General features: G+C 32.1%; 3 protein-coding genes and 1 pseudogene across 5 annotated transcripts; 3 read left to right on the forward strand and 1 right to left on the reverse strand.

The window, feature by feature from the left end:
• Positions 1-9,681: 9,681 nt before the first annotated feature.
• LOC102628424 (NADPH:adrenodoxin oxidoreductase, mitochondrial) lies at positions 9,682-14,848 on the forward strand. Of its 2 annotated transcripts, XM_006475601.4 has the most exons (13): positions 9,682-9,937; positions 10,042-10,146; positions 10,300-10,413; positions 10,495-10,548; positions 10,674-10,790; positions 11,857-11,966; positions 12,055-12,128; positions 12,539-12,600; positions 12,758-12,956; positions 13,269-13,329; positions 13,453-13,520; positions 14,040-14,185; positions 14,368-14,848. In XM_006475601.4, the coding sequence occupies exons 1-13, from the start codon at positions 9,827-9,829 to the stop codon at positions 14,596-14,598; spliced, it is 1,452 nt and encodes a 483-aa protein (XP_006475664.1). In that variant the 5' UTR covers positions 9,682-9,826; the 3' UTR covers positions 14,599-14,848. The 2 variants fall into 2 exon arrangements, with proteins under 2 accessions (XP_006475664.1, XP_052297057.1); XM_052441097.1 differs by lacking the exon at positions 9,682-9,937 and having other exon boundaries at positions 10,286-10,413; positions 10,495-10,552.
• Positions 14,849-29,536: 14,688 nt separating this feature from the next.
• Positions 29,537-32,740, forward strand: LOC102628728 (auxin-responsive protein IAA27). Of its 2 annotated transcripts, none has more exons than XM_006475602.4 (5): positions 29,537-30,390; positions 30,851-31,080; positions 31,311-31,458; positions 32,012-32,073; positions 32,401-32,740. In XM_006475602.4, the coding sequence occupies exons 1-5, from the start codon at positions 29,984-29,986 to the stop codon at positions 32,436-32,438; spliced, it is 885 nt and encodes a 294-aa protein (XP_006475665.1). In that variant the 5' UTR covers positions 29,537-29,983; the 3' UTR covers positions 32,439-32,740. The 2 variants fall into 2 exon arrangements, with proteins under 2 accessions (XP_006475665.1, XP_006475666.1); XM_006475603.4 differs by having other exon boundaries at positions 31,317-31,458.
• Positions 32,741-39,105: 6,365 nt separating this feature from the next.
• On the forward strand, positions 39,106-39,534 carry LOC127903032 (uncharacterized). Its single transcript, XM_052443576.1, has one exon. The coding sequence runs from the start codon at positions 39,106-39,108 to the stop codon at positions 39,532-39,534; it is 429 nt and encodes a 142-aa protein (XP_052299536.1).
• Positions 39,535-58,005: 18,471 nt separating this feature from the next.
• LOC107176675 ((R)-limonene synthase 1, chloroplastic-like) lies at positions 58,006-70,336 on the reverse strand (annotated as a pseudogene).
• Between the last annotated feature and the right edge of the window lie 1,753 nt (positions 70,337-72,089).

Below are 72,089 nucleotides of genomic sequence, written 5' to 3' on the forward strand. Positions count from 1 at the left end.
CTTTTATTACTTTCGTCAAAATTATTGCAATTCATATTTATCAAAGGGTCCAGCTACTATACCCATGGGGTTTGGTATCCCATTCTTTTGTTTTTTTCAAATCCACCGTTGGATTTTAACGTGAGAGTTGTATAATGGTTAGATATGATTATTGGGCCATTAACATTAAAAGCTTATGTTGTTCATGCAAAATAAGAAAAATCAAAAATTTTATAATTATGACATATAAGTCCACAATATTTTAATTTTTTTTACTATATTGAACTAGGTTTTCAATTAAAAGACTTATTCTTACATTTATTAATATCTATTTAAATTAATAAATTTACTTATTAATTAATAAATTAACTAATTTATTACATTGTTAAACTATGTATAATATTTACTAACCATAATTGATGATAAATATAAATATGATTTTGTTAATTTAACACGACAACCAATTTCCTTTCATCCATGTGAGCAGGGTTCAAACCCCATATCTCTTTCTTCTTTTTTTTTTTTTTTCAAACAAGAGATTTTATATGTCAAGTAGATGGAATACACAAAATACGAAAATAAATTTAATTTGATATTCTATGTAGGTAATGTTTTATTTTTTTTATAACATAATATTTAATTAACATACTAAATTATTTAATTATGTAGTAAAAATATTTTAATTTACCAATAATAATAAAGTGTTAGTTTTGAATTTGTAAAATCATTTTTGTTTACTTGAGCAATGAGTTTTGTATTTTTGGTTGAATTTTTGTCCTAAAATAAAAGGAGTAAATTTAATTGCACACTTCAATAAATTTGACTGAGTTTTTGTCCTAAAAATCTTGGCTTCTAGAAGCATTAATGCTACTGAAAATTTGTAGGTGTGGGACTAATATGTAAAAATTTAAAAGTTTTTAACTGTTTTATTTTTATAACAAATTACAGGACTCCATTGTAGTTGACCTTTAAAAAGATAAAAAAGGGTACCAAACCCCTGTTGCAAAGTAGTTTTGCCCATTTATCAAATATTATTAACTTTTATTTTATAACTATGACTTCAAACTATAAGACTATAATTAATAATTCTCTTGTGAGTATATCTTCATTTTAATAAAGTGAAGATATTACTAATAATAAATAAAAATATAAATTTTAGTACATTAAAAGAAAAAAAACATAGTTTTCAATAAATAAGATGGATAATCAGTCAAAAAAAAATTCAGCTTATTTAAGAACAAAATATATATATATATATATATATATTATGAGCCACAAGACTTGCAGTCCACTGTGACTCATACTCTGAACATATTGATGGCATGAGTTTTACTCTTTGTAAAACTTTTTCTCTTTTAATAAGATATTAACACGACCAGATTTATGAATTAGGATCCGTTTGTGATTACTTTTGGGAGGGTTAAAAATGATTTTAAAAATATAAAAGTTAATTTTAGTATTTGGTAAAAAAAATCAAAATCATTTTTGTCAAAATCAGTATCTCCTGCAATTGATTTTGAAAAGTAAGGAATGTATATCTTTTGGATTCTGATTTTGATAATCAATTTTATCCTTTTATACAATTTCATAAGTATTTTTAAAATTATTACCTAAACCCAAAATTATCCTTATTCAAATTGGAAAAAAAATCAACATTTTAATAAATTTTTATTATAATTCATCATTTTATCAATATCAATTTGTTGGTCGAATTATTATTAAATTTGTTTCACTATATTATAAATTTAATGATCCATTGTTTTAAGATAAAAAAAATCAATATATCATAAATTTTATTTTTAGTTAAAATTATTGTAAAATATTGTATGTACATATATATATATATATATATATATATATATATATAAGTAAATCTTATCCTATATTATGTACATTTTAATCATTTGTTTTATCTCCGTAGTTTAACAGTAAAATTTATCAAACGTCCATAACTGTTTTTAAAACTCACAGTACTTCTGAGAATAAAATTTATCAATCACTTAACTGATTCTCTTTACAACTAATTATTTTTACAACACAACTAACAATAATTATTTTTAAAACTACAATACTCCCAAACTGACCCTTAATGCCCTGAGAAACTTACGAGCTGTACTACCATGCCTATTTATCTAGAATCTTAGCAGATTTCGTACTATAGGAGATTGATTGTAGTAATTTCAGAATATATATGTATATATATAGACAGCAATATATACACACACACACACAAATATACCTCACATGATAGATCACGTGACTGACAGCCTTAAAGTGAAACCGAACTTTATGGCCACGGTCAAGTCCACGACACTAGAAGACGAACCACAACTGAGACAGGGTCAGTTGTCCACGTGGCACGGCACGTGCATAGTAAGCCAAGCGTGTAAAAGTTTTTAGACATTATAATTTACAAATACAAAAAAAAAAAAATCTCAAAATCAAAAAGCAAATATTTCACGTGCGATCGCCCACGCTCACATGGCAACTAGGAGGAGGCAAACTTTATGTTCCGACCTTCCCCCTCTCTCCCCCCCCCCCCCCCCCCCCCCCCCACAACAAAAAAAAAAGGAAGAAAAAAAGGAGAAGCTTTGTCAACTTTGATTCATTAAAAGGTTGAGATTAAGTCAGAGTTGAATTAGATCAAATTGTCCATTAATTTTTTTTTTTTTTTTTGTGACAATTTGGAATCGGTAACATTGAAAATTGAAATTCTTGAAGCACATAATTACTTTTTAAGATTTATAAAATGTCAAATGAGTTATTGTTTTTCTACAGCCATTTTTATAGCCAAATGCTTTCATCATGCGATTGTTGATTAAATTATGTAAATTACCTTTTCTCTTGTCGATTGCGGGCTTAATCCTCCAACAATTGAAACGACGTTGAAAGGTAATTTCTTTTAATTTCATTTTTATACTAATATTTTTTAGTAATTCTACATTTCTTGTCTTCATTTTCATTTGTAATTTTTTGGTTTTATATAAACGGTCCATTTGTGTACATACACATAGGGAATTAATTCAGTAAGTAACTTTGCCTATCGTATAGTAAGCCAGTAGATAAATTATACAATTTTATAACTTTCTACAAATAATGTCAAAATTTTGGATTCACCAAACACTACCAACTCATAGTGTTGTCGGTCATAATGTAAGCAACATCACTTACTATATTAATTATTTTAAATATGAGTGTAACATTTAAGCCATTTGAAATAGATTATTTAGTTTATGATCCTATTTGGGATTGAGGTACTGTAACTTTTAAGTTACAGCTGCTTTGGGAAAAAAAATTGTAAGCATCAACAAAAGTTAATAAATACAGTAAATATAAATTTTAAATAATAATTTTGATAAAATTATTAAAAATATAATAGATTTTTCATTATATAAATGAAAAATCATATCAATATAATAGATTTTTCACAGCAACTAGTGTTTACCAAGAGCTACAGTTGTCCAACCTCAATCTCAAACGCACCATATGTCTTATTACGTAAATAAGAGATGAGACAATTAAATGATGGTACTATACTTATATAGTTAAGACACATAATTTATACATCAACTAACCTGACATCTAACGCATCAATCATTAATAAGATTGTAAAATTAGCACATTAATAATAGATAATAAATTTAATTATATGTGGCAAATAATAAAGACTATACATCAATGGAAATATAAATTATATAAATGCAGTATTATTAGAGATCAATTTCTTCGCATCAACTTTATATAATTCTTGCAATGGTCGAATTGTTCTACCGCGTTTATGACATTGCAATCTAAGTGGTAGACTCTTTTTCGTTGTACTTTAGCGGTTGTTTCTTCAATAAATTTTGGAAACATTCGTAGAAAAAACATTAAAAATTAGGTAATAACTATTAAGTTTGGTGAAGTCAAATTGTTGGGTCAATTCTTATTTGTTAAATAAATTTTTGGAATTGGATTTTTCAAAGCTTCAAAACTTTTATAAGCCAGGAAATATATAAAAATTGGCATCTAAACGTTATTAATAAGTTCTCACTTGATTTTGTATTAAATTTCATCATCATTCTAAAAAAAAATATATATTCATTATTTATTTTTTCTCTTACAAACCTATCAACAATACTAATTTCAGTTTAAATAGAATATACATCAACAAGAAAGCTATTTGGATGATGATCGTCTAACTTCCATATCACAATATAAGTTTTTTCCTTCTTTTTCTTTTTTTTTTCTTTTTTTATTTACTGTCTTTTATATCTATTTGTAAACAAATCAAATTTTTTTTTTTTTAAAAAGCTTAAGTTCGAATCTTCTAAATATGGCATTAAAAATTTTAATTGATTTTGCATAAAAAATTAAAAAAAAAATTTAAATCAATAATATAAAAGTAAGTAGGAAAAAAAAAGGGTTTAAGTTTGCTTTATAAAAAAAGATTTAGGGATTGACCTAGTTAAAGTGGTCAGAGAGAGGCGGTTTGTGGGCCCGGAATGGGCTGCTGACAGACGGAGCCAATGCATTACAAACACAAACTCTTTCTCTACGGGCTTTCCCAATCGCTCCCCATTCGTGAAAGCGACGTAAAGTTTTTGGACTCTTTTCAAAAATGAGCTCTGTTTTGTGGGCCCATCTGTCTCCCCCTTTGCCCGTCTCAGGACACCGACCCCTTGACATCAACCGTCTTTTTCTCTTTTGTTTTCTTTAGGAAATTACTATTTTTTTTTTTTTAATAATCACTCCCAAAACCAAAATCAAACGCATGGGCCCCATATTGTAATTATTTCTCCACCTTTTTTTTTTTTTTTAAAACTTATTTATTTTAATCGTTCCATTAACGTCATCATCACACAACCATGACATCTAAGCTCCTACATTTTTCACTCGACGAAAAATAATTTGCGTTGGGCAAAATTGACGATCCAGTCCGGTCCATTTCAAATTTCGGCCGTGGTATTTTGTTTAGCTAAGCTAACTTAATGTATCGGAACCTATTTTGATATGTTAAAATTGAAGTGTATTAAAATTAAATTTTCATTTAAAAAATTAAAAAAATAAATAAATATTCTTAGACATTCATACAGATGCTTAACATTGGACTAAAAAAAAAAAAGGAGAGAGAGCAGGCATTTTAGCCAACTCGAGTAATAAATAAGTTGTAATCCAATAGCGATATATTAATACTAACCAATTACAATGGAAGAGAGAAAAGGGTTAACGATTAGTTTTGCTAAGATCAAAATTTGTTGATGGGGTTTGACTAATTTTTTGCAGCAAATAAGTGTTAGTGTGCAACTAGTCATATCGTTTGATCGTTGCATTATGGACCAATACATATCTCTGAGCTAAAGTTGTTTAAAATGTGGATAAATTAATTAGATAAAGACAGAAGTTAAAATAGCCACTAGACTCATAAAAATAGAAAATAGCAACCTCGATCATTTTGTTTTGAATTTTTTTTAATCTATATTATAAAATAAAAATTAATAATTTAGAATGATACAAGGGTGTAAATAAATTACTGTTCACAAATTAGTTAGGATAATATTTTGATTTTGATTATTTAAAAAATTAATTTACCCGTTATTTAATCTATTAAACATATTTTTTAAGATTAAATAATAAAATTGAAATAAATATAGTGTATCTAAACTTTTTTATATGTATATTTAAAAGATTTTGTATTTTAATATTAGGACAACTCATCATCTTATCCTCTCCTCTTCACCAAAAAAAAATACTAGATTTGTAAACATTACAACAATTGATTCAGCTCAATCCTAGATTCAAAATAAATAAATAAATAAACCGCCAATGAATAAAACTAATAATTGAAATTATATTGTTACAATTATAAATGACAAAAAGGATCTCTATTAACATGTCTTGTCGAAGATTAAATAATTCATTTTTAGTATATATACATCTAAAATTATTCTCAAGTGTGGGCACTTTATTTTTTTTCTTTTTTAATAAGGACACATTGTTAAGTCATGCAGTTTCATAGTATTTTTCACTAATTCTATTAAACAACACGATTTAATAACGTGTCCGCATAAAAATAAAAAATAAAAAATGACGGCGCCCGTATTGGAAAAGGACTCTATGATCTCAAAACATCTAAATTGATATATACATTTGTAAATATAATTTTTAATTTTATTGGTGATTTAGAAAATATTTATTAATTATTTTACATCCATGAACCTACATATTACCGGCAACTTGAATATTATCTACTAATTGTTAAGCAATTAATTAGCCATCCACCAAATTAAATCCAGTGGTTATAGTTGAAATAATAAAATCCAAGTGTCTATCCCCATTATTGATGTTATAAAAATTCATACGGCAACTTAGAAAAATCCAAGATATAATTGATTCACGCTTCAATCCCAAGTTAAAACAAGAACATCATCGAATATACACATGGAAACAATTGGCCTTTGGATTAATTGCAGCTTCATAATTGTCCGAACAAGGTTTAAACTTAATCATTACTTACAGATTCAATGACCCTTCTTTTTTTTTTTCGGTTCAGAAAAAAATCTATATCATTGAAATTGATATATATATTTATTAATATTAATGTGACATGATTACAGAGATAGGCTTCGATTTCTTACCTAACGTGACATTATTATAATTAAATAATATGCAAAATTGAGACCCCCGTTGACCTCTCGTTTGGTGGTTGGGATATGTTTCACGACTCATCGGTTTAATTTTGTCACCTTTAATTTTAAAATTTCAAGTACTACAATCATGATAGCTTTAACATCAAAGGCACTTCTGACCCAATAGAATTATCTATTTAATATATTTAGTTATACATAAAAAAAAAATATACATATCTTTAATTATATAGTCAATTAATCACAATGGGAGTCGACAAGTCACATTATCACTTGACTTATTATTATTTTTAATTAATTATCGCTTGACTTATTACTTCAATTTCAAGTCATCAATATGTCCATTTTCATTTACTTTTTATGTTCTAAACGACTCCCTAAATCTTAATCATGATCGTTTTCTTAACATCGATATAGAGAACAATTTTGACTTCATATAAATGGAGATAAGGAGTTTGGTGGGCAGTATCCATTTTATTATGTTGCTCTTGACTCTTGACAGAGATTTTAACCTTTATCTTTAATACATCACTATCAAAATCATTCATCTGCAGCCTTATATTAATGCTAATTAATTTAATCAAGTAAGATTGCCCCGTACTCTAGAATATTTGTTTGTCTCATATAAATGATTTTTCTAACTTTTTTCTTTTATATATAACATGTTTATTTGTTACTTTCGTTCAAAGTGATTGATTTTGTTAACTATGTTGAGGTAAATAAATGGAATTAATTATTGAATCTACAAAAAAGACTATGCATGTAGTTGGGGGAGAAAAAAAATGCGTGTAAAGAGGAGAAGGAAATTAAGGAATAAAAATGAGTAAACTCTTGAAATTCGATTAATCTATTTTGCGAAGTTCGATTTGAGATCAAATTAATTTAACACATGAAAAATATAAGATTTTATTATTTTTTTGGTGTGCTTTTGCTAGATAGGAAGTATAATCACCATAAAATTTAGGCAAAGTTTAGATTGGGGGATCTATGCTTGTAATAAAATTATGACAGATTCAATATAAAATTGATAACTACTTTGGTCCCTCTTAAATTTTGCTTAACCATTTAGATCCCTTATAAATTTGTATTATGTCATTTCATCCATTGCGTTAAAACAACAGCAAGAGGGGGAAAAAAATGCATTATTGTAACGTAAATGTGATATTTTAATAAATAAACTAACTAGTTTTGATATGTGGAGCTGTCACATGATCAAACTCTACGTGAAAATCTTGCATTTATCCTTTAATGGCACATTTTTAACTTCAAAGATGTAATCAAGTGAAAAAAAGAAAAAAAAAATCTATCAAGTGTGGTAAATCAATTGCAAAAAAAAAGAGATTAATTTATTATTCTCTTTATTTCATTTATCTAATTTCGAGAAAAATAGTAAATTCTTATTTGTATTCTAAGAAATACTATAAACACTCAATTACTCAAAACACATCCTTTAAAATTTGAAAATCAAACTTTGACAAAGTAAAACTTATTTATTTCAAGTGGATTTTAGATTAAAGGACAAATGGGTAAAATCACACCAGAAACAATCAATTTGTTTTGAGGGTTTGGCGTACCTCACTGAGTTGTGTTGTGTAGGCTAATCAAGGCTAACAAAGGAGCTAATGACGAGGAGGATTTTGATGGCAGTAGTGAGAGGCCTGGATGAGAGTTGGAAATCTTGAATAGACGCCTCTCAATATGCAAAATAAAGAAATGAGGTTAGAGGTGGAGTCAGCGGTGGTTGGGGACCACACTCCGACACGCAAGTCAACTACTTGGGTTTTCTAGGTGATGAGAACTTGTAAGCTCTCTGAAAAAGTGGTGGCTGGAGGTTGAAGAAGACTTCAGCCCCCTGGTTTTGTGTGTGTGTTGGTGATAAAATTTAGAGAGTATGAGTGTATGAGGTCATGAGAGAGAGAGACAAAATCTTTTTAGCCTTTATATAGCACCAGATGGGTATCTAACCACGCGACATATCTCTATTGGAGATTTTTATTGTCCTTCCTGAGATTATTTATGCCCTTTTATCATTATGGCGGTTTTATAGCCATTATGAATATGCTTGGAGAGTAAGAAGGCGGTTTTAGATTGGTGCAGTCGTTCAGTGCACGTAGCGTACACTGCAGGTGGTCCAATATACTTTTCGTAGAAGCTATTTGCACAGTGACGGTTATGGCAATTAAGGACCACTGTCCTTAGGGGACTGCTTCTGATTTTTACTGACTTTCACAGCTGGTTGTCTCTCTTTCTCTGACAAAGTATATTTGATTTGATTCCATCAAATCAAATATTTATTTTGGGTGACTGAGATAGTGCACATGATGACCATTTTTTGGGTGCTTTCGTCAATTCCTTGATTCTGTTAGGGCGTGCCCCACATATCAATCTACTTAGAGGGTGTTCTTGGTGCAAGTTGGGTACCCCAAGAGGTTAACTTTCAGCCATTAAAATCTCTTTGTCGACACGTGGCGCTTGATTTTAATTTCTTTTTTTAGTCCCAAAAATTATTAAATCTAAAAGCTAATCCTAAATTTTTTAAATACCCATTTTAACATTCTTCTTCTCCCTTAATTTTCTTTCTTCTTCTTTCATATCACGCCAAAGGTTTAAAATTTATATCATTTTTATTTAGCCCCCTTTTCTTTTACTGAATAGTAATTCTTGGGAGTATACATTGCCTACAATTTATTGTTTCAGTCACATAAATATAATTTTCCGTTAATGTGACTTCTGAGATCTTAATAAAATACATTCAGTGAAAATATTATTAGAGTGAGATTTGCGCAGCCATGATAAAAATTTTGTAATGAAGTCTTTTGGGTTTTTCAAATTCCCCAATTGAAAAATTGATTAAAAAAGAAGAAGAAGAAGATGATGACGACAATTTAAGATTTTATAATACTAGGGTGTGTTGAGCATATTTTATGTAGACATTTTGCTTCTAGCATGTATGCTACTATTTTTGCTTCCGAATTGATCCAAAATCGACAATTAATTACATTCGGCCCACATTGAAACATTTGGGCCTTGGGGCCCATAAATAGTTTTCAAATTTCAACTCCCACGTTCTGCACTTCTTGTTCTCGGCTGCTGGTGATTACCGATTAGAATCTAGAAACAGGAATACAAAACCCTAGGACTCTCGGCATCCCAAAACCTCCCTAAAATCTCTAATTCCTTTATCCTTTTTTTTTTTTTAATTTATTTTTTTAATTGAGGGAATGTATAAAGCAAGAGCATGGTTGTCTAGAAGCTTCACAGCTCTGTCTTCAAATCCTCTACGCGTCTGTGTAGTCGGCAGCGGCCCCGCTGGTTTCTACACTGCTGAAAAGGTAACCAGTTTTTTATTCTAATTTATTATCATAAAAATGAGCAATTTAATTTTTTTAAATAAATTTTAATAGATTCTGATTGTATGAATTATCAATTACAACAGACGTTGAAGGCTCATCAGGAAGCGCAGGTTGATATCATTGATCGATTGCCGACGCCGTTTGGATTAGTACGCTCCGGTGTAGCACCTGATCATCCTGAAACCAAGGCAAGTTCTCCGAGTTAAGAAAAAGAAAAACCATAATTCCTTATTATTTCTATTTATTTTAGCTTGAACCAGATTGTATTTTTTTATTAGTTATTTTTATTAATCAATAAATTTGTCTAAATTGAGCTTAGTTTACCAGAAAAATTGCAACAGATTGTGATCAACCAGTTTTCTCGAGTGGTGCAACATGAAAGGTGCTCGTTCTTTGGAAATGTCACGCTTGGATCCTCCGTTTCTCTATCCGAGCTTCGTCAGCTCTACCATGTGGTAAGACTTGAACTTATTTATTTGTTTATTTATTTTTTGATGTGTAATTCTATTTACTAACATTTGATGAAATGTGAGCAGGTTGTGCTTGCATATGGTGCTGAAAGTGATAGAGCTCTTGGTATACCAGGAGAAGTACGTTTGTTTAATGAGATTAGAGTGTTGCTGCACTTGATCATGTGATAATTAATGTTGCTGATGGGGTTGAATTATTTTTGTTTGTGACGTGATTGTGTGTGTGTGTGTGTTTTTTTTTGTAGGATTTGATTGGGGTACACTCGGCGAGAGAATTTGTATGGTGGTATAACGGGCACCCAGATGGCAAAAACTTGAGTCCTGACTTGAAGAGCACTGACACAGCTGTTATCCTCGGTCAGGTATTCTCATATGGATTATTTTAAAGCCAGGTTGATTACATAATTATTATGCAATGATCTATCTACTAGTGACAAGATTGGTTCTTGTTATCACTTTTTCTATCAGAATTTCTGTTATTTACAGAATCTGTGATGCAACGGAAGTTTAATGTTCAAAATATTCCGTTGATTCTAGAGAATACCGGAACAAAAGAACAACTAAATTCACGTTGATTCAAAAGAATACCGCGAATTTAGGGATTAAGACTCGTTGATCCCGTAGAATACCGAGAATTAACTGTTCAAATACTCACAAAGAGATTTGAAAATTGAAATATTATTGAACTCAAAATTCTTCCTTTAAAAGCTACAAAAGACACTTATTTATACTAAGTAAGACTTATCCTAATATGATTAGAAAACCTATTTTAATAAGACTTATGCCTAAATTAGGAATATTACCCAAATAAGCAATACCTAAACAATAAGACTCTAAATAGGAAACCAAATTAAACTAGAATACAAATTAATTAAAATATTCCTAAATATTATACATTTAAATATAATTAGGATTTCTTCAATTTCTTGCTCTGCATCAATCTGCAATTATTTTATGAGTGTCGATTAGTTAAGCAATTGCCATGATATAGGAGAGATGAAGACATTGATTAAGATGGAGTGAGTTTTTCATGCCTTTCTGATTTTGCCTGAGCGACAAAGGGCTAGCTGTAATTCCTAGGTTCAGTTTATAGGACCTTTGCATGACTAGAACAATGTGACCCTAAGTAGAGTGATTTTGGTTGGTGGGGTTGGTCTTTGGTTCAAATTGTGCCAATTGGCATTCTAGTAAACGAGGACATGTTAACCTACCCTTTTTTCTAGACATGATTGTTTGCTGGCTGCCCAATAGTCAGCATGTTCAGTTTTATAATTATAGTATTACTAATTCATCTACAAGAACACTAAAATGAAAAATACCATTATCCAATGAGATCATGGCACCATTCTCCCTGCCCCTGTTATGATAAATCGGAGAAATTGTAGATATGATATGTGGCAGTAAAAATTACTTGTATGTAAATTTTAGGGAAATGTGGCTCTTGATGTCGCTCGCATCCTCTTACGTCCAACAGAAGAATTGGCAACGACTGATATTGCAAGCTATGCTTGGACTGCTCTTGAGGGGAGCAGTATCAGGTCTTGTCCTATCATTTGGAAGCTACCTTGTAAGTCTATCCATGGATTAACAAATTTTATGAATTTAATGATATAAATATAATTATAGGAAAGTTTATCTTGTTGGAAGACGCGGACCAGTGCAAGCAGCTTGTACTGCAAAGGAGCTCCGTGAAATTCTTGGTAATTCTTAACATCTAGTCATTTGCACTAATGTTAACCAGAGGATTTTCTTTTTCTTGTATCTTGGAAAGCATTGCTGATAATATTTTAAGTTGGCACTGGTGCTGAGGTTTATAAAGTTCAATAAATCCATTATTTTTGAACTCTTTAGTATATCCAACGAGAAACGGATAATTTTTTGTTGAGTTCCATGGTTGGAGTTTTTGATCCATTGTATGGATTCTTATCCCTTGGTAATGAAATAGTGAACAATTAATCAGCTTTCTGCTTAAATTTGTTTTCTGAGTAGTAGAACATGTTTCCACAATTCTTTGTGAAAGGTCTCATTGCTTTCAGACATTGCTTCTGCATTTTATATAAAATCCTTCTATAGTTTTGGAAGTTAGAGAAGCCTTGGGTTTATTTTGCAGGTATTAAAAATTTGTATGTTCATATACGTGAAGATGATTTAATTAAATCTCCTACAGATGAGGTATGTCTGAAATTGCAATTGTTTTTGTGTAGTCATTTTCATGGTTAACACCCTTGATTTGCAAAGTAAAAGTGCAGAGGAAAGATAAAGATGGTTATGTAGACTATGTTTACTTCCTCCTGATGTTTTCTGCTGTTTGGTGATGTCTTCTGGAAAGGAAGAGATGAAAAACAGTCGAATTCAGAGGAGAGTCTACGAATTGCTTTCTAAGGCAGCTGCGTCGGCATCTTCCCAACCTATGTTAGGTCAACGTGAACTTCACTTTGTTTTCTTCCGCAAACCTGATAGTTTTCTAGAATCAAATGAGAGAAGTGGCCATGTCTCTGGAGTGCACTTTGAGAAGACGGCTCTGAAAGGTAACTCTCTCTCCAGTTTGAAGGCTTCTCTTGCCTTGTGTTGTTAGATGCTGGAGGCTTGCAAAGATACTCGACATTATGTAGATTTTTCATGATGAGTAACAAAATGATGATTACTAAATGAACAAGGGGCATCTGTTAAATTCAGGACACAAGCCCTTTTTCTTGTTCTTTAAATTGTTATGACTAATTAAAATTGTGTTAATTAGAAAAAAAAGTGAAAAAGAAAATGAAAAAGATTTGTAAATTTCCCACTCCTGTTTTGATTCATAATTGCCAGGGATCAGTTGTCATTATTAGCTTTACTTGTAGGTGGTGGCCCTGGAAAACAGTATGCTGTGGGTACTGGTGAATTTGAAGACCTTGATTGTGGGTAATTCATATATTTTACTTATCAAGAAGTTGTAGTTTTAGCTATTTTTTTAAGCTATCTTGGATTCAAGTTACTAGGAGCTAGTACTTACTTGTCGGGGCAATTTGTGCTTTCTGTTTTCAGGATGGTGCTAAAAAGCATTGGTTACAAATCAGTACCAGTCAATGGTTTGCCCTTTGATAATCACAAAGGTAAAAAGCAAAAAATTGATGCATCGTTGCATTAGGCCATTCTAGTTTCCTGCTTGTTAGATGCAGATCAATTAATATCCAGTTCAAACCAGTTTAAAGTTTCTAACTGATGTAGAAGTCTATTATAAAGTTCAACAAATATACAAGTCTGTAAAGAAATTTCACTACATGATGAGGTAATAACTATTTCGTAATCGACTCATTAAGTCCCTCTTGTCTCAAAATGTTTTGAGTGGAATCAGTGTGTGGGTAACCTAAGATATTTAATGGTTGGGCTTTTCATGTAGATGTCTATCATATATTCATTCATTGACTTAGTTTCGGAAACGTCGAGGTTCTTAACTATACATTATTCAATTGCATGTAAACCATCAATGTGCTAGTAGTTTCAAAACCTTAAGCAACAAAATCTTCCCCTACTGTGTCTGCGAATGGCTTTGATTTAAGATTTGATGCTTATTAAAACTCGTAATAACTAAAAGGGTGATTTTGCTAACCATCTCACGGCATTTTTTCCAGGTATAGTTCCAAATATTAGAGGTCGGGTTCTAAAGAATATTTCAGGAGATTCTTCACAGGTTGAAAATGGTTTATATGTCTGTGGGTGGTTAAAGAGAGGACCAACGGGAATAATTGCCACAAATCTTTACTGTGCTGAGGAAACTGTAAGTAGTCTCTCTTTGATATCCTAGACAGAACTTGTGCATGTTAAGTTAAGAGACTAAGATCATATTCATCTGCTGCAATGTTTGAAGTAACTCATTATTGATCTATGCTAGAGCTACTTTAAGAATTGTAGGGAGATGAACTGACTTTAAGCTTTGTGATTGGATTACCGACATTATAGGTTGCTAGCATATCGGAAGACCTTGAACAAGGAGTACTAGCGTCCTCATCAGGATTGCCAAAGCCTGGCCGAGAGGGACTCCTGCAGTTACTGGACAATAGAAATGTTAGACCTGTACCATTCAGTGCTTGGGAAAAGATTGACTCTGAAGAAAAGAGGCTTGGAAGTTTGAGGAACAAACCAAAGGAGAAATTGACAACTTATGAAGATTTGCTGAAAGTAGCCACATAATTAATTAAAAGAGTGGAGATTTTCCCATCCTTTAAAATTCTCAAAACACTCCTCTTTCTTACATTTATCATTTTAACCTTTGGCAATTACAATATAAGACAGAACACATTTTTTTTATACATAATTTTCTCACATCCCATGGAGATCTTTGATCTTTGTAAGGAGCTTTATGGATTATTCAGTTTTCTTCCTTCATTATGAAAGATTAATGAATTTTATAATAAAATAAAGATTTTGTTTTGTACTTGGAGATTTCTCTCTCAAACTTTCTATAAATTTTAGGGTTTTATGTTGTCTTTGAATGTCGTTTGGTTCCTAGAGACAATTTGATTCACTTTTATTTGATCAATTGGAGTTTTTCTTGCTGTGAAATGGTTGTAACAGAGAAGAGAAATATAACGCTGAAAATACCTTGAATCTAAAATATTTTAAAAAAAATCGATTTAAAAAGAAATATATGAGAGAGGAAATACTAATCTCAAGATTTGATTAACACTCCCTATTGAATCAATTATGAATAGTAACGTAGGAGTGTTTTCAGATTTTATTTAAGAGAAACACAACTGAAGATATTGACTTATTTGAACTCATTTTATTTTTCTAGAGGTAATTAGATTATGTATTATATATTGTTAGAAAGATAAATTTTGTCTAGTTTTGAAGAATTTTACGGAATGATATTCACACTTCTCTTCTTAAAGATATTTAAGATTTTATCAACAAAGATCAGCAGTTAGGAATTCACAAGGTTGAAAATTCTGAATTTACTGATGTCAATGTATTAAGATTTAATTAACAAGATAAATTTTGTCTAGTTTTGAAGATTTTTACGGAATGATATTCACACTTCTCTTCTTAAAGATATTTAAGATTTTATCAACAAAGATCAGCAGTTAGGAATTCACAAGACCAAAAATTCTGAATTTACTGATGTCAATATATTAAGATTTAATTAACAAGCTTCACATCACTGGAAAATTCTGTGAGTCAAGAGTTTAATGAATTTTATGGTGTTCAGTTTAGAGTTTTCTACATCAAGATATGATCAAATAAGTGTTGACTGTTTAGATTTACTGTTGAAATCAACCTTGAAGTTAAATTGTGTTTTACTTTGTTTTCTTCTACCTCATTATAATTAAGACCTTTAATTCAAGTTTGATTTGAATTCTAAATGATAAAGATATTATCCTAAGATTGGAGGAATGTTCCAAGTTGTCTATATAAATGTATTAGTTTGTAGTTTTAGAGAGAAAGGTGGTGATTTTGAGAGTTTAACTTAAAAGAGTGCTTTTATTAGAGTTTCTTCATGTAGTTCTGTATCTTTTCAGTAGATTTCTTATAATTGTGAATTAAGAAGTCATGTGTCTCTTCTAGGATATAATTAAGTGGTGAATATCTATATTTCTTTTTAATTTTTTTCAGTTGTGAGTTTTAGTGAATTAGAGAAACTTATATCTCTTGTCTAATATTAATGAATAGTGAATTTTCTATTGTAATTCTCGAAAGTGATGAATTTTTGTTCTTACCTTGTCTAAGCATGTTTAGTTCGCATAATAATAAAAGTTTATTTTATAAGTAGGCCGGTGTTAGATTTGATTAACACTTCCTATTGAATCAATTACGAGCCATCAATAAATGTGAGCAAAAATGTACTTTAGTAAACACAAATGAAGATGAAGAGAACTCATGAAGTTCTTCACGGTCTGAGACGCTGCGAATTTAACCAAAAGCATACACATTATTTATTTCGGTAAACGTCATTTATGGAATTAAAGAGTGGGCATGAACCTGCAATAATTTGGGTCGGGTTCAATTAGAAGAGGGGTTTTAAAAGGACTTAATAGACAGGTGGCGGAAGCACAACTCGGGTTTAAAAATTCACGAGGGATAGTCTCCAGAAAGTATAGGTCGGGTCCATGGGCAGCAGTCATGTCATTTTCAATCAAAACAAATAAAAAGCCCGGTCCATTTCAACTCAAAAAAAGAGAACAGCATTTGCCAAAATTTTTACCAAATTATATTCTCACACACGCGTTCAAAAACTGATAACTTTGTGCTCGAACTTGATCATCCATTGATGCGAAGCTGCGTTGGCACTTTTTTCGGCAACTATGTCTTGTTCTAGATGTCGATACTCGATACGAGAATGTTATTCATCTACTTATGTTAAAACGAAAAAGGAAATGAACTAAAAGTCACGCCACGCTACTGTTTCTGAATATCCATCTGCCAGTTGTTCGCTCTTGCGTGCATTTGTACACAAGCTGTTTCTTTGAAATTCTAAGCATGCATGATTCGGACATTTTACTAGTTTGGAGAGTTTCGTTTTCCTATTCCATGCCGGGGGAATCCAAACTTGCTTTATTTTGCCACCTCGCCGCTCGTGCGCAGTGCACACAGGCGTAGTGACATCAATGCTTTACATGCTGTTCGGCAGGCATCAGCTTATGGGGCATATTTGAGCGTTTTGTTCAATGCTGGCTATGTGCATGGCGTAAATAATTAAAATGCACAGAGGTTCCGATGGCCTATAGGAAGAGGTTTCGTCCTGCGGGCTATCCGGTGAATCGCCTTATATAGGTGGTTTTTTGTTGTATTTTAATTGAGGAGTAATTGTTATTTTACCGACCTTTTTTTCTTTTTTTAGTTGTAGTATACTGTTGGTCCCCTAACCAATAGGCATTTGGTCTAGTAAGAGAACCATTGCATTTATAATGTTGAAAGTAAGAGTTCGATCCTCCATAAAAAACATTATAGGGGTTAGTTTCAGTTCTCCTTTGATTATCAAATAATTGAGTGGAGCCAGTCTATTTCTCACGAAATGTAAGTGAAGTGGACACCCCTAGAATATTAGGGAGAATTTAAAGAATTTAGGCCGCGCTACAGAGAAGTACATGCCACGACGAAGGTCCCTATTGTATAATCTATTTATAAATATTAATTATAATATCTAATGTAATATCAGTAACAGTCCTGTATAACAATATTAAAAAAAATATTGTTGGTCCCGTAAAGGCTTGGATTGAATTTCTCAGTTCAAATCTTAAACTCAAATAATAATATGTATAATTTTTCGCATATATTACGATGAATTTCCTTTTTCAATTTAAAGGAGGTCTTCACATTGAGAAGGCGGAATAAGTAAATTAAATTATACTTAATTTTTTAATACTCCAAAAGATCTTAGTGTGCGGAGTTATTTTATTTCGAATACTAAAAATACGTAATAAAAGGAATTAGTTTTTATATTATTAGAAATTATCCTAATTGAGATTTAAGTCTTTACGTTCTCCTAAATGTTAGATGCACTTGACTAATTTTTTCAAAAAAGACATTATTGTGTTAAATATTTGAGGTTTTTTTTTTTTTTTTTTTTTTGGACGTGCTAGCTAGTTCTGACACACTGAACATGGGTATTGAGTTGACAAAACACGAAGACAATCATTAAGTTGAAGGAACGCCCCATCAATCAATATCCTTGTGAGCCACAGCCACACACCCCATCAGTCGCTGTATCTATATCCAAAATTTGGAATACAAATTCTCTCTTGTTGTAAAGCCAAGGTCTAATGAAAGTGAATTTCTTTAAACTGAAATAGACTGCCTTACAAACTGTATCAGTATCAAAGTGTTGATCTTATCTTTGTAACATTGGATGCGTTAAGAGTTTTATTTGTTAATCTTTTTAGCTTCCTATCTATTTATTATATAAATTTCTTTGAGCACAAGTCTGGATTTGAGGATATATATTATTGCCTTTAATTAGGTAAAATATATAGTTTGTGTGCAGAGTCAAATGCCACCAATGTTTTTCAATGCAAAGCACTTAAAAAAGCCGCCCTATAATTCTTCAAAGCAATTAGTCTCTCCAAGTCTTCCAATGTGTGTAGACCTAGCGAAGACTATATGGTGGATTTTATCATTAGAAGATTGAATTTTATGAATTCTTGTGGCTTTTGATGTCGCATCAATATGCCCATACTAAAACCAACCACATCTCCCACTTATCAACAATTAACTGCTTGCTTTTAACTCGTGTGCTTGCTCTTGCTTGGAGAAGATTTCCATTTCAATAAAAATAATAAAATAAAACTATAGGCATATATACATATTGCTCCTGAATTAATTTTAGAAACCTTCTTTATTAATGTCCTTAAAAATTGGTCACGTAGTACATTGAACCTTTGATGTTTACACTAACCAACAATTAACTACAATTTTTCAGTTTTGAGACTGACGGAGCTTGTCAACTTCAAATTTTCCATCGATTTATTTGTTGATTGCTGCTACATGTATGATATGTAAAGTGAGCTTCAGGGCCCCTTAGCTCCAATAATTCATGTGCATATATGTCAGTAGGGACCCCTCATTGATCGAAGCAAATTGGTTTACGATAAAACCAGCGGGCTTTTCTGTTGGATACCCATTAAAGATGTGCATACATAGCCGTGCCAGACCTAAGCAGCTTGAAGCTTTGTCTTTAAGGTTTTTGGAGACCCACCGGTATAGTAGTAATAAGGCAGTCGGTACGAACGGCCATTGATTTGAACATGTGACAAGTTTTGGATCAGGAAGCATCTGTGATTCATTGCTCACATAAATTCCACTAACAGAACTTTTTCTGGGCATGTCAATTGAATAAGAAATAGAGCACTCACTACTGCAATTGGTTATAGTTTCCAAAGAGTATATTTACTGTCTATATAAGGTTCAATAGTGTTAGTTAATTTCTTCTATTATAGATTCTATTATAGAGTAAGAAAGATAACTAATATAATTATAGAAGTACACGTGCCTATCTCATATTCAAAGTTAACTCAAGAGTTGAGATTGCCTTGAATTTATCTTTAGCCCAATTTTCATATCATCCCTATGACATGTAAATTAGTCTTTTTGAAAGCTATCTCAAAAATTGAAGATGCTACCTCAAATTAATAGTCCTAGTCTAGGAATTATTCTCATTTGATGTGAGATAGTATCTTCAACAGCCTAGTGGCATATAGAGACGAGCTCTGTGCTGGTACTTGTCCAGTGGAATGTATTGTGGACTTACTCGTATATGAATTTAATTCAATTACCATACAGAAATCTAAGGGTCTAACTCACACTCAAGATCTAGCTCAAGAATTGAGGATTACCTTGAGCTTATATTCTTAGTCTAAGACCTATTTTAGCCAATGTTGGATATTCTCTTCAATGGGTCTAACTCAAATTCAAAGGCTAGCTTAAGAGTGGAGGATTGCCTCAAGCTTGAATTGCTAACTAAGTAACTATTCTTAGTAATATTGGATATTTTTCTCATTAGTAGTTAATTCTAAGTGTTCTTTTTGCAAGATCAGTAATGCACGCAAATGATAGACAAACTTATTATTAGGAAGTTCGTAATTATTTTAATATTTATTTTGTGTTTGTTTTTAGTTTTTTACCAACATCCATTGATCGCTGTATTACTTATTGATCTTTACAAGTACTGTGAGCATTTCCATATTGAATCTTGTTTCTACATTCATGTTGGCTAGAAATACATAATTTTTCTAGCTATCAAATCTATGCTATTATTACACAGATGCTTTGTAACTCACATGGAAACTGACCTGTAATTTGATATTTTGAGTAGATATAAAAAGAAAAGCATGTAAATCTTATATCGGCAATTCCGATTGTCCAACTCAAGATGAATATTTTTAACTGTATTATTTTTTAACATAAAAAAATGCAAGTTGAATTAATACACTTTTTGTGATGTTGATCTAGCTTTCACCTTGATTTTAAGCAGAGTAGCTCTAGAATCTTCAATCTTCATATAATTAATTTACTGGCATGTAAATATGAAGCTATATTTGGTGCATGGTGGGATCCATTTATGCTTGCATGCCCTAGCTAGTGATTATCTATTCAATTGTACATGAATCAAATCTTGCTACAATGTGGAGCTGTGCTATTTTTGACAATAAGCATATCATGGTCCATTTGGGATTTTAAAAAAGTTGAACTGGGTTGGGATTCTCTCTTTGCTAAATCAAATCTCGGATGGGGTCAGAGGCTGCTATTTACAAGATTCATGCTGTCTCCTACACCTTACCATAAAGTCTTTGGTTCGATCATGACAACCATTTCTTATGTTCGAGCTTCCTATTTCCTGTTTGGTTTGGTTCATTTATTTCTAGGTTCGAACAAACCAAAAGTAGTTTTGAAGTTTTTCTATCTATTTTATTTCATGCTGTTTTTCTAAAGTTCAAGTGACATTTGCATCTCTAATATTTCTAATTTTAACTACTTATGTTCTTAATTTTTATAATTATTTAGGGAAATTATTAACCATATACCCTTAAATGACACAAGTATCAAACGTGCTACAACACTTTTCAAGTGTATCACTCGTATATCCTAAGTTGACAAAACACTTCTGCAGTCCATCAATCCGTTAACTGCCGTTTGCGAGTGCTGACATTATAAAGGTAATCTAGCCTTTTTAAAAAAACGACATGTCATCCCATTTACCTAGTAAAAAACGACATGTCATATGATATATTTTGATAAAAATGACATGTCATCCCATTTATCGGATAATTGTTAATAATTGCTATAAAAAAAAGCTACTTTACAACCGAATCTACTCCTCCAAAATTTAACCTAAATTATTGAAGATCTACTCCTCCAAGCCCAAACTTGAATTTTTTTTGGTATAATATGTATAATTGTAAATAATATGTTGTTAATAATTTTTTATGGTATAAGATGAATATTTTTTATGAATAATTGTTAATAATATGTACCATTAATAATTTATTTTTTTAATAAAAAAATGTATTGTTAATAACAAAATAAAAAAATTGTGTATTAAAAATTTACATTCATTTTCAAGGTAAATTTTTTTTTTACCTCATTTTGAGTTTAAAGGGTAAAATAGTCATTTTACTCAAATTCTGTTAAGTTCTTAACGGTAGTAAACGGAAATGTGGATGCCAGAACTCTTTTGTCAACTTAGGGTATACGAGTGATATAAGCGAAAAGTGTTGTAGCACGTTTGATACTGGTGTCATTTAAGGGTATATGCCTGATAATTTCCCAATTATTTATTAAGTCTTTGATGTTATAATTCTAATGTTCGAACTTTACCATTGAAAGATAAATATAACTTTTTCAACATATAAAATTTTTCTTAAATTTTGATAAACACGGTATCTTAGATAGTAAATGAACACAAAAAATTTATTTATTTATTTTTTTTTCGGTTGCACCTTTAATATTTGTGATGTAATGGATAACTAAAAAATAGATAGGGCCTAACTAAGCGTCCTTCTTCCTTAATTTTATTAAAATGAATAAAAATATTTTCTAAGATTTGAAAAGCACTTTAATAATTAACTACTACTGAAACATTCTCAAACAAGGCCTCACGAACGAACTGAAAACAATTTGGCATTAAGAATTTGAGTTTCATATGCTTGACTATGACTGCCATTATATCATGAAATGGATACTCAGTGATTGGATTAGAATCCCGAAGCTAGTGGAGTTTGAAAGCATTAGCTTGTACTTAAACAGGTGGGATTCACTCTTGTTAAAGTGCAATGCAAAGATGACCCACCAACGATTAGTACATTACATAGGAATAAATTTTGCAATTATAATTAAGATTTAAATATACATAGTTAAAATTGAAGTTGAAGTTGGCCAAACCAAAACGCAAAAGCACCTTCTCAAAAAAAAAAAAAAAACACAAAAGCATGGAATAAGCTGATGAGAATAATGAGAGTGAAAATAGACCACACACTGCTCGATGAAGATACATGATAATCATAAATTATATATATGATGCTAACCCTAACCCTAGCAATAGTTGTAGGAAACCTATCATTGTCATTGTGTTTGTGCTCTGATCTGAGGCGTGGGTCCTTGAGCACTCTGGAGAGATTCTTTGCTTTCTCTCTTTTATCATTCTGATAATAGAGCCTGTGCAGTCTCAATTCTGATTATGAAAGAAATAAAGAAGATATATTGCAAAATATGGAAATATGATAATTTGGTGATGGTTTTGATTGGCTGGCCTTGGATGGATGTTGATTTATGGAATGCACAACATCCTTTGTTGCTTCCATTTTGAATGTGTTTTTCTGAGTTCTTGCATGCATGGGCATGGGGAGATGTGGCACATGAGCTTTCAAGTTGTGGGAATCTTAAAAGGCCTTTTATCCATCAAACAATGTAGAATTTCAAAAATCATAACCTAAACATAGAATTGAAAATTTAATATTTTTAATTTTCCGATGTCTTTTCTCCTTTACCTTTTAATATTACATTACAATTTATAAATCTAAAAATTCATTAGAACTTTTTAAATCAACTATTTAATGAGAGTAAACGTATCTAAGCCCTATTTAAATCATAGAAACTTAAAAATCATATTTCATTGGTGAAAAGTGAAGTGATTTAATTACAAAATCTAACGTAAATCTTTAAAAATTTTAACTTACAATTTCCATAAAAAAAAAGTTGTGTCATTAATAACAAGAACTTCCACAATCGCTTCAGTTAATTGTTCGTATATTTTCATTCTTCATTTTTTAGGTGAGGGTTCGAGTCTTTTCGAAAATATAAGAGATTATTTATTTCTTATTTTTTTAATTTTAAATCTTGAAATTAAACTTTAACTCTTTAATATGTCGAGGCAAACTCGATAGATGTTGACTGGCTTTCAAGAGCAACACATATATTTGATAAACTATATTTATTAATATTTATACAGCACTCTGTAATGTACCATTAAAAGAGAAAAAGGCCTCAATAAAAAACAAAACCTATGCTTTGCAAATCTTTTAAGCTGCCATGTCTTGATACAGTGATTAAAATTCAAGTTAAAAATGTTGACAAAAATGGGAGAAGTTCAAGAAAGACTGCTGATTGTTGGCCAATAAAAACGAAAGTTCGCTTACACCGAAAAATTGCCTAAAAATTGACGATTTGAAGTCCGATGTCATAGAGACAGGACACAATTGCGAATTCGACTCCACTATCTTGTTAATAGTGACAACTCCTCTTCAATCTACGAACTTTTGTATTTTAATTAAGGAAAATAATCCTGATAAAATTCAAATTATTTATTTATTTATTTTATTTATTAATTACCAATTATTAATTAAGTTATTTACTCAGAATATGACTAGGAGGGAATCCTAATCATTTAATTAAGGCAAGTGCTAAGTTATATTCAATGTAACTTACACAATTCATCTCAACCACATAAAATTATGGGACCTACAATTCATGTGGTTGAGATGAATTGTGTATGTTACATTAAATATAACTTAGAGACTCCCTTTAATTAATTGTTATGTCTTAGCTCCAACAATCCCTTAATTAGATCTTTAATTAAGAAAATTTATCAAAGATAATTGCTCGGATTTTACAAGATGTGCTCCCATTTTTATACTACATAGAATTTTATATGGATAATTTTCTTGTTGTGAATTTGTGTGGAGAATTTTCTTGTTGTGGTGGCAGTGACATATTACGGGGTTCCCGTCCACTCTATGACAACATAACGCCGTTTTGTTCCCCACCAACCCATCTCTTTGCGTGGACTTCCTTTTAAACCGTGCAAACTTTAACGTAGATGCAATCATTTCATATTGTACCAAATTCAATTCAAATCACACAATATTTAGTCATACACCACCAAAGTAATGGGGTGCGATCATACCAATACCCATGCACCAAATTTCATCAAAATTCTGCTGTTTAGACGAAAACAGTACTAATGTGAGTGATCTTTACAAAGCTCTTGTGTAATACTTTTCTTAGAAAAAAATCATCAAAGTTATTCAAAATAATTTTATTTGTTTTTCCAAAACAAATATATTTGACAATAAAACTTCATGGAGAAAACTTATGTGGGACGATCTTACCGCATCAGTATATCAGCATATTAATCTGTTAGACTTATCCAACTAGTCTTTGGCATGTAAAAAAAGAAGAAAATTTTAATTTAAACGGATGGTTATAGATGGGACCTATCACTTAATTGTAATCAACCCTACCAATGAATTCTATCACTTTAAAAAAAAATTATATTTTCTCATGTGTCTAAAAATAATTTGATGATCATACAACATCTATATGGTGATCTGATAAGATCGTTCCACGTAAATTTTTCTTGTCTCGATCTTATTAAAATTAAAAAAAATTTATATTTTCTCATGTGTCTAAAAATAATTTGATGATCATACAACATCTATATGGTGATCTGATAAGACCATTCCACATAAGTTTTTCTGGTGCTGTAGATTATTGTGGATCACGTCACTGGGTTCCAAAACTACATAGATGTATGGTGCGTTTCTAGCAAAGACTTCCATTTGTAGTGCGTTTAATGCTGTTTTTACAATATCGACCCATTAGCTAAATTCTTTGATTTGTCGCTATAAATTCTTGCACATGTTTATAAGCAATGAAACACATGAACCCATGGGAGGGAGCTCTCTGCAAGACTGCAACTTTGTCTCATATTGGCATGATATTGGCTTTGTTCATTTCAATCAGCCCCTTTTAACATCTTCTTATTCACATTATCTGCTTAAATAGTTTAGATACTTCAATTCAGATCCACAACTGACAACACTGTAAAAGACTTCAATCAGTTATTATCTAATAAGTTGAACAAAATATATCTCACCAGATAATGAAATTGGTTTCAAATGCTCTTATACTTTGATATTTAGAAATCTACGAAGCAGTGTTTGAATCTACGTCCAGATTATGATTCTTCAGTTAATCGTGTACAAAGTATTAAAAAATTTATCGCCACAAAAAAGAAAAAAAATCCAACTTTAAAAACTTACCGGAAACTAACTTGAAAATCTACTCTCACTAACAATATTCTAAAAGACTTACTCATATTCTTCTATATGAATTTTTATTAGTCTATAAGTCTAATGAACACCCGCACACACAAAAAAAAAAGAAACTTTTAAACTCTTCTATATTAATAAACTCTTAGCTCACTGTTTGAGTCACATTATTTTAATAAAATTTTGATTGTATATATTCGTAGACATTTAATAGCAATACACATACGTAGGGGCGTTCAGAATCTAATCTGATTCGCTCAATCCGTCTAATTCGTAAAAATCTGATCAATAAAAATCTAATTCGTGGATTGGTGAATTGGATTGGATTAACAATTTAAAAATCCGCAGTCGGTGGATTGGATATGAATTTACTTCGATAAATCCGTAAAAATCCGCGAATCCGTAAAAAAATAAAAAATATTTATTTAATAAAAAATTAAACTTGTAAATATGGCATTATACTTACTAATAAATAAATAAGTTAAAATATAGTTATATTAACACTATATTATACCTTATCCGATAATAATATAAAATAAAAATAATTAAGTAAAAGAATACAACTTCCTAAATAGTTAATTTTCATGTACTAATCTAAACAAATGAGATTTTTTTTTCTTTTTGGTGTGTTATATTTTGAAATTTTGAATGTATGTTCTAGCTTTATTTAAACAATTAATTTATTTAAATCTTATTTAATTTTGAATTTGATCAATAGTAAAATTATTTTTATATTAATTTTTTATTTTGTTAGCTCATAGATAGGACATGATTGAAAATTTTTAACCTGCAAACCAATCCGTAAAATGATGAATTAAATATGAATTGAGTTAAATCCGCATCTAATTCGTAAATATATGGATTGAATTTGTATTGAATTTCACCAATTCATATATTAAATTAAATTAAAAATTTATAATCTGTAAAATCGTGAATCGGATATAAATTACTGTTCAATTTATAAAATCTTATCCACAAACACTTCTATACACATACGAGTGTTTAAACTTTCTTTTTTTCCTTTAAAAAAAAAACACTTCTCTACCATCTTTGCCAAGACAAAAATTTCTTTTCAGTGGCTTTATAAAACTGCAGCTGACTTTGTTATTAATTATCTCACTCTCGTTCGTCTGCGTTTTACGCGTCAGCTTTCTTCAAAACTCACCCACTTTTTCTCATTTTTGTTTCTTTAACACTACTGGTAATAATACAAACAACAAACAGGCCAAAACTTCATTATTATTTTCTTTTTCCGTGGCAGTGATTTCCTGTCCTTTCCCCGCTCGTGAAAATTTGCTCTCTCGACCACGTTTCTCGTTCTTTCGTTTTCTGCGACTCCGCAATAATATTTTTCATTTTACCAAAACCATGTCTGTGCATGCACGGTAGCAGTGTGGCCACGCCAGTAAATTTTACAGCTTCGCTTTTGAAAATTAGAAGAAGGGCAGTATTGGAAAGTTTGCGGGGTTACTTTCCCTGGGTTGTCGGAGTACTACCCACAAAAAGCTACCCGTAATAGTAAAAAGTGAAAAAATTGCAATAATATCAGTAAATTTATGAGTTTTTTTTTTATATTTTAAAATGGAAAATAGAAAATTATCACCTCTCCACTTTAATTTTATGGTGCGGTATATAATTCGTATAAATTATTTATTAAAAAAATATAATTATTCCTATAGAATAATAAAATAAAAAAACTTAAAATTATACTAGTGGTCGTTTTATAAAGATAATATTATTATTTTAGCGGAGGTGGATGTAGTGTAGGAGCCCCCACTGAAAAAAAAACATTTTTTGTTTAAAAGAAAAATTAATAAATTTTTAAATAATCCGAGTCATATTTTTAAATAGTCCAAGTTCTTCTAGTTTCCACAACCACAGTAAAGAGAACATTTTCAGTAATAAAATTTGTGAATAATGAACTTCGAAATAAGATGGGAGATGAATGGACAAATAATAATTTAATTATTTATGTAGAAAGATGTATTTAATAATATTGATAATGAATATATTGCACAACGTTTTCAGAATATGAAATTGCGTAGAGAACAATTGTAACTGTGTTATCAAAAATTTTATATGTTCAAGTTTCAATTTTTATATTTTGTTGTCATTTAATTTAGCTCCCGATAAATTATTTTTCTAGATCCGCCACTGGTTGATATGGATGTGTAATTGAACAAATTCATGAGCAAATAACAGATAATTTTTCTATGAAAAATTCTATTTGCATGTAAATAAGTGCAAAATATTACACAAGGTGAGTAAACTATACCATTTAAAAGCCCACTTAAGTTAGACCGTATAAAAAATAAGAATCAAATTACTTTACAATAAGTTTTTATTTTTTTAACTCTCCCCAACAATGACATTTACGACCTGGGCTTGGTTGCAGATTAATATTGCATATTAATATTTAGCATAAATTACTGAAGATCAAGCGATTCATGCAATCATGCTTAGCTAAACTGATTTCACAGCACATTCACGAATCATGACCCGGGCTTAGAGACTTGATTCATTTTATAGGTTAATTTTATAAACTGATATTTAGTAAAACCTAGTAGAGGTTAATTATTCGGTGAAATTCCGGTTGAGTATACGCAACTTATGTATAAAAATTGATTTAACAAAACTAAATATAGCTTATATACCTGAAAAAAAAGAGAGTATATATTGATTTAGTGTACATAATGTTGCTCATGTTTTATTACTTCACAACTTCAACTATCTTTTATTATAAAATTGTGCAATGTATATAACTTCGCCATATAAGAAGATAACGAATTTTTATTTACTATAATTTTTTTTTCTTTTGTTAAGAAATAGTATTGACATTTTGTAAGATTCGGAAAAGAAACTCGAACTAAGTGAACATCTCCCAACCAATCCATGGTCAAAGGACGCCGGCTTGAATCTCTATAGAGAGTGTCACAATGATATGAATTTAGACTCTCTAAACCGCTGTTTGCTTAAACTGTGTTCGTGACCCAACACTTTTTTCAATCCATTATCGAATGTGAGATACTATATTGTCCAAAACCACTAAATGGTGAGAGAGATCAGAGAATGATTAAGAAAAAGGAGAGAGAGAGAGGGTAGATTTCTCTCATCTTTCTCTTATCTCTCTTCATTTAGCAGTACTCTATATTGTTATGGACATCGAAAGAATAGTGAAAATGCCAGATACCAAAAGTTGTTGCTCCTCCGTTTTAATTGCCACCATTTTATTAAAAACAAGCATAAATCAATCAATACTTGCCACCATTTAGTAGTACTCTATTCTATATTGTTATAGACATCGAGAGAATAGCGAAAATATCAGATGCCAAAAGTCGTTGCTCCTTCGTTTACTTGCCACCATTTTATTAACAAGCATAAATCACTCAATATAAAAATAAAAAATGTTAAAAACTTCATTTCTCTGATTTTCTTCCAAGAAAGAAAAGAATTCTCCATTTCACTATTGGGCTTGAAGTTCAATGATAGATCCGTACACTGATAAAGGCGATTTGAGCCCTCGCGGGCACTTTCCTTCTGCATAAAATTAAATGTGAAATAAAGCAGATTTTTACCAGTATTTATTAGTAGAAATTAATTTATTAGTGTAAGGATAATTATCTGCCGATTATTTTTTTAAAAATATATAATTTTTTTTATAACGCTCTATCTGAAGTTAATATTTTTTTATTTGTCTACTCATGTTATAATACTATTAAAACTTTAATGATATCATAAGAGTAAATCTATCATTTTATAACGATATTATTTGAAAATAGAAGTGGATAAATATAAAATAATATAACTTTAAGTCGAGTTCAATAAAAAAATTATGAAAAAATAAGTAGGTGGGTAATTGTATTTTTATATTTAAGGGTAAGAAATTATTTACATAATATTTCGTTAGATCTCGTAACAATTTGAAGATGAAAGTTGAAAGGTGTAAAATAATATAAGTTTGAATAAAATTCAATAAAAAAATTAAAAATTATATAATTTTTTTTAAAAAATAGATGATCGGTGGATGACTACCCTTAATGAAAATGAAATATATATGAACATTAAAATAAATTCTCTTATTACAAGCTCAGTACGCTCTGAAAACCACTTTTTTTATTTGAAGTTCTTCTTAGTTCCAGAGTTTGGTAACAGTGGTGTATGACAGAGAGAAGAAAAGGGGTGTGTGTGTATATATATATATATATATATGTACACACACACACACTAACATAGACAAACGGGGATACCCAAAAACAAAAAAAAATTTCTCTGCTTTGCTTTCATCAATCATAGTCATTCATTATCATCATCTTCCTATTTGCTTCTTTTACACTTACACACTTAGAACTGTGTTATAACAATCTTGTCTCAGTCAATAATATTTGAACAAAAACTCCTTTTTTTTTTCCTTTTTCTTTTCTTTTCTTCATAGTTGCATGTTCAAATTTTAAATTTTGTGTCTGTAGAGCATGCAATGCATGATTACATAGGCTTATCAATATTATCATCAGAAGTGAAGTTGCTAATAACTTAAAATGGAAAAGTCGGGTTTGAATTTGAAAGCAACCGAGTTGAGACTCGGGTTACCCGGGTCAGAGTCTCCAGAGAGAGGGAGTGACAAGAATGGGAACGCGGCAGTAATTTTGTCACTGAAGAGCTTTGTGGGCTCAGGAGCTAAGAGGGTCTTTTGTGATGCCACTGACGCGGACGCCAAATGGGTTTTCTCTGTATCCGAAGCTGCTGCTGGCCGGCTGTTTTCTCCAAGAGGTGGTGGTAGTAGTAATAATAATAATAATAATCATGGCAAGGTTCATGTCGGGTCGGATTCGGGTTTGGGTGGCCCGGTTTTGGAAGATGGTAATGGTGCTTGTGTTGCTGCCCAGTCGCCAAAGCCGGTGATGATGGTGCAGGATAAGAAGTCTCATGAGATTGCTCCTTCAAAGTAACTACTTCACTATTTTTATTATTTCTTATTTTTTAATTTTCTTTTTTTGCTTGGTGGGTTTTTAGTACCTGTTTTGCTTACTGCGAAAACTCCAGTTAAAATGAAGAACATGTGAATTTTTGTTCTTTTTTTAAAGAATTTATATTAGCTTTTCTTTAACTGGAGGAGCTGACTGTATGTTCCTAGTTTGTCTAGAATTGGAATTTAAAATTTTCTCATTTATATTGGTTGGCTTGTTGTTGAACGACTATAGTTAGTTTCAAACATATTAACCAAGTGATTTTGCTTTGAAATTTTTATTCCGTGGACTTCCACAGAGGAATTTGATTCTCTTAGTTCACTTAAAAGTTTATAATTTGCTTTAATCATGGGGAAAAAATTGATTGTGATTCTTGCCAAATAAATTTCTCTGTCTGAATCTCTAGATTTCTTATTTGTGAATGCATATTTGTGACAGGGCACAAGTTGTAGGATGGCCACCAATTCGTTCTTACCGGAAGAATACTATGTCTTCTCAATCTTCAAAGAACGATGATGACTCAGAAGCCAAGTTGGGATTGGGGTGTCTGTATGTCAAAGTCAGTATGGATGGTGCCCCCTACCTGCGCAAAGTTGATCTCAAAACGTATAGCAGCTATATTGATCTGTCTTCGGCTTTAGAAAAAATGTTCAGCTGCTTCACAATCGGTAATACCTCTTTGCAACCCATCCCAGGATTTGACCCACTTTCTTTCTCTGCATGAGTCTAAAAACGTGCGCATATTTGATTCGACTAGTCTTGCCAATACTTTTCCTTACTAAACCAATCCTATGGAGTTCAATTAAATCACAATGCTTGTTGTAATCTCTTCTTCTAATGACAAAAACGTTGCCTTTTCTCCTTTTGGAATGAACTGATTTGAGCTTTTGCGTGTCAGTTTCAGGTCAGTGCAGCTCTCACAATGTTCCCAGCCGAGATGGATTGAGTGAGAGTCGATTAATGGATCTCCTCCACGGTTCTGAGTATGTTCTCACCTATGAAGACAAGGATGGTGACTGGATGCTAGTCGGTGATGTCCCTTGGGAGTAAGTGTGATTTTCTGAGTGAACCGAATTGTGCTCAAGTTTTCCGGCTTATCTAGAGACACCCTACTGGACGGATAGATAGGCTGCTTGATTTTTAATCCATGAAGCAAAATTTCCTTTCGGTTGGGATTCACATCAGCATGATTCAGTTTCAAAGCATTCCCATCTCAGTTACATATTGTAACCCCCTGTATTGAACATTCCTCTCCAGAGATGCTTGAATTTTTTGATAAAAACCACTTTTGATTTGTAAATAATATTTGGAAGATCCAAACAACATACAGTTTCTTCACGTGGCATGAACGGCTTTTAGTTTTTCAGGCGATGAGTATAGTGCTTTCCTTTGAAAATTGCTGTTACAGATTTATTTATCTATTAATTTAATAAAAATTTTCAAACCAGTTTTCTGAACCAGCCTGTAAAATAGGTCGAGTAAACATGTGGGATGGCATGACGGCTTTTATCGAAATATCAATGGTTCTCACTCTCCTCTTGCTTGACAGAAAAGTGCAAGACCATCCTTTGATAAGGGTTCTTTTGTCTGTTGTTGTAGGATGTTCACGGACTCTTGCAGAAGGCTAAGGATCATGAAAAGTTCAGATGCTATTGGCTTAGGTATGTTCTATGAAATTTGCAATGTTATATATACTGATTTTATATCCAAGTAGAAATTCAAAACAAATAGTTCGATAATGCACTTTTCCTTAATGAACAAATAATTGCCCTGCTTTGAGGACAAATGCTTCGAGTGTTAAGCAATTGAAGTCAATGTTGCAATGTTTTTATGATTATGCTTAGTAGTCCGAAGATTAGAAACTTGTGATTAATTAAATGTAGATGTCTATCTCTATCAGTTGCTTGCTTGTATAATTAGATTGTTGTTCAGGTAATTGACATTGCACAAAATGTTGCTAATGTGTGTTTCTGTATCGACTTGTTCAGCCCCAAGAGCAATGGAGAAGTGCAAGAATCGTAACTAGTTAGATCCTGTTGCTACTCACCACGGGCAAAATACCTTCGGGGTTGATATTTTCTGAATGTTAAAGTGACTTTAATGGTCTCAAATTGGGTGCTCCATTTCCTGTAGTGTTACTTACCGTTCTTAGTATAGACTTGTAGTAAGGGGAACGTTCTAGTAGGCAACAAATAATGCTGTAGTCCCATCGCAGGTTCCAGTTATGGGTTTATGCACCCCATCTTTCTCTTTCATGTATTATGATTGGTGACTGTTCATGACTACAAATGGGTGTCTGTGTTTATAAATAATCTTTTTCCAGTAGAATATCCCTCTCATGATGGAATAGAATTAGGTTGAAATTTGGCATGAATATATCTCTAAAATGTGGTAAGATAGCGGCTTAACCGACTGGTTTTCAAATAGGTTTATTTGGCTGGCAAAGTTTATATTCAAACATCTCAAGGAAAATGTTCCAATTATAAGAATGTATTCTTTGATGTTGACCAACAGCTCTGCCCCTCCTGTGAAATGGAGAGACTTTTTAAGTTCAGAAAAGTAATGCATTACCGTTATTGAACTCCATGACCAAGAAAAAGAAACCTGGAAACTTATCGAGTCAAGAATCACTTGAATGCACAAAAATAAAAGAGATCAAATTCTGCCTTAGAAAACAATCTTAGCATTCTTTTAATGTACCAAGCAAGCACTAATAACAAAACCTTAGGATGCTTAAGCTGTTCAGAAATTTAAAAATTGTCCCAACTTCTTGTCATTCATGGTATGATTAAACCAAATTCTCCAGAAATCACATAGTTGCTTCAACATTAACTGGATAGTGCATGTGAGCTCCCTGCACACTTAGAACCCTACAAAACATCGTGTTTATCAGATAAACGTAGCCGCATAAGCTAATATGACCCAAAGATGTAGGATTAAATTTACTGATTGACTAGAAATCGACAATTAAGACTTTGTATGAATATTGAAAATATACAAGCAAATAGATTCACCTGGAATGCCTCCAATTGAAATTTTGAAGATATCTCACTTATGCATGTCCGAGCAATGGGAGTCAGATTTTGTTGAACCACCAGTATTGCCCTGAAAACTTTCTATGACTTCATACGATTAGTATAAAGTCTTCATCGTCTTTTATTAATTATTACGACTATAAATGTTCTTTCTATAATTTTCTTAGCGGTTAGCAGGGATGTATATACCTCTGCAATTTGGTCGTTGAAAATTTTCCATCTGAGCCCTTCCCATGGAATAATTATAAGATAGCTTGGACACGCGAGGGAAAGAAAAAAAAATGACAAAACCGAAAAAAAAATTGTCAAAATTGAAATCGTATTTCAACACAGCTAGAAATTTTCAGAATCTTGTTAGCTAATGAGAAATCGAAGCTGCAAAATTGCCAAAACAGAAGTTAAAAGGGTAAGAAAAAAAAAGGAAATTATCACTGTACCACTTTTGTTTTGACTTATGTTCATTCAACCACTATAAAATTCTAACATGTTCTCTATACCACATTTCTTTTTAAATTTGTATCAATTAACTACTTTTGCATTAACACTGTTAAATAATTTAAATGAAATAATAATTTTACCCCTAAATAAAATAAAAGACCATTTTATCTTATAAAAGCTTTGAAAAATAAAAAAATTATAATTATAAAAATACCCCTAAATTTAGTAAAAAATAAATCCCAAAATTAGAATTTTTATTTTTAATAAAAATTATTTTAATAAAAATTATAATTATAAATATAACTGCAAAATTTTACGATTTAATAAAAATCCCCTAAATTATTAAAATTTTGGAATTTATTTTTTAATAAATAAATTCATTTATTTTAATAAAATTTTGCAAATTTATAATTTTTAATAAATAAATTCAGTTATTTTTATTAAAATTTTTCAAAATTATATTTTTAATAAAAATAATTATTAAAATTTTGTAAAATCTAAATTTAATAAAAATCAGTTGAGCACCTCTATTAGGGGTATTTTTATAATTATAATTTTTATTTTTCAAAACTTTTATAGGATAAAATGGTCTTTTAATTTATTTAGAGGTAAAATTATCATTTCGTTTAAATTATTTATCGGTGTTAGTGCAAAAGTAACTAATTGATATAAATTTAAAAAGAAATATAGTGCAGAGAACATGTTAAAATATTGTGGTAGTTAGATGAATATAAAATAAAATAAAGGTAGTGCATTGATAATTTAAAAAAAAACTTGGCAAAGAAACATTTTTAGGTTGTAGGGACTGTAAAAAAGAATTGAAATTATTCTGAAGGGGTAAAAGTTCGTTTAGTCCTTATATTTTAAGGTTAGTGTCCGTTTAGTCCCTATATTTTTAAAAATACCTCAAAGCATCCATATCATTAAATTATTGACATCCTTGCCATTACCTTTTGTTCATTTTGACTTATTTTTACAATACTACCCTTTTACAATAATGTTTCTTTTTTTAAACATTATTAAAAAGAAAAATTAAATTACCAGTTTAACACAAAAAAAATAAAAACAATACATATTAATTTTTGTGGAATACTCTGCTGAGAATTTAAAATATTAATTTTTTTTAAAAAATTGATAACTTAATTTTTTACAAAATTAATTTTTTTTGGACACACATGAGCTTCCACAAAAATTAATATATATCTTTTTTGTTTTTTATTTTATTTTTGGGTTTAATTTGATAATCCAATTTTTTTATTAATATCTAAAAAAGAAACATTACTGTAAGAGTGTAAAATTATAAAAGCATGCTAAAAAAAATAAAAAATAATGGCATATGTGTCAATATTTAATAATAAGGACGTTTTGAGGTATTCTTAATAATATAAAGATTAAATGAACACTAAACTCATAATACAAGGACTAAACAAGTTTTTACCCTATTCTGAAGCAACATCAAGTCTGTCCGGAGCATCCATCATATATTCATCAGCTAGCCTTTAGTAGATGAAGTGGAAACCTAGTCTCTGTCCTCTTTTAGGGGAATGGGCTGAAAAAGCAATGTGTCCGTAGTCTCTTGGTTTTGAACACCATGCCCGTCTCCATGTAGGTACATAAAATGAGTTCAGTTGTGCTCTGAGACAATGCCGGAGAATATTTAATTCTTTATTAGCTGTGTATAAGTTCAGTCGTACACCTTCTTCCACGTCTGTCTAATCAGATCCTTGATGTGCTCATGTCTTCATGACGGGCAACTTCGTCCGAGGCACATGCATATGAGACTCGATTGGCTTAGCAACATCCACTCTCGCTAACTCTTAATGATACAGCTCCATTTTTGAAGTACTCTTCCAATGTTGGTCTGTACTTACCGTGGTACCATCTGGCCTCAACCAACTAGGCTTGTGTTATGCCCGATGCACGTAAACACCATTAATTTAATTTACAGAAGGTGAATCAAAGGTAAGGAATGGGAGAATGTAATAAGCAAATTCATAAACAAAATAACAAAGTTTAAAAAAAAAATACATTTTCATATAGTCTAGAATAGCTTTATAGCATAACTGATGTCCTACCTGTAGGAAAAAAAAAATCTTTTATATGTATAAAAGGTTTATTTAAGAAGTAATATAAATTCAGCTTTTTTATAACATTGTAAAAGTATTTTATAATGCTGAGAAAATTCAATTTAAAAAATTATTGTATTAGGATGGATTCTACTATCTATCCCAAGCGAATATCTGAAGTTACATATTCATTTATTATCTTTCGATGCAACCTCTCTTTGGTAGATATTACGCAATATCTACAAATAACACTAAAGATGACAAATGGAAGAAAGAGAATCCAAATGTAACCGCTCTCGAATTTAGACTCCTCACGCAAGTTCATCCAAACCTTTTGACAGCATGGGTGAAATGCAAGGTCATCCAAAGTTCCGTAGACAAATTGTCATCATCTGTTCTTTTTGTTTATTGGTGAATTGCCAGGTCTCCTTGTTGAACCTGAAGGGCACTCAGTTGCTCAAACACCTTCAGCTTCTACCCAAGATCCAAGATCAGATTCCTAGATGCTTAACTAAAGATGACTTAAGAAAAGGTTTAACCAAGAACTTATTCTTGACAGCAAAATCAATGATTAAGACTAAAGGAATCGAAAACCAACAAAAAGAATAAATAACAGAGAAGTATTAACGTGGTTCAGCTAAGTCACTTAGCTTACATCCACGGAGGAACAAGACTTCAGGCTTTATTGAAAATGAACTCCAAGATTACAGAGAATTACAGATTGTATATCATGGAAAAACTCTTTCTTCTTTCCAAGGGTAACCCTCCTTTTATATTCATAATTTGTAGCCAGCTCTCTGTACCAGAATCAGCTCTCTTCTGTTGCTGATAACTACCTGGAAACTAATCCCAGATGCTCACGTGCAATTCATGCTCCATCAACGACTTTAACGGCTTATCCAAAAACATTCACGTGCGTCTCAGGTGTTTCACTTAAGTAAAACGACATTCCTTGACACCGTTTTATTTGGCTTTAGTTTACACACAAAAACGCACTTTCCCAAGTCGTTTTCAATGTCTCTGAATTGCTTTCACTGGTTACTTTACACTCCTCTATGATGCTTTCTCCTTCTAAGCTGTAATAAGAGGCTTCATACAAGCTGAGCATTCCCTTAAACCCACCTTGTTTTTAAAACTGTTAAAAACTTCTGTAAATTCATTAAACAAATTTTTTCAATCCGAAATTAAAATTCGGAATCAAAGTCTAGGATGAGTTTACAATATTTCCAATGAATTTTAGTCTTAAATTTTAATTTCTGAAATTTTCGGAAGTTAAGCAGACTCTAGTATTAAATATCAACTTAGCTTAATTCTGCGCGTCGTTTAAGTGATTATTTTAGATCACATGTGCGTGGCAAAGTGAAAACGCATGCACATTCACTACTTTGAGAAACATGGTAACCGTGTTGTCTGAGGAGTCTTAATTCAAGAGAGGTTGCATACTCACGTATGTTTTCTTTCTTCCATTTGTCATCTTTATTATTATTGCAGGCATCGGGCACCATGGTCCTTATCTCACTCTCAAAATGACAGGCCAACCCAAGTCCTTGCGAGGTGTCAATCAGCTCCAGTTGATGCACTGGCTTGGCGGCATTGTTAATTATAGTCTTTACTGTTCCCTTCTGCTTTTCTTCTTGTCTTTTATGCCTTTCATTTTCACCCTGCAGCATTTAATTTCCAGTACTGTATGTTTGACCAGAACGTACTGACCAAAGCAAAAAAAAACAAAAAAAAAAAAACAAAATGATAATAGTAGTAAGGGAACAATAATAATAGTAAATACCGTATCAGCAACAAATCATGGCCCCCAGAATGAAGGTTGGTGCTTGGTAGTTTGCTGATCTCCTAATAGCTGCTGAATTATCAAGTTGGGGCCTGGCAAGGCATTGCTCTGCTTCTTATAAGCGGAGGACATTTGAAACCAATATTTACACTAGAAACGAAGGTTGATGGGATAATGCAACAAGAAGTTGGATCGATTTAAAGTTTACCGTTTATCTAATGCAACTTAATTAAAAAACTGTCCATAAGGTTCTCAAAATTAATCTAGCTAGCTATGTTTTTGTGATGAGGTAAAGGCTTTTGTAGACATACTTATAGTAGGGAGAGGACAAGTGCATGCGTTTATTTTTCTTATTCATCTTTTTTTTTTTTTTAATTTTTTAAAAAAGCATTTCACTAGTCCTAATAGTACAAAAAGATTATATATATCATATAAATTGAGTAACGGTAGAGTTACAAATTCTTACATAAACTTATTTTGTATAAATAAATTTAACATAATTAAATTGATTAAATTAAATATCTCTTGACACATATGATTTATTTTTATTTTATTTTATATTTTCATTCAATTAATAAGAAAGAATTTAACTTGCTAAGTGACAAGATATACATTATTTCATCATAAGTCTTAAATAACAAACAATATTTTATTCATACAAAAGGGACCGCAGTCCAATCACATAAAACATGTTGGTAAGTTGGTGACCACTTGCTCCATAATAACCACATTCAAAGTAATAAGAAAAATGATAAAGAAATTAAGCATGGTATAACATGACACAATCAATTATGAGTCCGGAATTATAATGTTAATTGATTATTTTGCTCTTTTTTAATAAATTATTTTACAGTTAATTTTTTCTTCTCTCTATTAAATTTTTGTTTAAATATCGTTCCTTAAATAATATCTCAGTGACTACTGGCTGTCTCAAAAAATATCAAGGGGGCTCAATACCATCTGGTTTTGGAAAATTTTTAAACGATAATTAAACATTGTTTTTTTTTATTTATTTATGAAAATACCGCAATTGAGTTTTAAAACTATGAAAATATTCCACTTGATTTTGGAATGTTTCAAACTTGCCCATGGTCAAAATGCTCATTTCTTTACAATTTTATTGGCTATTTGGATTTTGAGTTATAATGTAAACAAATACCCACACCTAATGAGTGACACTTCAATAAAGAAAAGAAAAAAAAGAACACAAGTAAAAAATTGATATTTAAAAATTAAATAAAAAGAAGTGGGGTTTCATTCTTTTTTTCTCGTTAGTTGTTGTTGCATTCTGAAAATTGTCAATAGACCTTGGCCTAATCTATAAGAATGTTTTTTATGGTGGTCTTTAGCCCCTATGTTAGAATCATCATTATGAGTTGCCAAATTTGCCTTCTTAACGTGGCCCAATCTGCCATCTGGTACTCTAGGAATCGTTTGGTGTTTGAAGGAAAGGAAGAAGATCCAAAAAATTCAGTGGCCAGAGCAATTGCTATGATGGAATCATACAGGCGAATAAAAGTTCCAAATGAACAACATTCTCCAGGCCATAGCAGAATCAGTCAACTAGAATGGGCAAATCCTCCAAAGGGGTGTTATAAAGTCAACGTTGATGCTGCAATCAATGTTTCAAACCAAAAGGCAGGGTTGGGGGTAGTCATTAGAAATTCTGTGGGTAAGGTTGTTGCTGCAGCAGTCCAAGGAGCTCCATATAAGGGAGATGTGGCGTGTATGGAGGCTGAAGCTGTTCTGTTTGGTATTCAGAGTGCCCAACAAGCAGCTGTTTTTCCCAATAATTATTGAGTCGAATTCAAAGGAAGTGGTGGATCTATCCTTAAAGAAAAAGATCAGCAAGACTGAAATTAAGTGGAAAATTGCAGAAATCCAAGCAAATCTGGAAAATCAGAATGTGTCCTCGCTGTCATATGTCCCTAGAAGCTGTAACTCTATTGCTCATTCTATTGCAAAGATAGCTCTAGGTTTTGAAAGTCAAGTCTTTTGGCTGGAAAACTTTCCAGAACATATCAGGTGTACTCTTGCTAAGTTCATCAATTGAAAAGCTTTACTTTTCTCATCAAAAAAAAAAAAAAAACGTGGCCCAATCTATAAATGTGCTTTTCATGGTGGTCTCAAGTCACTGTTTTAGAATAATCACTATGGGTTGAGGGCATCAATTCGAGCCTCAAAGAAGACTCCTTATCTTCTTGTCATATATATATTTGTCGAACTTTCTACTGAATCTCATTTTGTAATAAATCTAGAGATTAACTGTAACAATCTAAAAAATCACTAGAAAAATATTTCCTTTTTTTTGTTATATTTATTTCTTGGGTCCAGGAAGAGTATTAGAAATGCAGGCTACAAGCATATAAACTAGTACAGAATGAAATAGAAGTTGGCCCAAAAATGGGAAAAACCCATTACTGTTTTCAAACGAATTTGAATGCTGTCTTCGAGGTCTTAATTTCAAACGACAATGGGTGATATTTAAGTAATAAATACAATCAAGAGAATTAATCTGGGTGATATTTAAGTAATAATTACAAGGATTTTGCTACCTTACATCATGGGGTAACGAATATTATAAAATTGACGACATCTTTTCTAGTTTTTAATAACTCCTTTATCATTATTCAGTAGATCTTCAGCTGTTCGATTAAATCTAACTGTTTTTAAATCTATAATGTTTGTTACCCTATCATGTAAGGTAACAAAATCCTAATTACAGTCAAGAGAATTGATTTATGGACAGTGTCGCTCACCTTATGGTCACGTCAAAACCCTGTAAACAATTCTAAGGGAATAAAACATACATCTAATTCCAGTTAAGGTACTGAATGATAATTTAAGTAATTACTACAATTGTTAATTTAAGTAATTATGTGAACTCACTTTGCTTTCTTGATTTAAAAACAGTGCTCGGTCAATTGGATCGGTCACTTGAAACCTACTTCATTTGTAATAAATGTTAAATATGTTTTTTTTTTATAATCTTTAGCCACCAGTATATTTATAATAGTATATGATTTATATTTAATTACATATGTATTATTTCATATGGAAGTGCACAACTATTTTATGTTCTTTTTAATTAATAGCTAATTATGAGCTTTATCACCACTATAAATGTTCTTTCTTTAGTTTTAATTTGAATTTTTCATCTTTTGATTTTCTTAGCATTTAAAAGTGTATGTCTAGGTAAAAACTCATTTGAACCCTATAGTTTAAGTATCCGTTTAATCATTATATTTTAAAAAATATCTCAAGATACCCTTATTATTAACTATATTACACTTATAACTTAACTTTTTCTTTTTCTTTTTCTTTTACAACAATACCCTTACAACAATATTTTTTAATCTATAAATAAAATTAATTGGCAATTTAAGAAATAAATATACATATGAAATAATTGGTATTTTTCATACTCTTACAACAATATTGTTAATTATTATTTATGAATAAATTAATGCCAATCAATTTAAAGTAATATTTAATATCCTTTCAAAAATCTTACTAACATTTTTTTAATGAAAACTTAAATTACAAAATTAATCCTGAAAGTAAAATAACAACTAATTTTTATTTTATTTTAAAGACTAATTTAATAAATTTTCATTTTTTTCTTCTCATTCATATCTTCAAGAATATTGTTACTAGTATATTACTGTAAAAGAGAAGAAAAAATAAGGATATGATTGTAATTTAATTACCAGCAAGGGTATCTTGAGATACTTTTTAAAATATAAAGATTAAATAGATGCTTACTCAAAATATAAGGACTAGATAAATATTTATTGATTTATATCTCTACAACTATTTGTTTGTCATTCGAGTAATTAATAAGAAAGCCTGAACGCCAACTCTATTCTTTAAACTCACATGCTAGCTTAATTTTCACAAGTCTCCACTCTGCGTGCATGTAGCAGTATCCAGGGTTGTTCGAGTTTTTTTTTTTTTTTGTACTACAAGAAAAATGTCATTTAGCCACAAAAGTTATTGTGGCAAAATACTCTAATTTTTTGGTTCATTACTTTTTGCCATGGAAAACTTTTTGTTACCATTTTGTCGCCGTATAGTTCTGACATTTGATTTTTAGCCACGAGATAGATATTTCATGACTCATGCATATTAGCAATGAAATATTTTCATGGTAAAAGGCCATTGCAAAAGTCCCATACCTCATTGTTTAACACAAAATATTTGTCTGTCTTCGTGGACAAATGTTGGGGCTAAAAATAAAACATTTAGTCACGAAACTCGTTGTGGCTAAATGTGATAGCGTTTAGCCACAAAGTTATTCTGTCATCAATAACTCAATGAGGTAATGCTAACCATTGTGGCCCAATAACATGTTTGTGGTTCAATGTAAGACCATTAAGCACGAAGTGTTTGTGATGAATTTGACAACTTTAGCCACGAAGTGATTTTGTCACCAATTACTCTATTTGGCAAAGCTAATCATTGTGGGTTGTGGCTAGATAACATGTTTGTGGATAAATGTGTGATCATTAGCCGCAATGTGTTTATGGTGAATTTGACAATAATTTTCCATGAAATTTATTTGTGACTATTTAGCTCATTTCGGCGACGAAAATGCAATGTTTTAGGCACACAAATTAGTATATATTTGCTATTTAATTATTGAGCTAATTTTATATTAATATTATATTATTTTAAGGCATCATTTATATATCAAATTCTTTTCATAATTGAGAATCTATAAAGCTATCAAAATTAGAAATTAAACATTATATTATACATTTTAAAATCAAAGCACAATATCCATTACACATAAGCCAAAATACATATAAGTCTAATAGACATGATAGACAAGGCCATCACCAGCAATTAGTTTTTCAATTGACTAACAAAAATTAATATAAGCTTAGTACACAAATTAATTAAGTTTGCAAAACAAGCACACTAACTAGTATTAAGTCCAATGCATGCAAGAGTGGACTAGAAAATCATGGTCTAGATTGCTAAATCAATGTCAACCTTGAAGCATTAGAATGACTAGATATATAGGAGCTCTTGAGAGTCTCAAATTGGTTCAGCCTACTAGACAAATCATCTATGGTAGTCTTGGTCGATTGAACCTCATTCTTTGTTTCTTGAATCTCATTCTTAGTTGCTTGAAGTTCTATCTTTTTGGACTCTTAACTCATTACGCAATGCTGAATCATTTTCATTAGATGTTGAAGCTTGTAAATGACATGGTAACCTATGCACTCCAAGTCCATAAATATAACCAGACTTTTTACCACACACTGCTTGAGATAGGTTTTCATCGCTAAGTGGCTTATATAATTCATTAACAACTTGCTCTTGAAGTTAGAGGTGGGCAAAACCGAACCGAACAAAAAAAAAAAAAGGTTTCGGTTCGGTTTTTTAAAAATTAAAACTCTGAAATTATAAACATCGAATCGAAGATTCAGTTCGGTTTGGTTTTCAGATAAATAAATATAAAACTGGAACCGATATTAAGGTATTTTTTTTTCACTACAAAATATATATACACAAACCACACATGTTTGCACTAGCACTACTCTCTCACTTTCAGCTACACAAAACCCCAAACCCACAAACCCTAACCTTAACTCCATCTGCTGGTGGCCGACATTGTCGACCTACCACTGTTGTTCCTTCCATCGCTTCCTTGCCAGCCAGCCAGGTAACTCACTAACTTACTTTGTTTTTTTTTTTTGAAATGGGACTTTTTTTTTAAAAAAAAATAACTCTTTAATCTTTTGCAATTTCATGTTTGCCTTATCTATTATTATTGTATTAAATTATTAATAGTATTTAGTCTCATGAGCTTTGTCTGGATATGCATATGTTATTGTATTTTTTTTGTTGTTCCATTTCGAATTTTTGATATTGTGCTGCACCTGCACTGTTGTTGGGTGAGAAATGGAGAGAGTCACGAATTGAAGAAGATCATAGAGGGATAATATTGTTTAGATCTCTCTCCTTTATGAATTCTGTTTTGACTTAATTTGTTTGCAAACTTTTCATAATAGTCCTCTACCGAAATTCAATAAGGTAAAATGTCATTGTCCCTAAAGTTTTGTAAATTATATTATAGCATATAAACTTATTTTATTTTATTTACATTTTGGGGCAAAAGTTTTGATATTAAAAGCAGTGACCATAATTTGAAAAATTCTTGCCTTTTTTTACGAATACAAATTTATAAATTATTTTATTTTTATTTATCATACATTGATTATAGTAGGCCTTGTGTAGGATAGAAGAAAATAACAATGTTGTAGAGGAGATTATGAAGGATGATTTTGAAGAGGGTGTTCAGAATGAAAAACAAAAAGGCAAGCGTTTGAGATTAGACGTTTGGGAATCATTTTCAAAGCTACTTGGAGGAAAAAAAAAGTGTAACTATTGTAAGAAGGAGTATGTACATGAAAATATTAAAGGAACTTCTAGCTTGAGAGCTCATTTGGAAATGTGTCCTAGGTATAAAAAAGGTAAGCCTAAAGTGAATGAAAATAAGTTTGCTTTAGCTCGTGAAAAGGGTGTTGCTGATGCTAAGTTTGTTTCTATAGGTTTTAGTAAAGAGGCTTGTAGGAAGGCACTTGTAAAAATGATTATTAAAGATGAGTTGCCCTTTAAGTTTGTGGAGGCTGAGGGGTTTATAAAGTTTATGGCTACTTGTTGTCCAAAGTTTGATGTGGCATCATGGAGGATAATTATAAGGGATATTCTTTAATTATATGAGAATGAGAAGAAGATGTTGAAAAGAATGTTCATTGTAAATCGTTAAAGGGTATATATCATTACAGATACTTGGACTTCAATTCAGATGTGTAATTACATGGTGATAACAACACATTTTATTAACAAAAAATGGGAGTTGCATAAGAGAATACTTAATTTGACACCCATTTCTAATCATAAAGGAGAGGCCATTGGAAAGCTCATTGAGAAGTGTATGATTGATTGGGGCATTGAAAGCTTGTTCACGATTATTATGGACAATGCAAGTGCTAATGAAAAAACGGTCAATTATTTGAAGAAGAAGTTAGGAAATTGGAGTTGGGATTTGTTGGCTTTAAATGTTTTGTATTTGCATATGAGATGTTTAGCATATATAACAAATTTAATTATGAAGGATGGTTGAATGCGGTGAAGACATCAATAAATAATATTCACAATGCAGTGAAATATGTTGGATCTTCTCCATTGAGGTTACAAAAATTCAAAGCTTGTGCTGATGTGGAAAAAATATCATATAGTGAGTTTATGGTATTAGATGTGCCGACTAGGTGGAATTTAACATTCTTGGTGTTGAGATCTGCATTGAAATTTGAAAAAGCATTTGATCGAGTAAAAGACGAAGATGGACATTATGTTAATTGGTTCGGAGCTGATGGAGGGGATGAGAACGAGAACGAAAAATATAGGGTGGGGCCACCAATGGAAGATGATTGGGACAATGTAAGAAGATTAGTCAAATTTCTATTGGTCTTTTATGGTGTGACCTTGAAATTTAATATTTCTAAATTTGTGATTACGAATAATTATTTGAATAAAATGTGGAAAGTTCAAATTCATTTGAAGTCTCTTGATGATGGTGATGATGTTTTGTTAAGTTACATGGTCAAACCTATGATATCAAAGTTTGTCAAATATTGGGGTGATAATTTGGAGAAGGTCAACATGTAGTTGATATTAGCAGTAGTGCTTGATCTTCAATGTAAAATGGATTTTGTTACACGGTGCTTTAATAGATTGTATGATATCAAGAAAGTTGAAGAGTTGTGTAATAGCCTTAAAGAGCTGTTGATGAAGCTTTATGAAAGCTACAATTTTGGTGATTCAAATAGTGCTGCTAAGACTAGTTGCATGGTTTAGAGTAGTGGGATTAGTGAGTCTGGTGACTCTAGTTCTCTAGATCCTTTTGCACAATATAAAAAGATGAAAGCAAGCACACAAGATGGCTACAATGGGCAAAATGAGGTTGAAAGATACTTGTCGGATAAAACGGAGATGATGAAGACAACTTTGATATTTTGAATTGGTGGAGTTTGAATTGACATAAGTATCCAATTTTGTCTCAGGTTGCCAAAAATATTTTGGCAATTCCAGTTTCCACCATTGCTTCGGAGTTGGCATTTAACATTAGGGGTTGTATTCTCGACTCTTTTCGGAGATCGCATAATAGAGCCAATCGAGGAAGAAACTAAATTTTATGAAGTTGTTGAAGCAGGTAATAACATGATTTTGTTAACTTTTGATAATTTATTTGTAGTATTCAATATTATAAATAATGATTTTCATACATATATTTTAGGGAAAATATCCACCGTCCACCCGTTTTTTACACCTTTTTCAAAAATACACAATTCCTTCATTTTTTGGCTGGAATCCGCCTAAAGTTTCATTTTTTTTCACTTTTCCACTTCCGTTTGGAATCCGTTAAGAAAACTAACGGAAATTTTAAAAAATGACCATTTTACCCCCAAAACGAAAATTATAATTTCACCTTAAAAATTATAAAAAATAATTAGATTAAATCTAATAATTTTCCCCATCGGTCAGTAAAGAAATTAATTCCACAACCATCAAATACAGGTTTTTTTAAAAATATGTCAGTAATTAGAATGCTAAATTATAACAGTAGTATTAAAAATAGCCTAATCTCACAAACCATCAATTGAATTTAAGATAAGTAAAATTTTATTATTCATTGAGTTATAATCTCTAGTAGTTAAGATTTTTTTGTACTTCATTAACGTACCAATAATGATATTCATCATTAAATCTTATTATTTTTGGCATTTTTTAGGGTGAAATTGTAATTTTCGTTTTGGGGGTAAAATGGTCATTTTTTTAAGTTTCCGTTAGTTTGCTTAACGGATTCCAAACGGAAGTGGAAAAGTGAAAAAAAATGTAACTTTAGGTGGATTCCAGTCAAAAAATGAAAGAATTGTGTATTTTTGAAAAAGGTGTAAAAAATAGGTGGACGGTGGATATTTTCCCTATATTTTATTTCTTTGTAGAATTTGTGAGACCAATGCCAGCACAACAAGCACAAGCAGCCAAGGACCAATTGGCGATTGAGTGATTTTACTTTAATAATTTCAATAAAAGGTATCAGTTATACGAATTTGATATATTATTTTTATAGTTATATTTATGTTTACTTTACTCATTTCAATTTTATTTGTGTAGATTTAAGTTGGGAAGTGTGGATGTTGGAAGTTATTAAAGTTGGAAAAAGTTGGTGGGAAAGGGGAGAGCAAAGTAATGGCATTTCTTATGGTTGATTTTTAATTTTTAATTTGTAATAGTTTCTTATGGTTATAAATGTTGTCTTGGATGTTGCCTAGATGTTGTTGGGTATTTGACAATCTTTTATTTTGTTTTGTGTCATTGTTGGCATTTTTTTTTTAATGTTGTTATGGATTATATTAAGTTAATTTGGTGATGATGATGAATGATTTCGTAGTGGTGATGATGTAGTAGTAATTGATGCAATTGTAGATTAATTGATGAAATTGTAGATTGTACATGCTCTGAATATATTATACAGGTATTGAAAATGAGGAAATTATTGCACACGATTTGAAATAAAAAAATGATCCAAAAGATCAAACTGTTAAGATGAACCGAAAAATCGATTGTTTAAATTAAACCGTTAAGAGAACCAAAATCGATCTAAAACCGAGAATCGAAATCGAACCGAAACTAACCTATTGATTTTGGTTTGGATTTTATTTTTGTAAGGACCGAACAATTTTTTTAATTTTCAAACCCAAATAGATGAAAATTTATTCTGAAACCGAATCGAACCAATGCGCACCCCTACTTAAAGTTCGATCATTTTCTCCTTTAAATAGCAATAACAAAGAAAACATGATCAGTTTAAAATAATTTAAATAATGTTAAAATTTTAAATTTTAAAAATAAATAAAAATCTTACATATATTGCTTATGCCTCAGAATTGACCCAATACTTTCCTAGCACTATAGTGAGTAGAAAGAGATAAATCAGAGAAATTTGCTCTTTGTCGCTCTCGTTATGCTGTTAAAAAAATACATATTATATCATATTTTTTAAATGTCTTGGAATTCTCCTTACGATGAACAATAAATGACTAAGACCCTCGTGATGATTATATGGGAGCTTTTGTCCATTTTCAACATTTTTCTTACATTTAATTTAGAACAATAAATGACTAGAACCCTCATGATGATTATATGGGAGTTTTTGTCTATTTTCAACATTTTTCTTGGATTTAGTCTAGAATGAAATATAATAAAAGCCAAAAAGTAAGAAACAACTCATAGAAGAGACAATGTAACAAGATAGTAAATTTAGAGAATCTAGAAACATTTAAGGTTTACTTATTGTATTTTTTAGCCTGATAATTTATACTTTATGTAGCTTTTGACCTCATAAATAAATTAAAAAGCAATAACATACTAATGTGAATATAATACACATGGCCAGCAATTTTTAAACATATCCATGTATGCTAGTTACAAAAATCAAATTCATTATCTTTAGATTCTAAATACCTTGGTAATTTCCAAAAAATAAAATAAAATAAAAACACTTGCTACCGGTTCATTACCACCATCATCACTACATTCCTTTTTATTAATAAAAGAAACCATATATACATTCTTTCTATTTTTTTTATTAATGAAAGAAATAATACATACATTTTATGTAATTAGAAAACACAACTCAAATACAAAGAGAGAATCACAAAAGAAAATATTAAAGTCAATGTTAGCCCAAATTTATAATTCAAACCTAAGAAATAACATAGTATATAAGTCACACACCCATATCCATCTTATCAAAATCTCAACTACCATACTTAACACAAGCTATATCTTATGCAACTTATTTTGGTCTTGCTATCTCTAAAAATGAACTTCTCAAATGACAATTCTCAACAAACAACATATGATAAATGAAATCATGTTATATTTAAATTTGTACCTGGTAAACTAGCAAGTCCATCAATTTGCCCTTCTTTGTTATTAGGTGAAGATGTAATATTCCCCAAGGTAGATTCCTCTGTGCGTATTTGTAGACCATATACGTCATGCAATATATCATACATCTCATCGTTTCCTTCAACATTATTAATATTTTCATCTCTCGCAATATTAGTTTCCATCCCTATTACGTTTGATCTACTACTAGAACCAGATTTGTAATATTCCCCATGAAAAATCCATCTCTGATAACTAAATGAAATACCCGGCTTATTAAAATGATCTTCAACTACACCCAAAGGCTGAAAAAAACATTTTGACATTTTCGGCATGGGCAGCAAACTTGATTATTTTGATCCACACATTTTTTTTGCAACCTCAATAAATGAGTTAACACCAGCAATATACTCTTCAGAAAGTCTATTTTTAAGATGCATCCAACTTTTATCTATCAGAAAAAAATAAGTGAAGTGACTGCCACTTACAGAATCATAAACTCGTTCTTTTAGACTTTTAAAAAGATGAATTTCTATTACTTACATTGTATCTAGCATACTTCACTGTACTTTTTATTTATCTAAATATTTATTTGTTGAAATGTATAAAATTGACTATGCTAGAACCGAAAACATTAACTAGAAAGAAGCAGTAGCAACAATGGAATTAAGAGAACCAAATATCAAATTAATAAATTAATTAACCTAGAAATGATTGACAACAAAAAGTCTGAAACTTAAATAATTTCGACAAAGAAAAATTCTTTTCTCTTAAAGGTTACGCATAGAAGTTTCTATAATATTAGATAATAACCCAACAATTGCAAAAGGGAAAAAAAAAATAATTAAGTGTATAAACTAATATATCCAGTTTCAGGAACGAAACACAATTCAAAATTGGGTTTCCTAGTTCCATCTAATTTACTCAATTTGTACAAAGACCCACTTCATCTTCACTCCTACAATATCTTAATTACTAAATAAAGATTAGATACACACAAAAAAAGAACTCATTGCCCATAAGACCGAAATTCTATGTCAATAGGGGGAAAAAAACAAGAAAACAAACGTGACCCACCTAAATTATGCATGAACCATCGATCAATTAATTATTGTTCTTTGCAATAAAAAATAAAAAAGACATAAGAACTAAGATAAAATACCAAATAAATAAAGTAATTGAAGAATTTATAAATAATGAAATTATAGAATTTTCAAAGACTTGGGATTTGAAATTAGAATGAGGAGCATATATGAAATTGGCACCGAGATAGAAAAAAGGATTTTTGGTTGCTTTAGAAGATGAGGGAGGATTCAGAGATAGATTGAAGGGTCCATCATGACTTGGGAAGAGAGTTTTCTGAGCAACTTGTGAGAGATTTCAGTGGAACTTAGGAGTGAAGCTTAGGTTTTCAAAAAAATGGGTTGAGTTTTGGCATGATAAATTGCCGCTTTTATTATTTAGATGCCTACTAAAAAACTCTTATATTTTCTTTAACAAAATTATTATTTTTAATAAAATAAGATTATTTACTTAATTTTATATTAATAAAATCACATCTACCTCCTTAGTAACAAGTTTTTTTTTAAGGCAATATTATAATAAATATGCCAATTAATAGAATTTTCTTATTTATTAAAACAACAATTATTTTGTATTTATATTTATACAAGTAGTGAATATTTTAAGAATTGGTACTTAAATTTATTGTTTTTAATTCAAGTACAATAACGATATTTTGTATATATTTTTGGGTGTTAATATTTGCTAATGCTTTTTGACAATTAAATTATTTCTTGGGTTCACTTAAAAAGGCGATGTATATTTGTACAAAAGTGATTGTTAATTCTAGATTAATTCTCTTTCTCAACAATATCTTTTTGTTTTATATGAGGGCAACGAAGTGCGGACAACGAAAAGTAATAGTTAATGACTTTTTTTTTATGTTAATTGCTAATACAAACAAACAATTCAACATTTATAAGTTCAAATGTGTATAAAATGAAGTATATTATTATATGGATATGTGTACACACCAATGTTACAATATTCAATTTCTTTAACTATGCTAGTATTAATTAGCCTAACTAGTTATATAAGTAATTAACACAATCTAAGATAATTTCTCATTAGCGTAACATATTATATAAGCCTAACTCAATCTAAGGCAATAATTTCATGTTAGCCTAATGTATAATATAAGTAACACTATCGAAGGTAATAATTTATTAGAAATATATTATGAATATTTTATAAATAAGTTATAAAAATATATTTACCTAAAATTTTAAATAATATTTATTCTATCTAAATATTATATTTTTTTCCAGAACTCTTTCTAACCCTTCACGTCCCTAATAGCGAATTTGTTGCAATTAATAAAAAAAATATTTTTAATATTAATAAAAAGCATGAATTAATTTCAAATTTTAAACCAAGTACATTTTGGCTACGACTTTTTGTGGCTAAAGCATTGTACAACCACGAATAAACTTATTGCCTATATTTTTATTTTTGTGACAAATATTTTGTGACTATATGCAAACATATACCCAAGATTTGATTTCATGGCTGATAAAATTATTTAACAACAAAAGTATGTTAGGAAATTGGTGGGTGAAGCAGGACCGAAGCTAAAATGAAATTGGAAATAAAATAAAGAACAAGCACAATAGAGGACACCAGAAATTACGTGGTTCGGCTTTTAGCCTACATCCACGGGCGAAGACAGAAGGAAATATTTTACTAGTGAAAAGGAGTTACAAGTATTGTAGTATTTTAGCTCACTACCTAAAACCCCAATACACCCAAACTCTCTCAATCACTGTAACAAGAGCTTATAAATGCAAGCTCTTAAACTCTCTCTCAACTCCCTAAATTGCTTTCTGAATGAAATTAATTTGCTCATTCTCTTCGTTTCTATTTATAGAGAAAGCTTTGGCACTATTCATCAATTATATATATATATATTTTTTCCTTCTTTCTTTTGTCAAAGCCGTGTGCCTCTTATTTCTTCTTCAAACATTTACAGCTTCTAGATTGCGGCTCCTCATTCTCCATTCTTCTTTTGTTTTCTTTTCCAACGAAAGATGGTGTTGACCATCTAGATAGCCCATTTTTTTGACATTTCTCCCACTTGGAGATTAGATTAAGAACCAATCAATCTCCACACCATCCTTTCTGTTTCGCCATAGTCATGTTGCCTACGTTGCTGCTAGGCCACAAGAGGATCTACTCCAGACAAACTTATCAGTATTTATTGGCTTGGTCAAAACATCTGCTAGGTTCTCCTTCGTATGGATTTTCTGTAAATCCACACTTCCATCTTCCACTACTTCTCGAACGAAGTGATACTGAACTCCTATGTGCTTTGTCCTGGAATGAAAGGCAGGATTCCTTGCAATGTGCAAGGCACTCTGACTGTCACAAAACACATGAATTTTCTGTTGTTTGTGCCCGAGCTCCTCCAATAACCTTTGTATCCAAATAGCTTCCTTGCAAGCTTGTGTAGCTGCCATGTACTCTGCTTCTGTTGTAGATAATGCCACAACGGTCTGCAGTTTCGAAACCCAGCTTATAGCTGCTCCCGCAAGTGCAAACACATAACCAGTAGTGGATTTCCTTTTATCAAGATCTCCTGCAAAATCTGAATCCACATAGCCCCTGACAGTAAACTCTGATCCTCCATAACATAATGCAACGTTTGAGGTTCCTCTGATGTATCTCAGAATCCTCTTCACAGCTATCCAATGCTCTCCACCAGGATTCGCCATGTATCGACTAACTACTCCCACTGCTTGTGTAATGTCTGGTCTTGTACATATTATAGCGAACATCAAACTTCCCACTGCTGATGCATACGGTACTCGAGACATCTTCTTCCTCTCTGCTTCATTGCTAGGACACATACTTGAGGATAATTTGAAATTAACAGGAAGTGGGGTAGAAATTGACTTACAATCTTGCATGTTGAAGCGCCGTAAGATTTTCTTCAAATAATTCTTCTGCGAAAGCCAAATCTTCCTGTTATTTCTATCTCGGTGAATTTGCATCCCTAGAATCTTGTTTGCTGGTCCCAAGTCCTTCATTTCAAACTCCCTAGCCAACTGTGCCTTCAATTCTTGGACTCGATCTTTGTTGGGACCTGCTACCAACATGTCATCCACATACAACAGCAAAATGATGAAATCATTATCTTCAAACCTCTTGTAATATGCACAATGGTCTAAACTGAGTCTGTTGTACCCAAGGCTCATGATGAAGGAATCAAATCTCTTATACCAACACCTCGGCGCCTGTTTGAGACCGTATAGAGATTTGTTCAACCTGCAAACCAAGTTCTCCTTTCCTGTTTCTGCAAAACCTTCTGGTTGGAGCATATATATTTCTTCTTCAAGTTCTCCATGAAGAAATGCAGTTTTCACATCCAACTGCTCAAGATGTAAGTCAAATGTAGCACACAACGCCAAGACTACTCTGACTGTTGTGAGTCGAACCACCGGCGAAAATATCTCGTTGAAGTCAATACCTTCTTTCTGAGCATATCCTTTCACCACCAATCTCGCACGATACCGCTCCACTTGGTCATTGCCATCACGTTTGATCTTGTAGACCCATTTGTTTCCAATGGCTTTTCTTCCACGTGGTAGTGGTACAAGTTCCCATGTCTTGTTCTTGTGTAGAGCTTCAATTTCTTCCTGCATTGCTGTCATCCACAAAGCAACATCTGAGCTGTTTAAAGCTTCATGGAAAGTTGAAGGCTCTCCATCCTCTGTTAGAAGACAGTATGCAACGTTGATCTCTGTGACATACTCCGAGTGCCACGTTGGCGGTCGTCTCTTACGAGTTGACCGACGAACTTCTGGAGCCTCGGACTCGACTGGTTCTTGTTCCTCGTGCTCTGGTGCTGCTTCCGAAGAATCTGAATCTTCTGGATTATTTTCTACATATACCGGCACAGTCTCTGACTTTTCTTTTACAGTGCTATCATCCTCATCTCTCCTTTGCAGTTGCTCTTCTATAAAGATAACATCTCTGCTGATGACGATCTTGTGGGCAGTGGGGTCCCACAGACGATACCCCTTTACTCCATCAGCATATCCCAAGAAGATATATCTTCTAGATTTTGCATCCAGCTTTGTTCTTTCTTGGGCATTGTACATCACGTACCCAGGATATCCAAATGCATGTAGGTAGGAATAATCAGCTGGCTTTCCAGTCCACATCTCCATCGCCGTCTTCAACCCAATTGCTGTAGATGGCGACCGATTTACTATATAACAGGCAGTTTTGGCTGCTTCTGCCCAGAATGAATTGGGTAGACCAGCAGTCTTCAACATAGCTCTTATTCTTTCTGTAAGAGTTCTGTTCATCCGCTCTGCCACTCCGTTTTGTTGAGGAGTGTATGCCACCGTGAACTGCCTCTGAATACCTTCTTGCTTACAGAAAGCAAGAAACTCACCGTCTGTATACTCTCCACCATTATCCGTCCTCAAGCACTTGATCTTTTTACCAGATTCAAGTTCCACCCGCGCTTTGTATTCTTTAAACACAGGAAATACATCTGACTTTTTCTTAATTGGATACACCCAACATCTTCTGGAATAATCATCAATGAAAGTCACCATGTACTTTGCACCTCCCATAGATATATCCGGTGATTCCCAAACATCAGAATGAATCAAGTCTAGAATGCATTTACTTCTAGCAATAAATCTATTGAATTTTAATCTATGCTGCTTACTTATAACACAATGCTCGCAAAATGGTAAACTTACCGATTTGAGCCCTGGAAGCAATTTTTGCTCAGAGAGAATCTTCAAACCTTGTTCTGACATGTGACCAAGTTTGAGATGCCACATCATCGTTGACTCTTCTCCATTTGACGCGACACACGCATCAACCTCCTGTAGTGTTTCTCCTTTAAGCATGAATAAATTAGCACCGATCTTTTCTGCCTTCATCAATACAAGCGCACCTTTAACGATCTTCATAATTCCATTCTCTACATGAGTTTTATACCCATGACTATCTATTTGTCCCAAAGACAATAGATTTTTCTTCAGGCCGTTGACATGTCGTACTTCCCCAATTGTGCGAATTGTACCATCAAACATTTTTATTTTGATAGTACCAATACCAGCGATCTCCAAGGTATGATCGTTACCCATATATACAGATCCTCCTGAGATAGGTTCATATGTGTGGAACCATTCTCTCCTAGAGGTCATGTGCCAGGTAGCTCCTGAGTCTATAAGCCAGACATCAGAAAGTCGTTTTCTGCCTTCTGAAACAGTTGTTGCCTCACTGTAGAGAATTTCGCCATCATCCGAGGTACTTGCTACACACCCCTGAGCATTTGATGACTCAGGTTCTTTACCCTCTCTTCTCTTCTGGTTACTCCAACACTCCTTTTTTACGTGCCCTTTCTTGCCACAGTTGTAGCATTTAACATTCTTCTTACTTCTGGATTTTGATCTACCATGATTTTGACTCCCACTGGGGCCACGTTCCGTTGATCTCCCTCTCGTCACCGATAGCGCTTCTGCTTGCTGCGAACTTGCTTGTCTATTTTCCTTGTTTTTCCGCCTGCTCTCCTCATTTAATACGGAGGCTGCAACATCGTCGAAAACTAGACTGTCCGCTGGATTATTGTTCGTCAGGTTGATGATGAGTTGATCATACGAATCTGGTAGACTTTGAAGTAGAAGCTCTGCATGTTCATTTTCCTCTATATTATGACCCAACGTTGTGAGTTGTGAAAATAGAGTCTTCAAGGTGTTGATGTGGTCAGTCACTATTGTAGATTCCGTCATTCGAAGAGTATAGAGTTTCCTCTTCAAGAAGATTTTATTGTGTAATGACTTGGCCTCGTACAATTTTGTGAGAGTATCCCATATTTCCTTCGCCGTATTTTTCTCTGCCACACTGGATAATACTCCATCCGCAAGTGCCAAGTGTAGATCAGAAATGGCGTTGCCATCTACCTCGTTCCACTTGTCATCAGTTATCTCCATGGGCCTTTCTCCAATTGCTGCCAAGCAATTATTTTTCCTCAATACAGCTTTCATCTTCATTTTCCACAACGAAAAATTATTTCCGTTAAATTTCTCAATTTCATACTTTGCCGCCATTTTGTTGATAAATACTGCACACAAGCTAGTATACCACCTTGAATAGTTGTGAGTATGTGTGAGAATGTACACCAGGAAAGACTGAAGGGGTCACAATGGTCCCACTTAAAACCCAGACTCCTTAAGCTCTTATCGCCTTTGTGACAGAACTTTCCTAGACATGTACAAAACCGCACAGTTGCTTTACTCACACCACTATTCCCTGCTTTGCACCACAAAATTCTTGGATCGCTCCCACCGTTTCACGTAAATAGTACAGTACACGTGAATAGTACCGTACACGTGGACAATACCGTATACGTGAAAAGTATCGTATACGTATATAGTGCCGTATACGTGAATAGTACCCCTTACGTGAACAGTTCCTGACTCCAAAAAATGCAACCAATAGCTCTGATACCACTGTTAGGAAATTGGTGGGTGAAGCAGGACCGCAGCTAAAATGAAATTGGAAATAAAATAAAGAACAAGCACAATAGAGGACACCAGAAATTACGTGGTTCGGCTTTTAGCCTACATCCACGGGCGAAGACAGAAGGAAATATTTTACTAGTGAAAAGGAGTTACAAGTATTGTAGTATTTTAGCTCACTACCTAAAACCCCAATACACCCAAACTCTCTCAATCACTGTAACAAGAGCTTATAAATGCAAGCTCTTAAACTCTCTCTCAACTCCCTAAATTGCTTTCTGAATGAAATTAATTTGCTCATTCTCTTCGTTTCTATTTATAGAGAAAGCTTTGGCACTATTCATCAATTATATATATATATTTTTTCCTTCTTTCTTTTGTCAAAGCCGTGTGCCTCTTATTTCTTCTTCAAACATTTACAGCTTCTAGATTGCGGCTCCTCATTCTCCATTCTTCTTTTGTTTTCTTTTCCAACGAAAGATGGTGTTGACCATCTAGATAGCCCATTTTTTTGACAAAGTATTTGTGGCCAAAGCCAAGACATGTAGCTACAAAGTCATTTCGTGGCCTATGACATTGATCAGTGACAAAAATTTTGTGACTAAAACTGTACGTAATCTTTAGTCACAAACTTTCGTAACTAATATCGTGGCTAACTGAAAGGTGCAGAGTTTCTCAATGCGCATGTAAACTTTAGAAACGAATTTCATATTCATGGCTTAAAAATAGTAATTAGCCATAAACTATTTGTGGCAAATGGATTACTTTAATATTTATAATTTTGCTCACAAAATTTAGCTACAATACAATATCTTCATGGCAAAATGTCGTTATAGGCCGTAAATTTTGCTTCATGGCTAAAAAAATCGTGGCAACAGGATCATTTTCTTGTAGTACGTAGAAACGACAGAAATATTAAAAGATAAAGTAGCTTCAAATAATTTAACCCAGAAAAATGGAATGAGATCTTTGCTTATTTTGTGTTTTGATCGTCTGTTTTGTTCTTTTGACGGGTGTTACCATGGGTAAAATATCTTAATCGCTTAAAAGCTATAATCAGTCCATATATGTACGCTTGAATATTGAGTAGAATAACATAATTAACAATTTCTATCATTTCATAATTTAGTCAACAAACTAATTATTTAATTATTCTCAAGCAACATGAAGTCTGTCCGTAGAATCCATCATATATTCATCAGCTAGCTTTTAGTGTAGATGATGTGAAGACCATGCCTTTGTCCTCTAAAATAGGCTGAAAAAGCAATGTATCCATAGTCTCTTGGTTTTGAACACCATAGTCGTCTATATGTATAAGCATAAAAATGAGACGTTCTTACAAGATTCAACAAAAGTTCAGTTGTAGTTTGAGATAGGGGAGAATCTGTGAAGAATCAGTTTCTGTTTTAAGGGGTTAAATGCAAAGAGTTAAGACTTATGTGTCGTTTGTACAGATTGACTTAAGTTTGAGGGTTGATATGCAACTTCAATGCTGACGTGTTCATTAGTTCGTTAAGTTTGTTGAGCAGCCTCTGGGAATCCTCGTTGTATGCTTTATAAACAGAGCTAGTTCATGACATCTGTTAGCGTTAACATTTCTCTTTCGTTTTTCATCTAATTTGAGTGATTCTGAGTTCTTTGAAAAGCTTGTAATTTCTTCTACAAGACTTGAAGATTTATAATCATTTTGAGTAATAAAAGAGTGCTAGTTTTTCCTTTGAATTGTGGTGCCTGGTGTTGGTGTTTAAGATCAGGTTTATGATCTTGCAAGTGAGTTCTTGGTTCTTTGCTTCATTCTTGGATTTTCTTTTTGGCTTCTGTTGTGTTCAAACTCAACAGAATCTTCATAAGCTCTGTTTACATTTACCTTCTTCCAAGTCTGTCTAACTAAATCATTGATGTGGTCACGGGCTACTTCCTCTTCGAGGTGCCAGTTAATTTCATGCCTATAACAATCGATTGATTTTGAAGCATCCACTCTCGCTAACTCTTCCTGACGAATTATTTGGAAAAAAAGAAAGTACAATCAATTCATTGTGGAATTCTATTTGTTATCTATTCTATTAAAGTTAAAAAAGAAAAACAAAACACTGTAGAAATTGTGGTTTAATGATATATATAAATATATACGGCGATGAAGTTGCCAAATCATCTTGAAGAGAGAAAATCATGGATGAGTTCCTTTCTATTGCTGGATTTGCAGCATAAAAGTATGCATCAATGTAGGGCATCCTACTGATACCGCTCCTTTCTTGAAGTACTCTTCCAGTTCTAGTCTACTGTGGTACCATTAGGCCTCTACCAAGTAGGCTTGTATTATGCTCAGCCACCGATGCACGTAAACATAATTAATTTAATTTAAAGAGGATAAATCGAAGGAAATTTAATTCACTAACAAAGTTGTAAAGAAAAAATAAATAAATAAATAAAATTAAAAATTAAAAAAAGAAAAATTCATATAGTATGAAGCTTCTTCATAGCACAGTCCCACCTGCAGAAAAGAAATATCCTTAGTATGAGGTCTATCTGAGGAGTAATGGGAATTCGGCATTTTAAAGAAACCCCAATTTGCATTTTATAAGTACGAATGTCTACCTTAGAAAAGGACTCCACTATTCATCCTTTCCATTTATCTTCTTTGGACGCAACCTCTCTATTATAGATCTAGCTTATCTATAATTAATAATAAAGATGATAAATGGAAGAAAGAGACTTTAGATGCAAGCTCTCCTGAATTTAGACTCCTTAGACAAGTTCGTCCAAACCTCTCGAAGGTATCAATGAATAGCTCAAGGTCATCAAGAAGATCCATAGACATTATAAATATCATTGATTACTGTAAATAGAGCTATCGTGATTGTGAGTATTCTCCTGCAGTATGCGAATTGAGACTCAAACGCTACCTCATGCTCTCCATAAGAAGGACGTTATCAACCTGTTCCTGCCAAAGCTATATTTCTCTCCAAGACCTTTATTCTTCCACTACCTTTGGGAAAATTAATTAATTAATCAAAAGAAACATTATACACATATTATATATGACTAAGGACCCGTTTGAAGAACTGAGTTGTGGCAGGCCAGTTGCTTCCCTGCGATAGCCCATCTACTCCACTCTCTTTATCGACCCTTTTTTTTTATTTAAAAAAAAAAGGCTTTTGGGATCGTTGCCAGGCAGCTGGATTGCTGACTGTTAGAGTGTAATTTATGCACTAATTTTACATTGTTTACTTCCCTTAATATCGATGTTTTGCACTTAATAATAGTAATTTACTTGTGTTTTATTTTTGTAGGTGCAATTCTATTGATTGGTGCTAAAATTGAGCTACAAGATGATGTTTGAGGATGATTGTTTTCCTAGAGAAATTATGAGCTTCAGAAGAACTTTGTTGATAAGGTGTGGGCGCGTGCTGTCAAATAAGGACCTGCAATTTTTATTTTAACGTGTTTTGTCTTTTTGGTTATTTTTATAATTTTAATTTAATATTTAGATAATATTTTAGATATTAGTATTTTATTTTTGGAAAAACTCTATAAGAGAGAGGAGACGTGAAAAACAAAGGAGATGAGATTTTTGAAGAAAAAGAAAACCCTAGATCTAAATTTTTCTCTTCTCTCTATGAAGAACTAAACCTATTATTTTGGTTGAAGGTTAATAAAGTTTTGATTCATCATTACTGTGAGATCTTTCTTATGCTTTAATTATTTTATTACTTTTTGGGTATTTGTTTATCTCTAAATTATTGTCATGATTATGTTTGTTAATTAGATAATTGGCCACTATTTAATTATTAACTTAATCTATTGTCAATTAAAAGATTCATCATATGAAGATTTTAATGTTTGTGACAAATAGCATAGCAGTGCGTTGTGTTATGAGAATAAACAATCTAATTTAAATGAACCATCGTATACGTTTGTTGATTAGGATTTGGGTCTCTCTGATTTTTCAGGCCGTCAATTGATTAAATCATATGATCGTATCTAGGGTTGTCTATTGATTAAGGAAATAACCAATGGTCGTACCTTGGTTATCGACTAGTTAAGAATAGATTGGCTATTAGAGGGTCTCAGTAGTTATAATCGGTCTATTCATAAGTAGTAATGATTTATATTTGAATCAATGATCAGTAGTCGAATCAAGCTGAGTTAATTCCTTCAACCAGAGCTTTTCCCAATTTGAATTACAATTTGAATTTGCATTCTTGTTGTTTTAGTTTGATTTTTATTATTGTCAACAATCCCCCCATTTTGCATTTTACATTTTAAAAGAATTTAAATAATTACCGATCTCTGTGGACACGACCCTGCTCAATCACTATACACAATTTATTTAGAGTAGGTATTTATTTTTGCTGGCTTCGACAACCATCAAATTTTGGCGCCGTTGCCGGGGATTGGTGTCGTTCATTTAATCTTTTTTACGCTTTACTTGGTGTATGGTTCGTTCTTCTAGTACATGTATACTTTCGTTTGATCCTTAAATTGAGAAGACAGCTCGCCAGATGAGACAACAGAAGAAGCGAGCTAAGCAATGATCCTCGTCGCCTTTGCTTTCTGAAACAGATACGGGATCTGATTTGGTTGAATCATCTAACGATTCAAAAGAACAAGTGATGGATAGAGCTGCACCTGTAGAAAGAACTCTTAGAGAGTTAGCTGAACCAGATTTGAATCAGCAACCACTCTGCATTTAATATGTAGACTTGGAGGTAAATTTTGAATTAAAGTCTGGTCTTATTCATTTATTACCCAAGTTTCATGGTTTTGCAGGTGAAGATCCTCATAAACATCTCAAGGAGTTTCATGTTGAATGTTCAAGTATGAGACCACAATGCGTGACTGAAGAGCAGATTAAGCTGCGTGCTTTTCCTTTCTCTTTAGATGGGCTAGCTAAGACTAGTTGTACTACTTCCCTCCTGGATCGATTACAACGTGGAATGGTTTGAAGAAGCAGTTCCTTGAGAAGTACTTTCCTGCTTCAAGAGCTGCCAACATCAGAAAAGACATTTGTGGGATTAGACAACTTCCTGGGGAGACTTTTTATGAGTATTAGGAGCGATTCAAACAATTGTGTGCCAGCTGTCCTCAGCATCAGATTTTTGATTAACTTCTTATTCAATACTTTTACAAAGGACTGTTATTGATGGATAGGAGTATGATAGATGCTGCTAGTGGAGGTGTGTTGGTGAACAAGACCCCTACTCAAGCAATGGAGTTGATCTCAAATATGGCTGCCAATGTACAACAATTTGGCAGCATGCAAGATCCCACTTCAAGGAAGGTGAATGAGGTAAATATTTCTTCTATTGAACAACGTTTAGATAAATTTACTTCTCTTATGGAAAAGTTTGTTGTAGGTAATATGCAACAGGTGAAGACTTATGGCATTTGTTCCAATATGGGTCATTCAACTGATATGTGTCCTACACTTCAAGAAAAACCTGTTGAACAAGCCAATGCAGTTGAAGGATATCCAAGTATACCTCAAAAGAGGTATGACCCTTATGCACAAACATACAATCCGGGATGGAAGGATCATCCCAACTTCAGCTATGGAGTTAGGCCGTCAGGATTCCCACAACAATACACACCAAGACAACCAGCCCCTTCACAGTCAAACTCCAAGTCAGGTATATCTCTTGAAAAAATTGTTAAATCACTTGCGGCTAACACTTAACAATTTCAGCAGGCAACTACATGAGTCAATTGGCGACTACAGTGAACCGCCTGGAGGCTTAAGTATCAGGGAGATTGCCTTCACAATCTGAGGTGAATCCAAAGCAAAATGTTAGTGCTGTCATCTTTAGAAGTGGGAAGGAGTTGCAAGAGCCTAGTGAGAAAGTGACAAAGCATGTAGAAGATGAGCTTGAGAAGAATGAATTGATGCCTAAATCTCAAGATGCACAACCCACTAGAGCGAAACCCCTACATGTGGTGATACCTCCTCCTTTTCTAAGCCGGTTTGCAAAATCCAAGAAGGAGGAACAAGAGAAAGACATCCTTGAGACATTTCGCAAGGTTGAGGTAAATATTCCCTTATTAGATGCTGTAAAATAAATACCTCGATATGCTAAATTCCTTAAGGAACTGTGCACTCCCAAGAGAAAATTAAGAGGAGATGAAAGAGTTCACATGGGGGAAAATATTTCAGCAGTTCTCCAAAAGAAACTACCTCCTAAGTGTAAGGATCCAGGTATGTTTACTATCCCTTGCAAAATTGGCAGTGTTAAAATTGAGAATGTTATGTTAGATCTAGGAGCTTCTATTAATGTCATGCCTCGTTCCATTTATTCATCTTTGAATGTTGGTCTATTAAAAGAAACTGGCGTGATAATTCAACTAGCTGATAGGTCTAATGCATATCCTGATGGGGTAGTAGAAGACGTCTTAGTACAAGTTAATGAGTTGGTTTTTCCTGCTGATTTTTATGTACTTGATATGGAAGAGGATAACTCCTCTAAGTCTGTCCCAATTTTGTTAGAAAGACCTTTTCTTAAGACTGCTAGGACTAAAATGAATGTACATAAAAAGACTCTCACTGTGGAGTTTGATGGAGAGGTTATAGAGTTCAATATGAATGATGTCATGAAAAATCCTAGTGAGGAGCATTCGATATTTTCTGTGGATGTTATTAACCCTATAGTGCATGAAGTTTTTTATTTGGATGTTAAAGATTCATTGGTAGCTGCTTTAAAAAACAGTTTGGGCCTCAAAAGATTGTAAAATGATGAAAATGAGTTTGCTTTAAATTCTGTATTGCAAGAGACAATTTATGAATTAAATTCTTTGAGAACTTTAACTCATCATACGTCTTATATTGAATTACCTTCATCTCATGGAAAACTTCTTCCATTTATTTTGCACGCACCGAAAATAGAGCTTAAACCATTGCTGAGTCATCTAAAATAAATGTTTCTAGGAGATGGTGAGACACTTCCGGTGATCATCTCTTCAAAGCTTAGTACTTTAGAGGAAGAAACGCTTATTAGAGTGCTGAAAGATTACAAAAAGGCTATTGGGTGGACAATTGCTGATATTAAAGGGATAAGTTCGTCCACGTGCATGCATAGAATACTGCTGGAGGAGATTAGAAACGAATCCTATGAGAGTTTGCGATTTTACAAGGAAAAAACGAAGATATTTCATGACAGAATGATTTTGAGAAAGGAGTTCCCTGTTGATCAAAAAATTCTTTTTTTTTTTATTCTAAGCTTAAACTTTTTCCTGGTAAATTACGTTCTCGTTGGGTAAGACCTTTTATTGTTACTAATATTTTTCCTCATGGTGTAGTTGAGATTCAGAGTCCGACCTCTGACAAAGTTTTTAAGGTTAATGGTCATCGCTTAAAACCTTTTTATGAAGGTTTTTCGGTGAATATTGTGGAGGAAATGGCTCTCGAGAGTCCATTTATGGAGATTGATGCATGAATGTATCTAGCCAAAGACAAAACAAATATGCTTTTTGGGAGGCAACCCAAAGGATTTATTTATTTTGGTTTTTGTTATATCTTTTGTTTTTAATTTTGATTCAGATTGTTTAAATAATGGTTTTGCTTATTTTGGCCAGAAGAAAATTTTTGGTTAGGCGCGCCCACGTTTTAACTAATAAGTACTTCTGTGATTTTAAAGTAAAATGATTTTAAGGCTTGCCCATATGCTTATTAAAAAAGTACTTCTGTAATTTTTCAAAAAAGGTTTTTTTTATCAGCCGCGCAAAAAAATCAGAAAACATTTTGTTTTTTAAAAATCTTATTTGAAAAAAAAAGGATTTTTTTTAGGGTTTTAATCCCTAGGGCAACCAGCAACCGTGTGCCCAGCCGCGCGCTGCATCTAGAATCTCCATCCCGCGTGCAACCAGCCACGCCCAGCTCCATCCCGCGCTGCACCAGCGTCACCAGCATCCCGCATCTCCGTCCCCAGCACCAGCTCCAGCATCCCGCATCTGTAGCAATCTAGCCCAACCAACCCGCGCTCCAGCCGTGTCACCAACTCCAGCATCCTGAGCAACCAGCCACGCTGCATCCCGTGTGCAAGCAGCCCATGCCCAGCTCCATCTCGCAGCACCAGCTGCGCTGCATCCCACGTCCGCAGCTGCACCAGCCCTACAAGCAGCCCACGTCCAGTATTTCAGCCGCGCAAACAGCCTCACTTTCCTTGGTTCAAAGGGCCGCCGCTTTTCGCATTCAAACAAAACCCGTGAGTGAAATTATTGTGACAATGCCGAAGAGGAAAGCATCAACTTCCAAGTCATCAATGTCTAAAAAGAAACCCGTCGCAAAGAAATCCAAGATTGTCGCTCCCACTACGGTCCCATGGAATACAATTTCAGATTCACGCCAAGCCGTGAGAAAAAGATCGAAACATGGAAAAGGCATGAGTATTTTGCCACTTGCTGAATCCAATCTCGGAGGTTGCCTCACATTCACGACTGAACAAAAGAAAGAAAGGTACAAAGATATTTCCAAGCGAAAAATACTTCCAGCTAAGTATATTCATTACCCAACTCTTGAAAAATTGAATGTTAAGGATAATTTTAATTCTTTGATAGATAAGATTGGTTTGCGTAAGTTTGTTGATGTTGATTGTTTGGGTTATGTTGAGTTGATTAGGGAGTTCTATGCTACTTTCAATTTAATTACCGAATGAATTTACTTTGCATACTCCGGATGTTATGAAGTTTAGGTTAATGAGACGAAATTTTTCACAATCTCTCACAGATTTTAACCTAACTTTAGGATTCATTGATGATGATTATTTTTCTAGTGATGCATATTTAGGGACAACTTGTGACTTTAGCGAAAATTTTGAGCCTTATGGTCTTTGGCGTAATTTATCTTTTGATCACAATGCCTATGACCCGAGTAAATCAAAGAGCTCTTTCTTACGTGATCCTGTTTTGAAATGTGTGCATCGGTTATTAGCATATAATTTTTTAGGAAGGAAAGATCACTTGGGAGTTTTCTCTAAAACTGAGTTTTATTTTATCTAGTACATGTTAAATGATGTGAGGCCTAATTTAGGTTTTTGGTTAGCAGATCAATTTCAGAGTGTGCTTAAACGGTATAGGACTTTATTTCTTGGTCCATACATTACTCTGTTAGCTATAAACTTATGTGTGCTTGATCCTGACAATAATGATTTACACCCTGCTTGCAAAATGGAATTTTTGGATATGTCTTTGTTCGAAAGAACATGTGTGGTTGAATTCAAGGTGGGGAGATTTTAGTTTACTGAACTAGGACCCACTCAACTTCTAAAGAAGCTTTATGCTAGGAGTGGTGCTACCTCTGATGACGAGTTTGACGACGAAACTACTGCCCCACCAATTATTCCTTCTACATTTGCACCACCTTTGAGCATTTAGTTAGAGAAAATGGAGCACAAGCTGAACAAGATGGAGCAGAATTTGGCCACATACTTCGAGAGTGTGGGATTTATTCCACCATTTCCGCCAAGCCCATAGACATTATGTGGATCAAAGCTCACAATTCAGGGAAGTTTTGCCTTTAATCTTTTATCCTTACGCTTTATTTTTTTTTTTATGTGAGCTTTGATTATCTTACATTGGGGATAATGTAAGTTCTTGGTGTGGGGGAGAGATTTTTACAATATTGATGTCTGGAAGTATTATTTTCACTCTGCTCATTCTTAAATGATTTTGGAGTTAGTATGCTTCATATATTATTATTTCTTTTCTTTTCTTTCTCACTACTCTTTTCTTATCTATATCAAATTATTTACATCTATTTTTATTTTATCATACTATTTCATCACTCACATTTTATCTTTCACTTTTTATATTACTACATACATCTTTCTCGCTTCTTATCTTTTTTACCTTTCCTTTTATATATCACTCATACATTCTTCTCATTCTACACCACTATTGATGGTTGATTCATTTGAAGAGTGTACATGATTTGATGGCAAATTATCAACTTTGTGAGGATTTGAGCCTATGAGCAACCACTTTGCTCTAATTATTTTTGTTATGTGAATATCAATCTTAGTTTGTTTATTCTAGAACTTGCTTTGTTATGCATGTTGTAGTTGCATTACGGGATTTTATGCATTAAAATGATAAGGGCAAACTACTTTCCATTTTTCTTCTTTTTCTCCACCCGAAGACCTTTATTTGTTATCTTTGTTTGAGCCTTAACCATTACCCATCTAATTCTCTCCATCTACTTACCTATTTCCTTTCTTTTGAGCCTCAATTTAAGGAGATTTTTGCACTTCTTGTTTGGATATATTTTGTATATATTTTGTTGCTCTTGCTACCTTGAATTAAAGTTTCTCAATTAGATCAACAAGCATTATGCTTGAATTAAATTGTGCAAGGTTCATTTCTTTTGTTTGATTCAAACAAAAAATAAAAAAATAAAAAAACAAAAAAGAAAAAAGAAAAAAAAAGAAAAAGAAAAGAGGAAAAAATGTTTACATTCTTGGCGACTTGAGTAGAAATAAGCATTTTGATATCATAAGGTTCATTCAATGAGTTCATTCTTCTCATTTTGATCTCTTTTTCTTTCATAGACCTTTCTTTTTCATTTAACCCATTTAACCCCGTTACAACCTTTTTAAGACCCTTAGATTTTTGCATTTAATTCATGTTTTGTGGATTGAGATGTGATATATAAGCAAGCTTATGGTAATAGCATTCTTTGATTTGATTTGAGTGCATAAATGATACTCTAAACACTTTGAGTGCATGGAGTGAAGTCAATGACAGGACTATTAAATCTTGTTGCACTTGAATTTTGAATGGATTTTCTTGGTGGTTGAATATTTTTCTTTTATATTAGCTTATGAGATCCCATGCTTTAAAATCCTTCTCTCGAATGTTGATCGACTTAAATTCTTGAGGTATGCTTGCTTAAGATTATTTTTGGATGAGTTGAGATGAGAATTGAGTGGAGATTTGGAATTAGTCTTGAGTTATATGCTTGAGGACAAGCATTATCTTGGTGTGGGGGAATTTGTTAGAGTGCAATTTATGCACTACTGTTGCATTGTTTACTTCCCTTAATATCGATGTTTTGCACTTAATAATAGTGATTTACTTGTGTTTTATTTTTGTAGGTGCAATTCTATTGATTGGTGCTACAATTGAGCTACAAGATGATGTTTGAGGATAATTATTTTCCTAAAGAAATTATGAGCTTCAGAAGAACTTTGTTGATAAGGCGTGGACGCGTGCTGTCAACTAAGGGTTTGCAGTTTTTATTTTAACGTGTTTTGTCTTTTTGGTTATTTTTATAATTTTGAATTTAATATTTAGATAATATTTTAGATATTAGTATTTTATTTTTGAAAAAACTCTATAAGAGAGAGGAGACGTGAAAAACAAAGGAAATGAGATTTTTGAAGAAAAAGAAAACCCTAGATCTAAATTTTTCTCTTCTCTCTATGAAGAACTAAACCGATTATTCTGGTTGAAGGTTAATAAAGCTTTGATTCATCATTACTATGAGATCTTTCTTATGCTTTAATTATTTTATTACTTTTTGGGTATTTATTTATTCTCTAAATTATTGTCATGATTATGTTTGTTAATTAGGTAATTGGCCACTATTTAATTATCAACTTAATCTATTGTCAATTAAAAGATTCATCGTATGAAGATTTTAATGTTTGTGACAAATAGCATAGCAGTGGGTTGTGTTATGAGAATAAACAATTTAATTTAAATGAACCATCGTATGCATTTGTTGATTAGGATTTAGGTCTCTCTGGTTTTTCAGGCTGTCAATTGATTAAATCCTACGATCGTATCTAGGGTTGTCTATTGATTAGGGAAATAACCAATGGTCGTACCTTGGTTATCGACTAGTTAAGAAGAGATTGGCTATTAGAGGGTCTCAGTAGTTATAACCGGTCTATTCATAAGTAGTAATGATTTATATTTAAATCAATGATCAGTAGTCGAATCAAGCTGAGTTAATTCCTTCAACCAGAGCTTTTTCCAATTTGAATTACAATTTGAATTTGCATTCTTGTTATTTTAGTTTGATTTTTATTATTGTCAACAATCCCCTCATTTTGCATTTTACATTTTAAAATGATTTAAATAATTACCGATCTCTGTGGACACGACCCTTCTCAATCATTATACATAATTTATTTAGAGTAGGTATTTATTTTCGCAGGCTTCGACAACCATCACTAACCGGCCACTACGTTTGATAAAACAAGATCTGAGTTATCTGTCAAAGTAATCAGAGAATGGCGTGGGTGATAAGAATCAATTGCAAATCAACCACAACCACAATCAAGACAATGACAGCAAGGCAACCGTAAACTCTACAAAAGGAAGGAATAAATTTTCATCAAATCATTTTGAAGTCAATCTAGCATTTTGCTCAGCCTTAGCTAAAGGCTTACCAAGTTCAAGACTTGTCAACAACAGCTAGTATTATTTTTAGCCTAAATTTTCTCAAATCATAATATTCGTGGATTTAATAGAAAACTCTCCTATGTCAAGCTATAACATAGTCCTAAAATAGCTCCTTATTTTTGTATAAATTGTATAAGATCATGTAAAAGTGTGTGAAAAACAAATAATTTTTTTCTTCAGCTATTCAATCTATATCAAATTATCTTTTAATGGGTACCTAGCTAGTACCTACCCGAAATGTCTTCAAAGTTCATCCCGAAAAACTGCATGTAAAATATGGAAGTCCAACTAAGGGAGGTCTAGTAATAGGTGGTTCTTGGCCTCTCTTTTCTCACATAAATCTATGAACCACGTTGCCTCTAACCTCGACACTCTCCAACAGAGAGGGAGCTTCAAAGACTGCCTCCCTAGCTCTGCTACTAATACATCCTTGCTGTTGCTGATCATCGTATGTTTTTTAAGCTGTATATATTGCCAGGCCTTCTCCATGACGCTTTCTCCTTCTAATTAAGCTGTAATACGAGGCTACATACAAGCTGAGTATTCCATTAAAATCATCACTAATTAAATAACTCTTCGTCTCTTTAAAACCATTAAAAACCTCTGCAAATACATTAGATAAAAATTTTCAATCCGGAATTAAAATTCGAGATTAAATCCTAGATGAATTTACGAAGATGTAGACAAACTTTTACAAGTTTACGACATTGTAAAACAGCAAAAATGATAATTTATACTATTATAAACTCGTCGTAGATTTATGTATTTGAGTAATTATTTTAGATCACATGTGCGTGACAAAGTGAAAACGCATGCACATTCACTGCTTTGAGAAACATGGTAACCGTGTTGTCTGAGGAGTCCAAATTCAAGAGAGGTTGCATGCACGCGTACATTTTCTTTCTTCCATTTGTCATCTTTATTTTTATTGTAGATATTGCGCAATATGTTTCTTATCTCACTCTCAAAATGATAAGCCAGTCCAAGTCCTTGCAAGGTGTCAATCAGCTCCAGTTGATGCAGTGGCTTGGTGGCATCGTTAGTTATCGTCTTTACTTTTCCCTTCTACATTTCTGTTTGTCTTTTATACCTTTCACACCCTGCAGCATCTATGACCAATTAATCCATAGAACTGATTTAACAAAGGGGGGAAAAAATGATAATAATATGTAATACCGTATAGCCGGCACTCAAAGATAGCAGAAAATCATGTTTTCAAAATGAAAGTGGGTAGTTTGCTGATCTTTTAACAACTGCTGAATTAATGAAGGCTGATGGAATAATGCAAGAAGACGCTGGATGTAAAGCTTACTATTTCTCCAATGCACTTAAAAACTCTTGGAAAGCTGCTCAAATTAATTTATGGTTTTGTGGTGAGTACAAGGTTATGTATACATAATATTACATATTTATATGTTGGAAAAGCATGTGAACTATATGTTTTAGGGCACATTTCCTATTGTTTTACAATTGTTTCTCGAATAATGGCGTTTATATTTGTTGCATCTTGACTTTTAAGTAATTGTAAATTTCGCAGACATAATTGAAAATAATAAAAATATATTCATTCTTTTTTTTAGATGTACTTTTTTATTTATTAATAAAATTTTCCATATACAGTCAAAGTATGTCCCAAAAAAAAAAGAAAAAAATTACTCTTTTTTTTTAAAAGATAAGATGTACATACTCATTAATAATTGTTTGTTTCTTTTCAACAAATTTTATTCAACAAGTAAATTTATAGTTAGTTTACTTGTAAAATGCTAGTTTTGCTCTTTATACAATTTTTTTTGTCAAAAAAATAACATACAAAGTATTACAATATTATAAAGTCAAAATATAAAGTTGCTAAAAATAATCCCTATAAGCTTATGAATATATAATATTTGATACCTCTACTAATTTGTGTAGTTTTTTTTCCTTTAAAGGTAAAATTAGTATTTTATTAGTTAACAAACGGTACTAATAGAAATGTAATAAAATAATAGATTTTATAAAAATTTAATAGTAAAATGGTAGATTACAATATTTCTTATGGTGATTTAATATAGTATAATTCTTAAAGTTGTTAGGTGATAACAACCCTAAAATTTTTAAATAAAATAATCGAACCATTGAAACCTCTTTAGAAAAATGAGCACAACAAGGTCAAAGAAGAGCCTTATCCGTTATCCCGAACAATAGCAAAGATGAAGCAAACAATAAAATTCATTGTTCACTTTGAACAACCGTTTATATTATTATTTTTTTAAGACTTTAGCTTTACTAGTTCATTTAATGAATGATTATATATATTCTTATAGTCCTTCTCTAGTGCGGGTGTCCTCATTTTATTTTCATACAAATACACTTTAAAACCGTGAGATTTAAGAAAGTATTTTTAACTCTTTTAAACTATACGGTTTATAGTTTATTTAAAAAGTAATTTTTTTAAACCGCACGATTTATAGTTCATTAAAAAAGTAACTTTTTTAAACTGCACTGTTTAAAAATGTGTTCACATTAAAAAAAAAATATGAGCGTGAGAATGATTTTATACTCCTACATGGTTGTCGAAGGTTCTTATAAGCTTTGACTGTGCAATTGTCATAGAATTGTACGAGAATAAGACTCATAATATACAATTGCTGAAGCCCAAACATCTTTTTCAAATAATTCCTTCAGCCCAAACACCTATATATTGAGTTTGCGGTACATCTATGATCTATCTAGTAGCGACGAACTGTTGTTTTATATAATTACTTATGTTTTTAATTACACTAATCTGAACAATTCAATGTTAGATTTAAGGTGATTTAAGAAAACCAAGAAAGTGAAAAAGAAAAAAAAAGTGCTAATGTTGAGAACAAGGGAAGACGAAGAAATGGTTAAAGAAGATAATGAAAAGAGGAAAGGACAATGGTGATTTTGAAAAAATTTAAAAAGGAAACACTTTATATTGTTTATTTTTAATATGTTTTAAATTTCATGTTGTGTAAAACTTCATTCACAAATTAGACAAGATATCAAATTTTGATGCTACAGTTGATATCCACGGTGGGTTGGTTGGGCACGCAGTTGTGTGGTGTAAGATTGTGAAGGATTAGTTATGGGACAGAGATAAATGTAAATGTTTATTTCGATGATATTGATATTGTTGAGGCAGAAGATTTACGATTTCGTTCACAAATTGCAGTGTCTATTATTTTCAAAGCATGACTTCAAGATTTGGAAGTGTCGAGAAATTATAACTAAGCAACGGATGCCTTGGCTAAGTAATTTTCTCCATGTTGTTGTGATTTTGATACATGGGTGCAAAAGTTGTCACCCACATTTATCTTGTTTTCTTCGACATTTAAATCTTGATTTGATGAGAAGTTTTTATATTCCAAAAAAGAAAAAAAAAAGGGTTATTTTCCGCTTTCTTTTGTAGAATAACCGAAACATGTACAAGTCGTTTTCTAA

This window comes from Citrus sinensis, chromosome 1 (genome assembly GCF_022201045.2).
Source record: "Citrus sinensis cultivar Valencia sweet orange chromosome 1, DVS_A1.0, whole genome shotgun sequence".
Taxonomy (NCBI): Eukaryota; Viridiplantae; Streptophyta; class Magnoliopsida; order Sapindales; family Rutaceae; genus Citrus; species Citrus sinensis.

Bases quoted from the DNA above. Each gene is read 5' to 3' on its own strand.
- LOC102628728 (XM_006475602.4), top strand. From the start codon at position 29,984: ATGGAAAAGTCGGGTTTGAATTTGAAAGCAACCGAGTTGAGACTCGGG. The intron at 30,391-30,850 runs GTAACTACTTCA...TATTTGTGACAG, and splicing joins CATGAGATTGCTCCTTCAAA to GGCACAAGTTGTAGGATGGC. The intron at 31,459-32,011 runs GTAAGTGTGATT...CTGTTGTTGTAG, and splicing joins GTCGGTGATGTCCCTTGGGA to GATGTTCACGGACTCTTGCA.
- LOC102628424 (XM_006475601.4), top strand. From the start codon at position 9,827: ATGTATAAAGCAAGAGCATGGTTGTCTAGAAGCTTCACAGCTCTGTCT. The intron at 9,938-10,041 runs GTAACCAGTTTT...CAATTACAACAG, and splicing joins GTTTCTACACTGCTGAAAAG to ACGTTGAAGGCTCATCAGGA. The intron at 13,521-14,039 runs GTAAAAAGCAAA...CATTTTTTCCAG, and splicing joins GCCCTTTGATAATCACAAAG to GTATAGTTCCAAATATTAGA.
- LOC127903032 (XM_052443576.1), top strand. From the start codon at position 39,106: ATGAGTTGCCAAATTTGCCTTCTTAACGTGGCCCAATCTGCCATCTGG.